At 36.4% G+C, this 72,089-nt stretch overlaps 3 protein-coding genes across 3 annotated transcripts; 2 read left to right on the top strand and 1 right to left on the bottom strand.

The window, feature by feature from the left end:
- The first annotated feature begins 9,770 nt into the window (after positions 1-9,770).
- LOC131033899 (uncharacterized) lies at positions 9,771-26,800 on the top strand. The gene is made up of 2 exons (XM_059217718.1): positions 9,771-10,022; positions 26,387-26,800. Exons 1-2 carry the CDS (start codon positions 9,771-9,773, stop codon positions 26,798-26,800), a joined length of 666 nt encoding a protein of 221 aa, XP_059073701.1.
- Positions 26,801-32,510: 5,710 nt separating this feature from the next.
- LOC131033898 (cell wall protein IFF6-like) lies at positions 32,511-33,023 on the top strand. Its single transcript, XM_057965205.2, has one exon. The coding sequence runs from the start codon at positions 32,511-32,513 to the stop codon at positions 33,021-33,023; it is 513 nt and encodes a 170-aa protein (XP_057821188.2).
- An 11,379-nt stretch (positions 33,024-44,402) lies between these two features.
- Positions 44,403-45,458, bottom strand: LOC131033902 (glycine-rich cell wall structural protein 1). Its single transcript, XM_057965209.2, has one exon. It carries the CDS (start codon positions 45,456-45,458, stop codon positions 44,403-44,405), a length of 1,056 nt encoding a protein of 351 aa, XP_057821192.2.
- Positions 45,459-72,089: the final 26,631 nt, after the last annotated feature.

Genomic DNA, 72,089 nt, shown 5'->3' on the forward strand with positions numbered 1-72,089 from the left:
CCTTTTGCACCTCACGACTCGTCGATACCCCTCACGAACTCTGAGATATCACCCTCCAAAAATCGTTGCCTGATTTGGCCTAGTGCACCTTAGGAACACTTCGGTTCGGCGTGCTCTAGAATGTTTGAGATAATCTGTGGGTGAAATGAGGTCATCACTAGCGTTTACCCAGCCAACTGAAGCTAATGCAGCTGATGGTTTGGTGCCACGATGAATGGTTTGAAAGATGCATGATTATGCAACTTTCAACTGAGCAACAATGCAACTTTTGGCATCAACCAAGATCGGGTAGCCAAATGAAAACCAAGTGGAATCTCCCAAAAATGAGATACATTGTTTTAGGCCTTGGTAAGATGGTCCTTTTGCACCTCATGGATCGCTGATACCCCTCACAAGCTCTGAGATATCACCCTCCAAAAATTGCTTCCCAATATGGCTTAGTGCACCTTAGGAACACTTCGGTCCAATGTGCTCTGGAAAGTTTGAGATACTCCATGGGTGAAATGAGGTTGTTAATAGTGTTTACCTGGCCAACGAAAGCTAATGGAGCAGATGGTTTGGTGCCATGATGAATGGTTTGAAAGATGCACAATTATGCAACTTTCAACTTAGCAACAATGCAACTTTTGGCATCAACCAAGATCGGGTTGCCAAATGAAAACCAAGTGGAATCTCCCAAAAATGAGATACTTTATTGTAGGCCTTGGTAAGATGGTCCTTTTTCACCTCACGACTTGTCAATACCCCTCATGAGCTTTGAGATATCACCCTCCAAAAATCGCTACCCAATTTGGCTTAATGCACCTTAGTAACACTTCGGTCTGACATGCTTTGAAACATTTGAGATACTTCGTGGGTGAAACGAGGTCGTCACTAGCGTTTACCTGACCAACCGGAGATAATGGTGTAGATGGTTTGGTGCCACGATGAATGGTTTGAAAGATGCACAATTATGCAACTTTTGGCATCAATCAAGATCAGGTCGCCAAATGAAAACCAAGTGGAATCTCCCAAAACCGAGATACATTGCTGCAGGCCTTGGTAAGACGGTCCTTTTTCACATCATGGATCGTTGATACCCTTCATGATCTCTGCGATATCGCCCTCCAAAAATTGCTTCTTGATTTGGCTTAGTGCACCTTAGGAACACTTCGGTCCGGTGTGCTCCAGAATGTTCGAGATACTCTATGGGCAAAATGAGGTCATCACTAGTATTTAAATGGCCAAACAGAGCTAATGGTGCAGATGGTTTGGTGCCATGATGAATGGTTTGAAAGATGCGTGATTATGTAACTTTCAACTGAGCAACAATGCAACTTTTGGCATCAACTAATCTCTATTCGTTCTTTGCAGGCACGAACCACCACCACCAACATGTCCAGTTGGGTGGCTATACCCAAGGAATGGTCCATGGCCTTAGTAGGGCCTTATTACATTGATTATGAATATTTATCCCTTGTAGGCCTCTTGGGACTACAAACGAGGGCTTTCTCAAACACACCCCTCCAAGAACTTTACAACTCCAACAATGGATCAAACTCCTTTCATATGATCTGCACAAACTCCAGCAACCATAAAAAACACCCTCTCATTCAGATATTTCACCCAAACCAACATATGGCACCTTGTATGCACTATGCCAAATTTTAGGACAGTCAATATAAAATGCACAAAACAAATTAAAGGAACCTCAAACTAGTGCCAAATTAAAGTTAAAACATTGATCTCAAATGGTACATGAGTATTTAAACTTGTCTAATTGCAGAAAAAATAATGTATTTATAATCAAATGGTACAAATTTGGGCTCTCAAAATTTGCAAATCAGCCCCATGGGCACTTTTATATATAAAATTTGGCATCTAATATGAATGATCAAGCTCATTACTATTTATATATACAAAATTTTGCATCTAAATATGCACATTACAACTCATTGTTATTTTTATAAACAAAATTTAGCATCTAAATATGCACATTACAACTCATTGATGTTTTTATATACAAAATTTGGCATCTACATATGCACATTACAGCTCATATGCACATAGGGCACCTCCAAAAAAATGAAGTTACAACGTTTCACAAAAGATATATAGAAAATTGTCAAAATTATTCTACCATATTGTAGAATTATTCTTCTAGATGGCCCAAAATCAATCAAGTGAACCTTCTAGGTCAGCTCTAACCCTTAGTGTCTCAAGTATTGCCTCGTGGTCAGATTCACTATCTTTCCACAAATTATTGTTAAGAGGTCTACCACGATATTTAATCAATTGAATATTTGTTGCAACAAGAAGGTTTGAGTAATGAAGAATATGTCTATGTGTCTCAAAGTCCTCAAACAACCAGGCATTAGAATTTTTGATAGGGTACCTGGATTTTATAGAAGGATAATTTAATGCCAAAATCAATACAATGACTGATAAATAAATGAGTTTAAGAGGTCTCAATATAGCTCAACACAACAACAGTACCTTCTAAGCCATGTCTCTGTCACAACAATGGATCCTATTGGGTACTCAATACCCCCTCCATCAATGATTGTAGAAGTCAAGTTCTTTTTGGCCTCAATACAATAACACAAAAAGTAATTTGTTCCTTCTTCGTTGTTCTCATCTGTAATAACTACATATACATGACCTGCATTTAATAGGAACATATAAGTTAATACCAAAATCAGCATAAATAACTAATAAATTGAGCTTGAAATTGATTTTACCCAAGTAACAAATTGCAACCCTTTACCTGGTTCAACTACGTCTGATACATGGTCAAAATCCATTGATTCTTCAATCTGGTTCATTTGTAGTACTCTAGGATGTTGATATGTATCTATGGTTTGCAAAGGTCTACAAGACCATTGGTCAACCCACTCTTTTGATTCACAGTCATCCCACACAAAATGCATACATGAAGAGAAAAAGAATGCAATCTGTCTAGTATAAATAACTAGTGATGTTGCATTTCAACTTCTAAATGAATGCATGTCACTTGATCTTGCAAGTGTACAACAATCTAGATAGTTTTCAAAGTTAGATTCATGTATTAACCAAAAATATCTAGAAACCATAGACTTACCTGCATTACCTAGTCCCATCGTAGAATTACACCATTGCACAATTGTTTCTGCATCTATTAACACTACACCACCTTCATACTTCAGTTCCTCTCTGGTAAGAGCTCTTTTCACACATGCTCCCACACCATCATGCTCTCCCTTTCCATGCCTTTCCTTAGTGAAATTCCAAAATTGTTGCACACCACTTGTCACATGCATCCTAAGCAACCAATAGAACATCCTTGCATTCTTGAATTGTGCGGTGCAATTATCAGACCATATTAAGTGTTAGTTGTATCTTATATCTCTTTCCCTTAAAATATCATAGAAGACTATAAAGCATCCTTGCACAAACTCTGAGGAATGAGTACGATCATCACTGATATAGAAATGATATTCTCTTATAACCTTTTTGTCCTCCTCGGTGCTATGATGTGCATGCATGAATGTTATGTGTACAAAAATTATAACTTGTGTAGAGTGGTAATACAAAGGTTGTACTTCATTTTGTAGCTTTAGTGTATAATTCTCAGAAAAATCAATGATAGGGATAATAGTGCCGAGGGGGAAAGTGTCCTTACACAACTTGAATTGCTCATCTAACCACCTAGCTCTATGTGTGTGACCTATGTACTCATACACTAGTTTCTCTTGAAACATCTTCATAAAATCAGCTACGCATATATCCCTTTTCACTAACTCACACCTCTTTAATTATTTTCCATCTTTAACACCATATGTAACTGACTTGTATTTTCCAATAGAAACTAGTTCCTTACCAATTTATTGTGTGGTATCCAGATGTAGGCATCTATGCAACTGTTGCAAACCACCACATGTAGGAAAAAAACCTCTCAAACACATCATCTTATAGTAAATGCACCTGTCATCTCACCTACATAGTATACTTGAAATAAATTATCTCAGTGAATTAGGAGGTGCTTGTAGACCACATTCCTGCAAAACATCGTTAGTGTGCAAAGTAAAACATATATAGAGATAAATATCATAATGCATGGAAAATTCAACATGGACCCTACAACAACATGTAGTACGTGCATGATTAATCTTAACATAAAATGGTTTTGTCATCTCAAAAATTCTTTAACTAATTTTAATCTGAGGAAAGATTTGAAGATGTAGGATTTTGCCAAGATCAAGGGCACAATGAAAAGCATAAAAGAGAGACAATAGAATGACAAGAACAAACTGTATTCTCATCAATATGCAAATGATCAACTGGATTAACCAATACAATGAATATAGGCCTGCTTATATAGGCAAGGCCATATGGATGTAGGAGCACACAAATATGACATGTGGCTCAATGAGAAACAAGGGTAGGTAAGAAATACTAGGGGTAGCTAGGAGAAATAATATAATATTCCACAAGAGGTGGATGACCCACTAAATGTGGAGTGTAACAGCAAAATAAGACCACAAAAGGTGGAATTTCTCCTACAAGCTCTATCCCTATGTGCACACTTCCCTAAGTGTCTCAAATCCAAACTACGAAGAGATGCATTATCCTAAGTTAACTTAATTAAAGTGTAATAATATCCAAAATGAATATTTATTTACACCAACACCCCCCCTTAAGTGCAACTTAGGGGAATGAAGACTCAAGTCAACAATGCAAGATGGGTCCTAGCTACTAGGCCATGATAGGTACCCATGTACAAGATGCAAATGCAAGCAAAACAATGCAATGCAATCTCTCACAAATGGAGAAAGGGAGAAAACCCAGTGGGAAAAAACTACCCCCCAAAAGAGAGATGAATGTACAAAAGACTCTCAAAGAAGAAGGACAAAACCTCAAAGAGGAAAACGTCCCCCCCATAAGAGAGGAAGGAGAAGTCAACTGACCTCCCCTAATGACACATCCCGCACCCCCAAGAGAGCTCGCAACTGCTGGAACTTACTCTCGGTGAAAGGTTTGGTGAATATGTCAGCAACCTGCTCTGCTGTAGGACAATACTACAAATCAATGACCTGCTCCTGGATGAGCTCTCGGATATAGTGCATATGAATCTCGATGTGTTTGGTCTGCTGGTGCTGGACCGAGTTCTTCGAGATTTCAATAGCACTCTGATTGTCACAATGTAGAACTGTCAGCCGTGGAGTGGTGAAACCAAACTCTGTGAGGATCTGTTGGAGCCAAATGGTCTCAGTCGCTACGTTAACAGCGCCTCGATACTCAGCCTCAGTCGAAGAGAGAGAAATAGCATGTTGCTTCTTGCTCTGCCAACAAATGGGGCCCGAACCAAGGTGAAAACTGTAACTAGAAGTAGACTTACGATCATCAAGATCGCCAGCCCAATCGAAGTCTGTGTAATTAACCAAGCGAAGTCCTATGCCTGCTGCATAGTGAATCCCATAGTGATGTGTACCCTGGATGTAATGAAGGATACGTTTGGCAGCTTTCCAATGAAGCTCATGTGGTTCCTGCATGAAGTGGGAAACCATGCCAACTCCAAATGAAATATCAGGGTGAGTATGAGTCAAGTAGATGAGACTACCCACAAGCTGACGATACAAAGTGGCATCAACTGGTGGAGAAGAACACTGAGCCTCAAGCTTGACTCCTGAAAGAAAGGGAGTCGGGGCAGGCTTACAATCATCCATATGAAAGCGTGCAAGTAGATCAAGAGCATACTTGAGCTGCGATAGTGTAATCTCGGAAGGTGACTGTGTAATCTCTATCCTGAGAAAGTAGTGCAAAAGACCCAAGTCAGTCATAGCAAATCTGTCATGCAAAGCAGATTTGACCCTGCTAATGATGGATGAAGTACTCCCTATAATGAACAAGTCATCAACATAGAGCACAAGTATCAAGTGAGAGTCATCCTATCGCAAAATGTAGACATTCGGATCAGAATGACACCTAGTGAAACCTGTAGAGAGAAGAAAGGAATCCATCTTGGCGTACCAAGCCCTGGGGGCCTGCTTAAGGCCATAGAGAGATTTCCTTAGTTTGCAAACCAAGGAAGTATCCTGGATGAAACCCTGTGGCTGCTCCATATAAATCTCCTCATCAAGATCACCATGAAGAAAAGCACTCTTCACATCCATCTGATGTACAGCCCAACCATGAGCTGCATCAATAGCAAGTGTCAAATGAATGGAGTTCATCTTGGCTACGGGTGCAAAGGTCTCAGTATAGTCAACACCTGCAACCTGAGAGAAACCTTTTGCAACAAGCCAAGCCTTATACTTATCCACACTACCATCTACTGCAAACTTGGTCCGATAGATCCACGTACATCAAACCATCTTTCTCCCCTTAGGGAGATGGACTAAATCCCATGTGTTGTTCCTCATCATGGAACTATACTCTTCCTCCATAGCTTGGTCCCACTCAGGAACCCCTGATGCTTCCCTAAATGTCTGTGGATCGGAAGTGGTAGCAATGAATGCATGTGGTAGATCCTGATGTTGTGATCGAGTTCTTCGTGTATCTGAAGGATCCCCAACAAGAGAACCCGCAGACTCAAGTGTCTGTCGAGCCCAACAAGGTCTAGGTGGAGGTGGAGAATGAGGCAATTCAACTGCAAGTGGACCCTGCGGAGGTGTAACCCTACGAGTCGGAGTTGAAGGAGTCTCATCATCTGAATCACTAACATCACTATCCACAATGGAGGAGGTAGAGAGGCTAAGCTAGGAGAGCTTTCTTCAAAGTGAACACTCCTCTCAATGAACACCTCATGTGTCTCTGGATCCATCAATTTGTATGCCTTAACACCCTCAAGATATCCAACAAATATGCAAGGTTGACTCTGTGGTTCCAATGCCTTGCGTTTCTATGGAGGTATGCGAGCCCATGCTAGACACCCAAAGACTCTGAAATGTCTCACAACCAGTTTCCTACCAGCCCAAGCTTCAAAAGGAGTAATATCTTGCAAAGCTTTGTGAGGAACCCGATTCTGGATGTGTGTGGCACAACTGATAGCCTCTACCCAAAAGGCGGGATCAAGAGAACGTGCATGTATCATACAGCTAGCCATTTATTTGAGAGTTCTATTCTTGCGTTCTGCAACCCCGTTCTGCTGTGGAGTGTATGCAACAGAATGTTGAAGATCAATCCCCTCAAATGTACAAAAATCCTCAAGTCTTTTGTTCACATATTCCCTTCCATTATCTGTGCAAAGAATCTTGACCACTTTCCCTGATTGCTTCTCCACACGAGTCTTGAAGTCCTGAAATCTGTCAAATACTTCACTCTTATGAATAAGAAAGTAGACCCAAGTGAAGCGGGAGTAGTCATCAATGAAGGTGAGGACATAGCGGGCCTTACTAAATGAAGGTGCTGGAAATGGACCTGCTACATCGCTATGAACAAGTTGAAGAACTTCCAAAACTCTCCAAGCTTTCCCCTTATCAAACTTCTCTTCGGGATGCTTTCCCATGGAACAACCTGAATATACACCCTCTGAAAAACTGATTCGAGGTAGACCTATGACCATGTCTTTAGTGCTTAGCTGCTGAAGATAGCGGTAGTTGAGGTGACCAAACTCGGTAGTTGAGGTGACCAAACCGCTCATGCCATAGCTTACTTTCTGAATTTGAATGAGTAAGCAAGGCCCTAGAAGGTGAACTTGGCACAAAGTGAGAGAAAGAATAAAGCCTTGAGTTGTCATTGACTTGTCCCACTGCTACCAAGGCATCATCATTAAGTTCCTTTACCATAACTGAATCTGGTGTAAACTCAACCTTTTTCCCATTCCCATAGTGAGTGATTTGGTAGATGGAGAGAAGGTTGGTAGACAAGTTAGGAACATAGAGAACATTCTCAAATGTTCCATCATCCATGTCAACTGAACCTTTCCCTTCAACCTCTACTTGTGTATCATCACCTATGTAAATATGAGGTACCTTAGATGGCTCCAATGAAGAAAACTGCTCCTTTGTAGAACCCATGTGATATGAGGCACCCAAGTCAAGTATCCATTACTGTGAAGAACCTGTTGTAGCCACAAATGCTTGCCCTTTTCCCTTAGACTGTGAGGAAGAGGAAGGAGATGATTCCTTCTTTGTGTAGGCAGATGGCAAGTTGACGTTGTTTTTCTTAAGAAGATTCGTTAACTCATCAACTTGCTTTGCGTGGCATCGATGCTCATCATGACCATACTTCTTGCAATATGCACAAGTTGGTTTATCCTTCTTAGGTGGTGTCCCCTTCTTGGAAGAGGATGTAAAATCGCCTTGTGATGGAGAGGATGAGTGTCCTTTTTCCTAGTGTGGCTTAGACTTAGAGTGCTTCTTCTTCTTGTTGGAATCTTTGCCTTGACGTCCTTGATTCCCTTGATTTGCCACCAAAGCCTTGGACTTTGAAGACTTGAGAAGCCCCATGTTCAACAACTTAGATTGTTCCAATATCAACATTTCTGTGAAAGCATCAAATGAAGGCATAACATAGGAACTCCCTACTGTCAAATGATGAGTTTGGAAGCTAGACACAAATGCTACATATTCTGGTGCAAGCTTGTCCAACAAGTTGAATATCAACTGAGCATCCTTTTTTTCAATTCCACAATCCTTAAGCTTTGCTCTTAGCTCATTTGCTTTGGTGGCATAATCTTGGATTGTATCAAAACTCTTGGGATCCAAGTTGGTGAGCTCAGTATCAATCTGATAGCCTCTGATTTCATCAACTTGACCATACAATTTCTGAAACATATCCCAAGCCTCTTTGATTGTTTTACACTTCTCAATGTGAAAAATGAGGTCATCTGATACATACTTGCGCAAAGTTCCAAGAGCCATGCAATTCTTTGTGAGCCATTCTAATTGAGCATTTGGATCAGCCTTAGGATCAGGTGGTGCTGTTATTGTTCCATCTATGTAATGTGTGAGACCCTTTTCCATTAATTTACTCCATACTTTAATTTTCCATGATGCATAATTATGTGGAGTTAAAGGTGGAAATTTATGAGGACTCATTGCAACAAAGATGAAAGAGCACAAAGAGAGGCACAATCACACAAGACACCCCCCCAAAAGTGATGATTCGACACTTTATAATTAGTGCGTATACAATGGGCCACTTGCAAAAAATGGCAAAGTGGGCTTCTGATTACAATTTTACAACTACCCCAATAAGGCCAAAAGAGACTCAAACTGATAATGCAAGAGATCTAACTAAGATCCAAGCAATTTACAAGTACTTAATAGGCCAAATAAGACCAATATCTGAAAGTACAATTTCCACTCTAAATCTCTGAAATCTGATCATAGATTATGAAATTAGACAAAAAAAAATGCACTTTAAAAAAAAACGGCACCTGAAAAGGAGGTTGTATGAGCTCAAACGAGGCCTTTGAAGTTGCAGAATTGAGGATTGGACAGGTACAGCTGAGAGAATTTGAAAATTTCGAAAAACCTATGCACCAAAATCAGAAAATAACCACACCACTGTGAATATCATGAAATTTTAGCCCATTTCAAAAAAAATTGCACCAAAAAAGGAGCAAAAATGAGCAAGATATGGCCTTTCAAAGTTGGACTGCAAAACTGAAAAGCTCAATGGAGAGGGGGTCAAAAAATTTCAAAAAGTTGCTGATGTGGTGTTGACACCAGCAATTCACGAGCTTAAACTTGACAGTCGTATGACCATCACGAAAACTTCACCTCCCTGCTGACTAGGCGTCCGTACGGTACAGACTACTGACTGGGCACGGTGACTGTGTAGCTGACTGTGCGTATGGATTGCTGATGTGGCATTGTGACAGGGTGTATGATAGTCGACTGCGGGGCAGTGGCCGCCTGCCACATGGTGAGCGTGGGTCCGCCGATTTAGCCGCTAACGGGAGAGAGACGTCGCCGGCAGGTGGAGATACCGGAGGGCCGGGAGTCGAGGTGGGGGCCAGCGGCGAGGTTTGGGCGGCTGGCGGCGGCGGGCAGCTCCAGCAGCGGTGGCGGCGGGTGGTACTTGGCTGCTGTACTGTCTGTAGCACCTGCTGTGCGGTACGGCGGTGATGTCAACCTGCAACAATGCAGGTACAAAGGGCATGGGGGGGTCTACGGACCCCCCAAAAATATATATATATATATATATATTTTTTTTTTTTAAATTTCAAAAATTTTGATTGCCCCTTTTTTAAATTTTTCGAAAAATAATAAATTTTTTTTGAAATCCGTACGATAATAGCCAAATTGGGGAAAAAAAATTTCTCACCAAAATAGGTCGACTTTATAGTCGAAATTTATGGAAACGGCCTCCCGAATTCAACGGTGATGTCCAAATCGCTGTATGACGCCCCCAAAAAATGAAGATCCCCAAATCCGAAAATAGAAGCCTTCCACGATGTCTCCAAAAACCAATCAAAGAAGCCCTAATGGCTCTGATACCATGTAGGATTTTGCCAAGATCAAGGGCACAATGAAAAGCATAAAAGAGAGACAATAGAATGACAAGAACAAACTGTATTCTCATCAATATGCAAATGATCAACTAGATTAACCAATACAATGAATATAGGCCTGCTTATATAGGCAAGGCCATATGGATGTATGAGCACACAAATATGACATGTGGCTCAATGAGAAACAAGGGTAGGTAAGAAATACTAGGGGTAGGTAGGAGAAATAATATAATATTCCACAAGAGGTGGATGACCCACCGAATGTGGAGTGTAATAGCAAAATAAGACCACAAAATGTGGAATTTCTCCTACAAGCTCTATCCCTATGTGCACACTTCCCTAAGTGTCTCAAATCCAAACTACGAAGAGATGCATTATCCTAAGTTAACTTAAGTAAAGTGTAATAATATCCAAAATGAATATTTATTTACACCAACAGAAGAAACCTTTCATAAAATTGTGTTTGAGTCATCTAAATAGTGTTTTGGATGTGGCTCACGATTTCTAATTCCAATTCGCCTTCTAACAACATCTCTTTGGTTTGGTGAAACCCATGTGTTGTCATGCCAATATTTCTCAATTAACGTTCTTAGTACATCAACAACAACCTTGTCCTTGCATGGGAGTCTACTCGAGAATGCCCAAAGATAATTATTGTTAGGATCCTCAATTTTCTCTCGCCTATCTAAGGCATGGTGTAATGTGGTTCTACTTATCCTTAATGACTTGCTTGTTTTTTTTATTAAATGAGATTTTTTCATTTCCTTTCCCATTATGGTTGGTGTTAGGACACGACGAGTAACATTAGCATCTTTAGTGCATAATTTTGAACCAATGGCTTGGTATGAATCAAAAATATTTCTCACAATGGTTCTTTCACTATTATTTTCGGATGTTCTTAACCCCAAATTTTTCATTGTCTCTCTAAATTTCATTTTTTAATCATTTCAACAACTAATTGGCATCTTCCACTTTGATTTAAGTTTTCAAAATAGTTATTCCAAATTCTTCTACAAGTTCTTTCGGAAATTGTATCATGCATTGGCTTCATAATATTTTCATCAATGTCTATTAGGAACTTTGGTTTTTCTACGAATTATTCTAAGAGGTATTAAGATTGGTGCATGCTCTTCATTTTCATTAGGTGCATTATGTGCATTGATCACATCAAATTCAAATGGTATATATTCTTCAATTTCATTAACATGTGCATTCATCACATCATTTTCAAATGGTGTATTTTCATTGCATTCATTAGGTGCATTCATCATATGCATTTGAATTGGTGTATGTTGATCAATTTGATTTGGGAAATTCATCATATCAATTTCAATTGTTGAATGTTCATCACTTTCATTAGGTATATTAGATGATGTACCTTCATGTAATCTCCTCATATGCTCCCTTTGTCTTTCATTTTCTGCCTCTCTTAGTTCATTTGTTCCTCTCTTGTTCTTTCCCATTGTTGATATTGATTGTCCTACACATAACATCATGATGACAATCCACAATCAAATAGAAAAAAACCAACAAATGATCATCATTTTGTTATAATCTAAAGTAACAATGATAAAATAACTTCAAAAACAATCCAAAATACAAGACAAATCAATCATTTCAAAGCAAAATTGACAAAAAAATATACAAAAACCTGACTGTTACTATCCCAAAAAATCATGTGCAACAACAGTGTGGCCTTCAAACAACTTGCAATGTTGGTTTTTAGGCCGTTGGGACTAAAATATGAAGATTTTCCCATAACCCGTATTGGTTATGCAAATTTAATGGGAACGTTCACAATTTCTCATAACTCATACGAGTTATGCAAAACTAGAAGTTTTGGCCTTAGTTTTGCATAACCCGTACGGGTTATGTAGAAATAGGAACCAAAGAGGAAGTGGAGAGAGAGAGAGAGAGAGAGAGAGAGAGAGAGAGAGAGAGATGTTGGAATTTGCATGAAGATTGCATTAATGAAATGTTATGTTGTCATTGATGTCAATTAACCAATAATAATGTTGTTATAATGTTGCTTTCTAACCGGTAGGAAGAGCTAGTGAAGGGAACTGCAACTGGTAGGTGAATTTGTGGAGGAAACTGATATTGCTATGAAATTGAGAGATGAACCGGTAAACCCTACATGTTGATATGCTAAACCCTAACCGGTGAAGTTTGGTGAATCGATTGTATTGGTTTATGATCAAATGATGAGTGGTAATGATTATGACACGTATGCATGGTGTATGAGAAGAGTTTCAAATGGTTTTTGGTGCGTAGAGATAACAATTTTTGTCTTGGGAATGAGCAAGTTCATTGCATGTAATGGAAACTGCATGATGAGTTACAAAGTTCGATGAAGCGGTGATCAAGGAGAGGTCAAGGATATCTTGAATGATGTGTAGTGATTTTTATGTAATCCAACGGTCATACTTGAACCGATTTGTTTGTAATCTCTACGAGAATTAGGTTTTTGATGTGTTACTGACCTATTGATTTGTTTATAAGGTCGATGAGTTGTTTTGTTGAAGTGTTGGCAATTTGTAGTTGAGAGTAAGAGAGTGTGGTTGCCGAACCAGATGATGTATATGCAGTTTGTGTAAAGGAAGATAGGAGCATGAAAAGGATCTGAACAAGAAAGTGTAGTGCTATTCAAACACATCAACAAACCCCTGTTGTTTTCTAACAATTACAACAGTCAAATCCCTTAACCGGGTAAGCTCTAACAAGCTTAGTGTTATTCAAATCCTCTAACCAAGTGATCCATTAGCTTGGATTTCAAATCCTCTACTGAGGTTACTCCTAACAAGGTATTGCTTCTAATAGGGCATTATAGTCAATCCCTTAACCAGGTGGTCCCTAACAGGATTTGTTCTTAACAAGACTTATTGTAAAGCTTTAATAGGCTTGGCTCCTAACAGGGTGAACTTCAGAAGAGTTCAGAATACTTGTGGGTATTCATCCCCACCGTGGTTTTTCCCATTTGGGTTTCCATGTGAAAAATATTGTGTCAAGTGGTGAATTTTTTCGTGGTTATGTTTATTATAGTTGAATTGCTTAACTGCTAAATCCACTTTGATATGTTATGTTAACCGACAACAATCTGAAATATGTTTTAACTACTGTCAGTAAAGTATTTGAATGATTCAGTTAAAAGGTTTTGAGAGTTTCAAAGATGTTTTACAATTAGTCTGTTATAATAGTCAACTGGTTTAACTTGTCAATATTATTGCATTTGAAGCTCAGTGTTTAAACTAGTCAATTTAGAGTTTTCTTTGAGAGGTTGATTTTTCAGATTGATGAAAGTCTATACAATTTTCTATATATTGATTCACCCCCCCTCTCAGTAGTTGATCGGATTCTTATTCTTTCATCATACCATCAAGAGAGAGAATAGGGTCAAGAGAGGGGGAAGGGGAGGGAGAGAACATGATAAGATAACGAGAGGGGGAGGGAGAGGGGGGAGAGGGAGAGGGAGGGGGAGAGAAAGATAGAGAAGGGGGAGAGGGTGAGAATAGGATAGGATAATGAGAATGAGAGAGAGAGAGAGAGAGAGAGAGAGAGAGAGAGAGAGAGAGAGAGAGAGAGAGAGAGAATAGGGTGAGAGACTCAACAGAGAGAGAAGTGTGAGGGGGAGAGAGATTAGATAGAACTCAAGGAGGATAATTAGGGCTCATAATAGATAGATACAATGATGGGGGAAGGAAGACGAGAGAGAGAGAGGAAAAGAAGAGAGACATCCATGTATACAAACATATATACATATATCTATATAAATATATGTATATATAACTATAGATATGCATATATACATACATAAACATATATTATATATGTATGTCTATAGTAAATGCTAAGTTTACAAGCATACATTTTGATGTCCTCATAACCCGTATGAGTTTTGTGAAACTCAAAATGATGGTTTCAGTTCTACATAACCCGTACGGGTTATGTAGGACCATGAATGGTACTTTTTGTTTTTCAAAACCCAAGCAGGTTATCTTGCACATCATAACCCATGCGGGTTTTGGCTTGGTAAGAGGGTTGGAAAATGATCCTAAGGCTTGCAAGCCCATTTTCCCTCCATTTTTGTCCCTTTACACGTTTTTTCATCTTCCAATATGATTTCTTGAATTTGTCATCATCAGGTTTACAAATGATCAAGTGGTTATCTCTAAATTTACCACCATAATCTCACACGTCTTCTCAGCTTTCTAACCATATAAAGTTTTCTATTTTTGGACAACATTAGCATAGTAAACTTTAATTTTCTTTACCAATGCCTTGACAATCCTCACAGACATATGTCTACCATTTTTTAAATAACATTTGATATACTTAACGAAATTCAAAATAAATTACATATTATTTTTCTACACTAGATTCTATAGACTTTTAAAAAAAGAAGTTTTCATTTTTGATTATTTTGATGCAAGTTATGCCCAACACATGAATAGGTACCAAATTTTCAGGATGCGGTCACTTAAAAAAAATCATAAAAAAAAAATACTCAACGGAAAATTACAAAAAAATACACAGCTTCTAGATCTCATTCTTACCTATCATCCTACTGAAGGGTTTTGCAAAATACTAAATCTAACTATATATTTTGTGCAGCGCACGAAAACAACTATGTTATCTTTTTCTGAAAAAATCAGGAACAATTTTTTGTGCGCGAGAGGTTTGACCCTCTTAATATTATCCAATTTTAAAATTTTTTAGTAGTTTAGAAACTAGATTCATAGTACTACAATTCTTATTGTTTTCTCAACTCCTAGTTTTGAGTGCATGACCTTCAAATATCTCTTTGAAGTTCGGGTTTACCTATTTTTCAGAAAACAAAAGTGGCCACTTATAGCCCCCTTTTTGTTCACCATCTTGGTGCACTTACCCCAAAACAAGATACATATACAACATACATACATCATGATAAACAAACAAGTGATAGAGAGTCGGAATGCCATATCATGCTTGCTATGAGTGATAAGACATCGTCTCTACTCACGAAGACAATCACGCAAGACAACACCAAAGTATAGCATGAAACCATAATCATGAAATAGGGTTAGGGTCATCTCAACATCATAAATCATATAATCACATAGGAATATCAAGTAGATATAATCCATCCAATTTAAATCAATACGTCAAGTGATCCAAAATCTATCATCAGTCACATAAATCATCAAATAGCATGTCCATATAAAATATCTAACATCATCAGTATAATAGAAATAGAGTCATAAGGAAACATCATACATTACAATCTTGGAATAGGGTTAGTACATAGAATGATACAATTAAATCATCATAAAGTAGATCCTTTTTAATCCTTTGGCATTCAAAAGACAAGGTGAATCAGGGAGGGACACTACATCAATGATGACAATGCCATATGCAACATTACATAAACTCCCCCTTGATCAACAGAAACTCTTATCTTTAGTTGGTTTCTCTCCCCCTTTGACATAAAAGACAAAGGGAACACAGATACACTTCATTATCATTCTAGTGCGAGCAATAGATAAGTTTCCCCTTAACTAATATCTTTCTCCCTTTAATTATGTATCCAAATCATTCTACCTCTACAACAACAAAAAACCAACCACTTGCTCCCCCTAAGAGAAACACTCAACATTAATCTAAGAATAAGGTTGTATCTTGAAATTATCCTCCTGGATAGATGCACCATTATATGCATCTTAGTTGGAAGGAGGGGTAATAAAACCTATCTTTTGTTGGAGATACTCAAAGGTATCCTTTGGGAGTGCCTTAGTGAATATGTCTGAAATCTTATCCTTTGTGAGCACATACTCTAATCTAGCTTCCTTCTCTACAACCCTCTCCCTTAGGAAATGATGCTAGATAGAAATATGCGTGGTTCTTAAATGAAACACAAGATTTTTTGAAATATTTATGACACTAAGTATTGTCACACATAATAGGAATGGGCTAATCACAAATCACCTTGATATCTTTCAAATTTTGCTTCATCCACAACACCTAAGTGCAACAAGATGCTGCAACAATATATTTTTCTATTGTAGTGGATAGGGAAACTAAATCTTACTTCTTGTTGAACCAAGAGACCATTCTGACTCCTAAAAAATCCACTACCATTGGTACTCCTATTATCAATACAGTCAACTCAAACATCATATGTGTAAGCCATGAGAGAGAAATCACTGTCCTTTTTGTACCACGGGCCATAATCTAGAGTCCCTTCCAAATACTTGAATATCCTTTTGATCACCACATCATGAGATTTCTTACGATTTTATTGATATCTAGCAACCATACATACTACATGCATAATATCAAGTCTAGAAGCAATCAAGTATACTAAACCACCCATCATAAATCTATACTAAGTCTAGTCAACCTCCAAAGATCCATCATCCTTACTCAAATGAGAGTTAGTCACCATGGGGGTACTCGTTGGTTTAGCATTATCAATTCCAAGATTCTTAACATACTTTTCTTGATAAATTTAGATTCCATTATCTAACTATGCAACTTGAAGGCCAAGAAAGAAGGATAACTCACCAATCATTGACATCTCAAATTCCTTCTGCAAATCTTTTACATGCCTTATCTTTTCCTCTAAAGATGATATCATAACATATACAACTACTATCAACAAAATATCATCCTGAATTGTGAAGTAAATATTTTTATTGATTGTACCTTTCTTGAAACCTTGTTGTAGTAGATACTTGTCCAACCTATCATACCAAGCCCTAGGGGCTTACTTGAGACCATATAGTGTCTTTTTCAATCTGCATACCATGTCCGAATCTTTTTCCAAATGGAATCCATCAAGTTATTCTATGTAGACTTCTTCTAGTTCTCCATTTAGAAAAGCTTGGCATCCATCTAATATACCTTGAAGTTTTTGTGAGTAAAAAAAGATAAGAACATTCTAATTGCCTCCGTTCTAGCAATTGGAGAGAAATTCTCCTCGAAAAAATCATTGCCTTCAACTTGAGAATATCTCTTACACACCAATTTGGCCTTGTTCCTTGTCACTTTCCCTTCTTCATTCAATTGGTTTTTGAACACCCACTTGGTTCCAATGACATTCTTATTAGCAGTTTTGGGAATAAGTTCCCATGTCTCATTCTTCTCAATCTGATCAAGTTCTTCTTCCACATGTTTCATCCATCCTTTCTCCTTGCATGCATTAGAAAAAAATAAAGGCTCAACTTTTGATAGAAGGTGAATACTTACCTATTCACTTGTCTTGGCAAGTCTCCTCTGGGTCTACACACTTGAACATTCTTGTTGCCAATGATCTAATCTCTAGAGTGATTCTTTTGGACATATCTTGCCAAAAATTTGGGGCTCTTTTATTATTCCTTTCCCTCTATTTGTTTTTATTCTCCATGTTCAGTGCAGGGAACAACATCAAGTCCTCAATCCTCAAGTATAGGTATAATCTAATCTTTATATTCATCTACTCTAACATTTTCACTTTCAACTATCTTCTAGAGTCTTTTCTTGAAACATCTATAGGCCTTTCTTCTTGTTGAGTAACTAAGAAAAATTCCTTCATCATCTCTTGAATCAAACTTTCCAAGATTATCTTCATTTCTTTTGATATAAGACACTTCCAAAGATTTTGAAGTACATTCAACTACAAGTCTTTTATGCTAAATCTCATAAGGGATCTTTGAGTGATTAACTCTTGTCTTCACTCTATTAAGAATATATACTGCAGTATGCACAACTTCCTTCCAATAAACATTCAAATGGTAGATTAGCATATTTCAACATTGTTCTAGCCATCTCTTGAACAATCCTATTTTTTCTTTTAGCAGTCTCATTCTGATGCACGGTGTGTCTCCTAATACCATGCTCTTTACAAAATCTTTCAAACTCATTTGATGTAAATTCACCTTTTATCATACCTTGATCATTTGATCATAGCATCTATTTCATTCTCAACCATAGATTTGAGAAACTTAAATCTATTTAGAGCTTCTAATTTTTCTTATTAAAAAGTAACCCATGTCATTCTAGAATAACCATCAATAACTATCATAAAGTACCTTTCACCATGTAGTGCCCTTGTCCTATTAGGTCTGTGTAGATCAATATGTATTAGCTCCAAAGGTTTTGAAGAACAAAACTCCTTTCTCTCGAATCGTGTCTTTGTCTCTTTTCCTATCTGACATTCCTTGCATACAATGTTTGCAGGTTCGATAATCTTTGAAAAGTCTCTAACAGCATGTGTGGAACTAATCTTCACCAAGTTATCCAAATTTATGTGTCACGTTCTCTTGTACCAAATCCAACACTCACTACTCTAAGAAATTTAATAGTTCCCATCTATAGATTCCTTCAAGTAGTACATATTTCCATCAATTATTGTTCCTTTTGCAATTAGTCTTCTAGAGTCACCTTTACTAATCTCACAACCCTTATCATTAAATGTAAGCTTATATCCTTTACTACACATTTTAATAACACTAAGAAGATTGTAAAACCTTAACATATAGAACATTCTTTGTCTTGATCTTCTTATCAATGCATATTGTCCCTTTGCCACAAACCTGAGTAGATTCTACACCACCAAAATTAACTAATCCATCATTTGTCTTCTCAAACCTGATAATTTTTCTTCTATCACTTGTCATGTGGTTTGAAAAACCACTGTCGATTCCCCATGCATAAGGCTCCTCTTTTGCATGAAAGAAAGACCACACGATTAATGATCTTTCATTGTTCTCATCAAATTGTTGGAAACTAGTTTCCTCGTCATCACCAACTGTCACAATCATTGTTGAGTTCCTATATTAATTTATAATTGTTTCCCATTCATTTCATTTTCTTTGAACTAATCTATGAACTTACAACAATCTTTCTTGAATATAGGATACATTTAATCTTGGCAACCCAAGGTCATTCAATTTGAAATGAGCTACCATGGTATATGCATCATAACATTACTCGAACTGCTATATGACTACTTAAAAATGAAGTCGTACTAAAACAACTATTTAAACAATGCTATTATAAATATATCATAAGCATCTATGACTATAACAAAGTCTTAATTAATTCTTACTCCAATGTACACATAAGTATGACTAAGAATGGGAATTGTAAATTTACTGAAAATGAACTATCTTCCTAATATATCAATCTATTGATACTATTCAATGCGTACATAATTATTATGTAGCTCAAATATTATTCATTCTTGATAGATTACAACAATAGTTATAACTAAGCTAGCTATTCTATTTAATAACAATGTAAATACTAAGGAAACGTACCTCAAGTGAGCCCCCTTGAGTACTCTACTCAGTATAACCATGGACAAATTCTTGACAAAAAACAAAGAGATATAGAATTGACTATAGTAATGATACATTTCCAGAAAAAATAGTATCCATTACAAGTATGCAAAGCCTCAATATATATAGAGCTTGAAAATTTTGAAATATTCAACTATATTGAATGCACAACCCATGCATCTAGGAAAATATTTAAAGACAATAAAGACAACATCTCTTATGAAGAACAATCCTAATGAAATTGTCTATATTTTAATCAGTTGAAACATAACTATAGACTCAACACACCATCAAAAGATAATAATTAAACATCAACTAAAACAAGAATAAGTCTTCGTCATCTTCTTCATTTGACAGATTAGCAAAATCATCAATGCCCACAAGACTAGTTCAACTCTTCTCTACCTGTGGCTGCAAGATATTTAACAGTTAGCGGGTGCAGGAACTGCATCAATTGATCACTTCAAAGTGTTGTGAAAACTAGATAATAGAAATATAATCATATGCATAGCATCCAACCATATCATCATTGCATCTATTCTCACATTTGGCCATATAATCATATTTTTAGATTAAACTGTATATATAAGTATGATATTGCGGCATGTCTTCAAAACACATAAGAAGATAAGGTCTATAGCATCAAGAACATGACTTAACAACTGAAAAAGAGTCTAAGATAGAGTCATATAACCATATAAAAATAGCTATTAATCTACCCATCCATCATGAACAGGGTTTCATCATTAGAATCATTACAGTCCTCATCTTCAGATGAATGGCTACTCTCTTTGGAGTAAAAAATTATCTTAGGCTTATCTCCATTGTCTCTGTCATCTATCCTCTCATTTATATCATCTCTCCTTCTATTGTTTTCTTCTCTATAAGGACATCTAGCAACAAAATTACCAATCCTACCATAATGAAAATATTTTAGAGGTAACTTACCTTTGTATTTACTTGTGCCCTTCGAAAGTTTTCTCACAAAGTTAGCTTTTGCATCATCTAGATCAACATCATCTTCATCCTTCTTACTTGCTTCAAATGTAGTTTCCTTCTTTGGTTTATTCGGTTCAAACTCTCTCATCTCAAATGCAGTAAGCCATCCATAGAGTTGATCCATATCATGTTCCCAAATCTCTACTTTCTTCAATGGCAAACACCTTAGAAACAAAAAACTTAGGAAGAGTCCTAAGTACCTTCCTCACATTTTAATATTCTTTCATTTCTCCACCAACACCTCTAATTCCACAAACTACTTTGGTGACTTGGTGCACATAGCTATCAATACTTTCATCTTCTAACATTCTTAAGATTTCAAATCTGCTTTTGAGATTCTCCAACTTGAATTGCTTTATCTTCTTGTCTCCTTCATAAATACTTGCTAAGTTTCTCCCAAACTTCGTTGGCAGATTTGTTGTCTATTATCTTCAAAAGTTCATTATTAGATTATTCATTTATAATTGCATTCCTTTTTTTTCCATCGTTCACATGTGCCTTGATCTCATATGGAGTAGTAAGTGGAGAAGAGGGAGGAGTATAACCTTCTAAAATAGAGTTCCAAATCCTAAAATCCATAGAGTTCATATTTGATTTCATCCTCATCTTCGAAAAAGAGTAGCTTGAGCCATCAAACTTGGAAATCTTGTAAGATCCATGTTGTGCCATCTTGGATCTACCTCAAGTGGTTAAGCTTCTCCTAGAGGAACACAACTCTGATACTAATTGTTAGACACACCTTAGGACTGTGGGGGGGTGAATGAGTCTAGACCTTAAAATATTTAACCTTAAACCTTTTTTTTTTTTCTAAAACACAATCAACTTATCTTTTAGTTTTTCACCATTAATGAAGAATAGAGCAAAGAAACAAAATGCACAAGAGAACACCATATTTATGTGAAAAACCCAAACAAGGAAAAACCATAATGAGAGTCCTCTCACAATATATGAAATGGTTACAAATATGTTTTAGGCTCACTACTAAGGAAGCTCACTACCACCTAAAAGACTTGTAGGCTAAGATGCACTATCCTAGGGAAAGATACACAAGGACTTGTAGGCAGAATCTCCCTACTCGAGGGCAAGATGAAAAAGGACTTGTAGGTTGAAGCTCACTACTCCAAGGCAAGATACAAGAGAACTTGTAGGCTGAAGCTCACTATTCCAGGGTATGATATAAAAGGACTTGCAAGTTGAAGATCACTTCTCTAGGGAAAGATACAATATCGCAAAATCTAAATTAGTATGATAAAGTATTCTCTAAAATGAAGATGTACTTGAACTACTATCACAAGTAGCTAGCTCCAAAAACAATCACCACCACACTATCACTATCTTCACATCACACAACTCTACAAGTGATATGATCATGAAAGCACATTCAGACATATTATGATTTACTCGATCACATCACACTAACTACACTTGATAGCTCCAAATTTACCTTCCATGAATAGAATATTACTCATTGCATACATCAATTAGATCAGCTAAAACAAAGGATAAGCATAGGTCCTATTAAGTCAGCCACCAAACATAATTATGATGAATGTGGTCCAATATAGGAGATAGATGAGACCTAAAATATCATATTACACTTCTCTGTGTAGCTCCAAATAATATATGTGTTTGCGGACATCATTCATGGATGGCAACTAGGTAACTTGTAGATAAACAATATAGTACATAAAACATAGCATCCAAATGAATAGAATCAATGCAGATCCCCACACATGAAAGGTAGGACCCAAACACAACTTAAAAAAATCTCCAAAGCAACAAATATCATATAGATCATAGCACGAGCTTGAAAAACAACTGTTGGTCGAGCCATAGTAATTATCTAGAAGACAATATTAGACACAATGTAGCACCAACCAAAATATTCAACACCATGTCGAGCACATAGGGATATTCCCAGAACATGAAATATCATTTCCAAATACTTATTCCGTATCGTTATATCTATACATTCTATGTCATTAATTCTAATATACTGTGTCATAATCCAATAATCAAGAGATAATTAAATAATAATATATTCCAATTTATTATATTATTAAAGCATGTAAAATATGGGATGTGACAATTCACCACCATTATCTATCCTCAAGCACTTGATCATTTTTTCAATCATCGACTCAACTATTTCTTTTTTATTTAAAATTATTGAAAGCATTAAGTTTACTCTTTAGAAAATAGACCCATGTCCTCCTACTAAAATCATCAATAAAAGAAGTATAATAAAATAATTTACCAATAGAAGGAATATGAACTAGACCATATACTCAATATATTAGGCCCAAAATATTTACATGGACTTACAAGAACTTGACTAAAATTGAACATGATTTGGCTTACCATGAATGCAATTATCACAAAATTCACATTCAAGATTGTGGGCATCAAACCCATTAACAAGGTTTTTATTTTTAAGGTTTGTAGACCATTCTTTCTTTTTGTGGCCTAATCTATGATGCTATAACATGGTCTTATATATAGGTAACTTTGATTTGGTAAATAGAGTGTCATTGGGTACCCAAAAGCCATGACCATCTATAGAAGAGAAAAATATGTTTTCTTGTAACTTAATCTTACCAAAATTACTATTTCTCTCAAGTGTGCATGCATCAAACTATTATAATGTAGCTAACTACCTCCTCTTGATATCACCATAGCACTTCTAAGCATTTTCACACTTGCTAAATAGAAAATTGTACATACACATCTTCATTGATTAGCTTGTTGAAAAGTAATGCATTTCTTACTATTCTTGAGATAGGAAAGACACCATTGAATCATCTAACTCTACCATCAAGAAATTTCACAAAAATGCTTCCACATCCAACAATGTAAAGGAAATAATTATCACCCAAAAACATCTTACTACCATTAAATTTTCAAACTTTCTAATATAGTTTATATTTGGAAGGATGCACCTAAGTTAATTAACCATGCAACACCACCCATATGAGTGGCCAGGGCTATAATAAAAGCATCTACAACTTCTTTCCCATCCTCAAAATGAGAATCTTGCTTCTTCTTCTCTTTCCGTTCTTATTTATATTCCTTTTGAAAGTGTACATATTTATCACAGTCCCAACATACTTCCTTGGACTTGAACCAAGGGACTTTCATCTCCCTTTGTAGTTGGGCTTAGAATGGCCATGTTGCTTTGCATTCTTACTATATCCTTTTAGTCTTCCTTGAACACCCGGAGATTATTTGGTATTCAAATAGATCTCCCTTATCATTTCATTAAATATTAGAGAACCAACAACATACTCCATCTTCAAGGTGATTGAAGTTCTCCCAATGTCCATGACTAAGCTATCCCCTGAGTCTGGCAATGAACATTGTAAACTTTGGCACCTTTTTTCCTCATCCCTTTTCACCCTAACTGAGGTCATGTCTGAGTCACCAACATATTGAAAGTTTTTAAATGATTAAAAAAAATTCCACCTTCTTCCATTCTCAAGGAATACATCTTCCTCATGAAAACATTATTTACTAGAGGTTTTGCTTAATATATCTCACCCAGATTCCTCCATAACTTCTTCAAAGTAGGTTCTTCATAGAAATTTATTAGAATTAAGTTTTCAAGTTACAATCTTACAATACATTTATCTTTCTATCCATTAGATCATATTTTGGATCCAAATTTGGATATGTAGGTCTTTGCACATTATCATTCATCACATCCCATGGATCCTGATCCATCAATAGATTTTCTATCTTCAACTTTCACATTTCAAAATTTGTTCCAAAAAACTTCTTCACCTCAATTCTCCAAATTTTTCTAACCATGTTTATTAGCTTGCAATAAAAAACATGAAATACTTCGCACAAAATCCTACTCAAACCTTGATTTTCTCAAAAAATATTGCACCCAATAAATATAACCAAAACTAACCATGCCTCGATACCACTTGTGAAGAAGAAAAGTTGTGCAGAAGCACTTCCTACACTAATCTTGATAAGAATGATATACAAACTTTAATTCAACTATAATAAAGTTTTGAAGAAACGCATATGAAAAATAAGAAAATATAACACCATGATTTATATTGGGAAAACCATTTAGAGAGAAAAACCCCATTCCAAAGCCTACACAATGTGATATCAAATACTGAAATGGATTACAGTTCTTGCATAAATCTTCACTTCAAATAAATCCTTGAGACACATAGACATGTGTGTGTGTGTATACATATCTACCTGTACATATACATATATATACGTATACATATGTGTATGTGTATGTATTTGTATATATACAAATACCTATATACTATGTATGTATATGTGGAAGTATATTAAAGTTGTGTTGTAATTTCATATAACTATAAGATATTTTATGATTATCTACATTACGTATAATTAAATAAAGGTGTTTCACTCAAACCCAACCCCTATTGTGCAAAAATACTTGATCGATACATGATATGTTTTTGACAACAAAGGTTTTATATGAACAATCAAAGTTTGTCTTACATTAATACATAATTTAAACACAAATATATCCTACTTAACTTTTTATTGATAAATAGAAATTCACAAAACAAAAAAAAACAAAAAACAAAAAAAAGACACATTAGAATCTTAATATAAAAATCTAATTTTGAAAAAATATAAACAAAAACACAAGCTCAACCCAAAACAAAGACTAAACAGTTAAAACGACTCCTGCTGAGAAGAATCATTATCATCCAACTTTCCCCAAACATCATCAAAAGTGGAGTCATCAATGAAGCTCCTAACCAGTAAGTATTGTCTTCAGCATTCTCCTCTATGGACGGTTGAGTGTGGATCGGTAGATGACAAGTGACTCGTGAAGAAATTTGTTGATGTCTAATAAACCAATGCCTCAAGGAGAAGGTGGACGTGAAGGCTGAGACAATCTTTCACAAAGAGTAGTCCTTGAAATTCTGAAATACTGAACCACGAGAGCGAGACCCGTGGTCACCATAATCGTAGTATCCTAATTGGGGCTCATGTTTAACTGGACTATAAGATAATGTTTTGCTTGTCCTATTTAAAACCAAATTGTATATTAGTAGCCCAACATGATAGCATACAAATCATGTTAAAACAATATGAAAGCTGTAATAAATCATAAGGTCAAATACATCACATAGCTTTGGAGATACAGGTGATCAGGGATTTGTATCTTGTAAATTCGGCAAACTAATACGAGAAGCTGGAACATATTGTAACGTAACAGCCAAACTTTAATCTGAAAACTCGCGCAATAATTACTCTTTCTTCATTCTTCACAAGAAATCTCGTATAATAATTACTCTTTCTCCACTCTTCACAACAATTAACATGCATGGCACCTACAATAGTAATCAAGAGCTTTACAAGAAGCCGCAGGGATTCAAGGACGCGTCCTCAGACGTGCAGAAAAAGCGTCCATCTGCGTGCTGATGATGCACCAAAACAAGACAAAAACCAGAGCTGAAACATCACTATATATTCTTTCTCCACCCTTCTGAAATTCACTCACATTCTTGCTATCCATATCATAAGAATTCCGTTTGAAGTGTTTCTAAATAATCTCATAACTTCTTACTCACTAAAACGAACTCTGGAAATGGCCCATCATAGGAGATTTGTATTGCCTGTATTAATGTGCGCTTTTGTTCTATTCGCTGTATTGACTGAACAGGCTTTGGAGGTGGAAGCCCGGAGCACCCCTGCCCCTGCCCGTTCTCCTGGAGAGAGCAGCAAAGGAGGCGACAAAGCTTCAACACGACGCGCTCCTTCAACCCCGGCGGCTGGAGGCGGATCCGGGTCCGCATCTGGGTCTGGGTCTGGGAGAGGGACGGGCAGCGCTACTGCTACAGGGTCGGGGTGTAATTCCTCTGGAAGCGGTTCTGGTTCTGGTTCTGGTACTGCCTCCAGCGGGGCAGGTGGTAGCTCCAGAGGATCAGGCAGCGGAAGTGGGTCCGGTTCAGGCAGCTGCGGAGGTGGTCGGTCCTCTGCTATGGGATCCGGTTCTGGTTCTGGTTCCGGGTCTGCTTCAGTATCGGGATCTGCCTCTCCTACTGGCCCTGCTTCTGCTCCTTCTCCTGTTTATTAGAGGATATCCTGTGAACAGCCCAGCCTCTGTGTTAGATTTAACATACTGGTTGCTTTGACTGTTCGTTCTTATAAGGATTTTAATAAATGTATGCGTGAAAAAGGATTGCTAGTTATCGTCAATAAGACTGAGCAACTTAGGGTTGCTGGTTTTTGGGTCTTAGAAAGCTTGATTTTAGAACGATTCATCTAATGATAACTCAATGAATATATTGAAGAATTCATAAATGAGTTATCAAAGCTATACTACTTCTACATTGTTGTTCCTAATCTACTTAGATTTGAAATAAAAATCAAATAAAGGAAATACTTTTGGAGAAATGATGACCTTAGTTATTTGTAGTTACAAAGTCTTTATTTTTCCATAATTAGATTCATCAATGGACATAATATATCCGAATTAAAAGTCACATTATAAAGAGTAGTGCTTCAAAGTTAATGAAAATCTAATATCTACCTATCAAGGAAAATATTAGATCCCACCAAGTGTATGAATCAAATCTTTCATTAAAAACATTTTAGGGAATGATACTAAATTCACACTCAAATTTAATTATAGTTCATAAACATGGTTACATTTAGTTTGGAAATTAGAATAAAATTAAATTCTAAGTCTCAATTTTATCTAGTACTCACTATAAACTATTGTACGATCTATTTGACAATTCTAGAAGCTCCAACCATTACATATGACAATGAATCAAGTATGAATATGTCTCATTTACTTATGAATAAAGAAAATTCTCTTGTCTAATTATGCTTATAATGGTTGGTGAATACAATTAATGTCTTGAGGCATCTTAGGTGCCAAAACATTTGAAGAAAAATCAAATCTTTCAAGAAATTTGATCAATTATTTCACTATTAGTATGGTAACATTCAATTCTATAAAATTAGTTCCTTGAGGATTTACCCTCCAATTTGTTGTAAAACAACCTCCTTCAAAAATATTTTATTCTCAACTCACACATAACACCCCCCTCTATTTTTGTGAGTTTCTTGAATTAGGGAAGATTTAATCCACATATGAAATCATAGACTTAATTGCCACAAGATTAGTACAAATTGTAGGAAATTAGGGAACCCCTACTACAATTATCCATCATTGCTTTAGTATTCGTAGCCAAGAAGGCTTCAATAATCTTCATTAAATTCTTTAATTCTTGCAATAAATTACTAATCTCCATGTTAAATTCACAATAAAGTTATCAATATGTGTTTATAAATGGTAGCTAGAAAACCTCTTCACCCATTAGACATAAATGATCCATTTGATCCATGGTAGATTTGACTTTTGATGAAATCCCTACACACTTAAAAAGGCATTGTATTTAATAAATAATAGGAAAATATTGAATTTTTGGCTTCCTTGCGACAAAACATATGTTTAATGATGTTCAATTAGAAGAAAGAAAAAGATAAGTTGGGTGTAACAAGAGAAATATAATGTTACTTTTTCATTTGGTTTGAAATATCAAAATTTTATTTTTACAATAATTTCCTCTTCTTTGTGGCTCTTATTGATGTCTTTTATAACTTTATACATTAATATGATCATGTCCAAATAGGTCCAATTTAATGCTTCAGTGCTTTAAGATTCATGGTAAGACTTTAAAAGTCAAATGTAGAATAAGATGTTCATTATAGTCCCATCAAAGGATATATATGGCCATAGAGAAAACTCGGGATTAGGGATAAACAATAAAATTTTAGTCAAGTCCCCATGTCAAATGTGTTAGTGCTTCGATTAGATAAGCATGGGAAGGGACCAGACCCATTACAAAAAAACCATCAAGGAAAAAGGAACGAATCTCAAGAGAGGTGATATTGAGAAAAAGAAGAAGGAGAGAGAGGAAGCTTTTGACTAGAATTGGGAATTGACAAGAGACAAGGGTCTTGAACCTATACAATATAATTCTCTTTCACCACCCTCGAAAGAGTAAGGTAAAATAAGGAGAAAGACCTTTTCTCCTTCTACAAACTACAATCCAAGAAACACTATCATATGTATCACCCCAATACTAGTGGAAACAAGAGGTGATCCCACAACTAGATAATCAACAACTGAAGGAGGGAAACAATATTACGAGTTATTTTAACAATCACTAGAGAAGACAGTGGTAGGGGGGGAGTAGCCTACATGACTAGAGATAGGCTTGGACCAAAAAGAGTCACAAAAGGAACATCAAGGCACAAAGGGGTCACACCCACATCACATTGCTCAAAAGAATCCTAGTCAGTATCTGACTCAAAGGGAACCTCAATAGTTCAGTGATATTTTATACAATCCTTCCATCATATAGCATTACCATTTCAATGTGACAGAGAGAAATTCAAAGCTAGGTCACCAATAATGAAGCAACAACAACAACAAAAGGGGAGACCCTCATAATCCAATATGAGCATCCAAGGTTTGTCCCTAACCATCAAAACAACATCCCCGAGAAGAGGTTTAGAAATGTCAATATCAACAAGAATGCAAGCAAAGGTGGAATGACCCAAGTGAGAAGTGGAATCATCAACCTTCAAAAACAACCAACAGAATTGTTGATAGCCAACTGTGTTAAATATGTTAGTGTTGAAAGCAAACATTGTAGCTAGAAATAGGTAAGGTTGATACCTAATTATCACATGTACTAGGAGTTTTAAGAATTTCCTAATTGAATTGTGATGAATAATACTCAAAATTTCTAAAGTTGTTAGTGCTTTGAATTTTCTCTAAGTTCTATGAATCACAAAATTTAAAGGGAGATCGATGAATCTCAAAAACATCAAGAAATGATAATGGTGCTCTCAAAGAAATCCTTGAGATTCATTAGCTTAAAAATAATAAGTAATGACCATTTGATATTTATTTGTTTGTGTCCATTAAAAATTATTAATAGTAAGTTCTCATTGGTTGAAGAGCTATGAGGTGGGTTCTAACTAATGTGGTGACAAAATTGAGACATGTGGCTAAATTTGATTGGAATCTTATGACATGATGCTAAATGAGCTCACGTATGTATAGTCTCAACAAATGAATAATTATTATTTGATTAAATGAATATATACATGAAATAATGATCATGGATCTTTAAATATACTAAGGTGTCAAGAAACTGGCAGCCTATATATTATGTAAGAAATCTCACTTGGAAGTGGTGGAGGTTAAGGAATTGTTATATAAGAATTAATTTGATTGCAGTTGTAGACTCGAAAGATATGAATATAGTTCTCAACATATTGTAGGTTTCACGAATCATTGGATAATATTTGACATTAATAATTATTCAATATTATGAGTGATAATTAGTATTATGTAGATAGATTTATGATTAGCTAGTTTATGGATTAGTTAGGATGTGGTGGCCCACTAGATTGTCTATGGATGCATAAAATAAATTAATCAATGTTTGAATGACATGTATGATTGATTGTTCTTTGAATCCTATATATCTTCACAAGCTATCAAGAAAACATTCCAAGGGCTATTTAACATGATTTGATCTAATAACCCCTAGAAGCATGAGTTTTTAAAATATAATCACTAGTTAAGGTTTATGAGATTCATTAAAACAAAATTTAAAGCACACTCATGATCAATGTGTCTAGAAATTAAAAGGAAGAATAATGAATGGGTAAAGTGATAAGATAAAATTACACTGGTGATTGTTAGTTAAATTCATACATGGTAGAGGAGCTACTTAAGTGAAGAATAACTCTTAGGAGTAGTCAACAATTCAATAGAAATTAAGTTGTGTAGGGTGAGGATAAGCTAAGACCTTAGATGCAACATAAGGATCAAACATAAAATAAAATTTTACATGAATTAAACATTAAAGAAGGATTTTATGGGATTTTAAAAATTAAGGCTAGATTTAAATGTGCATAGAACAAGAGGGGATCCATTAGTGTTCATAAGTTGCACTGTGAGATCTTAGATCGAATATCAATTGGGTCATGAGAAATTTTTAATCATGCATAAAGGAGAACTTAGTGGACCAAAGTGAATCATGTACAAAAATGAGTGGAGTATTCATAAGTCACATTCCAAATCGTCTATAAAAACACTTTTTACAAGTCGATTAGAGGAAATAACATTCACTATGTTTGTCTTGCCAAGGTCACCAAATTATCTTTTTTTCTAACCCATGGTCTTATTTTATGTCAAAGATTTAAAGTACCAACTCAAATGTAGTTAATAAAGAAAATAATGGTTCAAACTAATTTCATGCATGTTTAGTAAAATCCTATCAATATTTTCTAAAACTAGTTATTAGACACCTTTTGATAATTTCATGACCTTACCCAAAAGAATCACTAAGTATCTCTAAAACCCTACCTTTATAATTTATATTAATATATATTATAATTGAGATATATACTATTATGGGATTCAAAGTCACAATTGATATGGTAATGTTTTGAGGATTGAGATGCATAAGTGTTTTCTAAATTAAAGATTTCTAGAAAATGATAGATTTTCCATAAATTGTCTAGGTTTTCTATGTCAAGACTTTAATGGGATGAAAATTGGAATTACTTTTGAGTTAGATTTATGTGTGGGAAGTTCTCTTGATTTACAAGGTAAAAATAATAAGGGGATATAAAAAAAAAATAGGTTCATTGGATACTTACTAAAAAATAGGGAGGTATTTTAGTTATAATAGTATATGTAAAGCGGGTAACAAGAAAATAAGTTTAAGGGATAGAAATGAAATTAGAGGCATTTATTAGTACTCTATTATTGCAAATGCTATACCATTCATTTTTTAAGTCAATCCCTTAGTGTGTTTTATTGTAACCTCTAATTCAATTTCACTATAGGTCAAACACATCGTCAAATTTTATTTTTCTATAATAGTGATTAAATCCATAATTGCAATGATAATTTTTTAAGCATAGATTCAATCAAAGATTACAAATAGCTTTATAAGTCATAAAACACCATCACCTTGATCTAATATTTAAAGATACGTTTTGTAATTTCATGTAGCAATCATTTGTCATAGTCAAATCCATGTCATCTTATACATTTATAGAATTTCAATTTTATTCACACTCCATGTCATCTTATACATTTATAGAATTTCAATTTTATTCACACTCCAAAATATTATAGAATTTCAATTTTATTCACACACTCCAAAATATTTTGCCTTTTGTAACTTACACATTTAACACGATAATTCACATCCCAATTAAAAAACTTGATATTATTCAAGGCGTAATCAGGTTTATGATTACTCTTATTCAGTCATTGCACAAGTATGATTGTAGTACCTTAGCTGGCGCTCATAATGCATTACATAGCTTTGAAGTTACAGGAGTTCAGGGATTTGTATCTTGTAAATTCGGCAAACTAATACGAGAAGCTGGAACGTTTAGTAACGCAACAACCAAACTTTAATCTGAAAACTCGGGTAACAAATACTCTTTCTTCATTCTTCACAAGAAACAACACGCACAGCAGCTACAATAGAATGAAGAGCTTTACAAGAAGCCGCAAGGATTCAAGGACGCGTCTTCAGACGCGCTGAAAAAGCATCCGCCTGCGTGCTGACGATGCACCAAAACAAGACAAAAACCAGAGCTGAAACATCACTATATATTCCTTCTCCACCCTTGTCAACATCACCCACATTCTAGCTATTCATATCATAAGAATCCCATTCGCAAGTCTTTCTAAATAATCGCTTAACTTCTTACTCACTACAATAACTCTGGAAATGGCCCATCAAAGGATTCTTGTATTGCCTGTATTAATGTGCTCTTTTGTGCTATTCGCTGTATTGACTGAACAGGCCTTGGAGGTGAAAGCCCGGGACGTCCCTGCCCCTGCCCCTTCTCCTCGAGAGAGCAGCAAAGGAGGCGACGAAGCTTCAACACGACGCGTTCATCGACACGCTCCTTCAACCCCGGCGGCCGGAGGCGGATCCGGGTCAGCGTCTGCGTCTGGGTCTGGGAGAGGGACGGGTAGCGCTTCTGCTACAGGGTCAGGGTGTAATTCGTCTGGAAGCGGTTCTGGTTCTGGTTCTGGTTCTGCCTCAGGTGGTAGCAGCTCGAGAGGATCAGGCAGCGGAAGTGGGTCCGGTTCAGGCAGCTGCGGAGGTGGTCGGTCCTCTGCTATGGGAGCCGGTTCTGGTTCTGGTTCTGGTTCTAGTTCTGGATCTGGTTCTGGTTCAGTACCCGGAACTGCTGCCCCTTCTGGCCCTGCTTATGCTCCTTCTCCTGCTCCTTAGAGCATCTCCTGTAAGCAGCCAAACCGTGTGTTAGATTTAACATACTGGGTGTTAATAAAAGTATGCGTGGAAAGGGATTGGTAGTTATTGTTGGGTAAGTGTGAACAAGTTAGGATTGCTGGTTATTGTCAATAAGACTGAACAACTTCAGTGTTATGTTGTCATGATTTGCAGGGTGGTCCTCAATGAAGGGCCATCTTTGCGCATGTTATTATTGTTCGCAGGGTCGGATCTTGTGGACCTGCTTGTGTGTTATTTTAATGTAAGCTATAGGATTACATTAGAAGGGACCTGTGTTGGGCTTTCTTGGATGTACTCCATTAAATAAATAAATATCTTTATTTTGAACAGAGGTGGAGCAAATCTTCATTTATTTTGAGTTGAAGTACTATTTTGTTTTAAGAGTGTTTTTGGTGATTTGTGATGACTGTTATTTTCTATCTCAGTCCACAGCTGTTTTGTGGTCTTATTGTTATCATGTTGATGATTGGTTTTCACTGTTATATTCTTTTACCAGTATTGGTGATGTGGATCATGAGCTGCTAACATGAGCTCTGAACGCCTTTGTAACAGCTGTTCTCCTTCGTCATTCCTCTTCAATGAGCTCAATGTTGAAGAGCATTAAGAATCAAATGTTATGCATATCAAGCCTTAGCATAATGAAATCGCCTTGTTAGCTGGGATGGTTAAAAACCCTTATATAATGCCACAATTCAACATGATTCTTTATCAATCCCTCAAGGAGGAGATATATTATCTCAAAATTATTGCCAATACTAAAGGAGATTTGGATATTTGACTGAAGTGTACTTATGAGATTAGACGACAATTTAAGATCATGTAGAAATTTTAATGTGGTAAGGCGAGGGATTAAACAAAACTTCACAACAAACAATTATGATAATTATATTGATGCAGTCTATATGCATAAATGACTTTTTTTTTCTTCATGTTTTATATTTATTTTGGTTTTTTTATAAATAAACTTTCTTGATGTTCAATTCAATTTAGTTTATATATAAATGGAAATCATTTAAAAAAATAATTTTCTATCAATTTATCTTAATTTTCAATGGTCTAAATTAGTTTTTATTATATTTACTATTTTATTTTTAACATAATTATATAAATCAATTTATCTTTTGTATAGACCCACACCAATAGTTATGTCCTCCCAATTTTAATCTCTTCTTATATTTTCAAGCTAGTCCTTTTATAAACTCCAAACCTACATTGTGTGTTTAAAGATAACAATTTAGACACTAGATAGTTAGATTACATCAACTAATTCTTCTAGAGCATATCTAAAAGTAATACCTACATTTCTACGACAATACCACACTAGGAATCCTACATTCTTTACCTTTTGACATGTCCAAACTTTTAACATGTGAACATAGACAAAACTTTTTAACGTGTGAATATAGGACTAAGATCCTTGAAATGTTATATTATTGTTGATTACCTATAGGAAAAGATGATACTCATGTAGTTAACTTTGATTATAATTATGAGCGACTACATTATATGAGATTTGCATGCCATTCACTAGTTAAAAGTTATGTTAACACATAATAAAATGTTTCTAAATTTGAAGTTACATATAAATTATTAAAATGTATGTCTTAAAGAAAACTAGTTACATGAGAAAAAATTGATGAAGTTGAAATATATGATATTAAACATATAGAATAGCATTAATTTATTCAATTCTAAATTTGTGATATATATATTTCATAAGAAATATGTGTATATATAGTTATTGTCATGATTTTTATTAGAAAAGTGATTCTCTTGAAATTACTTGTTAATTTAAAATAAAAATAAAAAGGAGAGATCTATAAACTAAAGGAAAACAAGTGTAGATGAAGTAAAAAAGATAAAAACATGATGAAGAATAAATATATTTTTTTGTATTAGAAATAAGGAGATCAAATATACAAACAGACCGCAGAGTATCAGAGTTTAGAGGCCATGCCTCACACCATCAAAAATGACATATACATATACATTGCCATATACATAGCTACTATAGAATGTCACATGAACCATCCACCCAGGCAATCCAGCCAAGGGGGCCTTCCATCCAAACTAAGTTCTGATGCGCTTGCACTTGAGCGAGCAAGGAGAGCTCATCCATCCTGGGATTCGCATTCTTCCTGATATCTTTCTTAAGCTTCTCACAGGCAGCATCAAAAGCATGAAGATCATCCAGCGTTCTCCGCCAAAGGTAGCCATTTTTCAGCTCATGGAAGTAGAAAGACGCATGACCGCATTGGAGGAATCTTTTTAGCTTCTTATTCTCAACCATCATGGTGACATGGACCTGCAAAAAGATTTTGAAATGTGTGAGTTTTCTGAAAAACTCAGTAAGAGCCCTTGGCTTACCTTGGTACTTCTCTTCGTTCCTGCATTTCCAAATCTGCCAAAGAATGTTAGAGGACAGCATATTCCAAAATAAATTCGAATCCTTGGGAAGACCAGGGATATAACCAGTAATTATGTCAAGAATGCTCACATTAATAGGATAGATAATACCAAACATGCTCCATATTTCTTTAGCAAGAAGACAATCAAAAAGAATATGTCTCCCAGTTTCCGGGAGTCTACAAAGATTACAAAGATCATTACAGGAATCAGAATCAGAATTGAACCTTTTGAGAGGAAGCTTATCAAGTAAAACAAGCCACTTAAAGCAATTGATTTTTGGCTCAACAGGACTTCTCCATAAGCATTGAAACAATTTATTCCAAATCTTAATATCAAATGAGGAATGCCAAACAGAGTTCACATGATTAATAATGTCATTATTCTGGTTAATAACAGAGTGAATATTTTTGGCTTTAAGGCTAGCCAAAGCAACACCCCCCGACCACTTGCAATTAAGGTGTCTAAGAGAATCCACATTGCAAGCAGACCGGATATTTCTGGAGGCTTGAAGAACCATATTATAAGTTTTTTTCTGCGAATCAGGAATATCATACTTGGACTTAATAGCATCCCAAGACGGGAGGCAATCAGTTTCAAACAGATCCACAAATTGGTTTATACCTTTTTTAGCCCAGGATCTGGCAGAGCATCCTTGGGATAAGGCAAGAGGCTTCCCGCTGATGGCAAGATTCCACCAAATAGATCTTTCTCTGTGGAGTTGATCATGGTGGTACCAGTCCTTGTTGGTAATGTGCTCCCTGACCTGTTCCCAGGCCTTCCATATTGACTTGAACACCAAAGAACCTTGAACAGAGACAGGGAAGTTACCCAGGAGGAGATCACCGAAGGGGAGGTTTTTCCAAGACTTAGCTTTCTTGGGAAAACCTCTCTCAATGTTATGCCTGACAAGCACTTTCCAAGGGCTGTTTCCCTCCAAGGAATGAAAGATCCATTTGGCGAAAAGGGCAATACCCTGGAATTTCAGATCTTTAAGCCCAAGCCCCCCAAGGATCTTGTCAGCATGGCACCAGGCCCATTTAACAGCATGATGTTTCTTGTTTCCTTTTCCATCCGACTAGAGGAAGGATCTGATGGCACTTTGAATCTCTTGGATTTGATAGTTACTAAACAACCAAGCCGAGGAATTGTAGATACTGTAAGAAGACAGGATTTTCTGACAAACTTGAATTCTGCTAGCTAAAGACAAGGTTCTATTGTGCCATTTGTTAAGTTTATTAAGGATTTTTTCTTTAATCCAAAGCCACATATTCTTAAGAACAGGATCCACAGAGAAGGGGATACCGAGGTACTTAACGGTTTTGTTGGGGCCTCCCCACGGAAAACCTGAATTGGAAAACCACTCAGGGGGGTGTTCGTCCCATCCAAGACAAATTGACTTAGTATGGGAAATGCGAGCACCAGAGGCAGAACAGAATAGGTCAAGCTTCCCTTGAAGGACTCTAAAGTTAACTTTAGAAAGTTCAAAAAACAGAGCAGTGTCATCAGCAAACTGACAGTTAATAAGCTCATCATTATTAGGGAGATATAGACCTCTGACCTCAGGAGACAAGGAAGAATCTCTGAGAATATAAAACAGGGCTTCAGAGGCGATGACAAAAAGGGCAGGGGCAAGGGGGCAACCCTGCCTGATAGATCTACTAAGCGGAAAAGAAGGGGAAAGAACTCCATTAATTTCAATCTGAGCCGAGGCGTCCTTAAGAAGAGTTTGCATGGCAAGACAAAAATAGGGAGGAAAGCCAAAGGCTTCCAACATCATCAAGATAAATTTCCATTCGACTCTGTCATAGGCCTTCTCGAAGTCAAGAAGCAACATGGCAGTATTCTGGTGAGAACTTTTTGCCCAGTCCATAGCTTCCCAGCTGGTGATCATATTTTCCAGAATATACCTTCCCTTAATAAAGCCAGTTTGGGAGGGATAAATAAATTTAGGGAGGATATCGACGAGCCTAAGAGCCAAAATCTTCGCCAGGACTTTATAGGAAACATTCAGCAGGGTTATAGGTCTCCAGTTCCTGATAAGAGCCTTATTCCCTTCCTTAGGAAGTAATTTAATAATACCTTTGTTTATCTCCGGGCCTAAAGAGCCATTAGCAATGGCTTCGTTATAAAGATCAAAAAGGTCTTTACAGATCCAATTTGAATTAGCTTTATAAAACTCAATCGGAAAACCATCCGGGCCCAGGGCCTTATCATTGCAAAGGGTTTTAACAGCAGTCTCAATCTCTTCAATGGAAATAGACTTAGATAGCCTGTGGATATCACTGGAGTCAAGCTTGCTAGGAATAAGTGATTTACATTTATTTCTAGTAGCTTCAGCTATCAAAGAGTCTTCGGAAGAGAACAAGGCTCTGTAAAAATCCGCAAAGGCATTGGCGATAGCAACAGGATCAGAGATGTCTTGATTGTCAATCGACAGCTTATCAACAGACTCTTTACAATGTTTATTTTTAAGAAGATTAAAGAAAAACTTAGTCCCTCTGTCTCCGACTTGGAGCCAATGGGCCCTAGACCGAATTCGCGCACCCTTAACCTTAACCTGCTGGTGACTTCTAAGGGCATCTTTAGCAGCCATAACTTGTGACAACCGATCGAGATCGGCAGAGTTATTTTGAATGTTACTCTCGGCAACTTGCAAATTAGCACATAACTGTTTTTCAATATATCTGTAATCCTTGGCCTTCTTTTGACCAATCGTTTGAAGGAAATTCTTCCAGGTTGACGTGTTACACAGCCATCTTTCCAAATGAGAACAATGTTGCAGACTATATTTATTAATGCCTCTAATGATCTAGATAGCAGCAAGGACATCATCGTCCAAAAGAAGACTAGAGTTAAGAATGAATTTGTGATTCCTAACTCTAGAAGCAATAGGAATAGTGATAAAATTAACACAGGCAAAGATAGGATGATGATCAGAGAGAGGGGTAGCGATGGTCTTAATAATGTTATCCGCATCATAGGGAAGGAAGAAGAAGGAATGCTTGTTAGCATAGAAGCGGTCGAGCCTAGAGTATATTCTGAATTGGCCCTGTTGAAAATTACACCAAGTGTGCCAGAGGCCGCGGTGGATAGATCTATTCCCAGCAAGAGGGTCAAACAGGTTTTTATTATAAACAAATCTATTCCAATGAAACCCTTCATTATCATTCCAATGGAACGGGATACCTCCAATTTTATCATCCTGTGACTCAATCATATTAAAATCCCCCCCGAAAAGCCAAGGGATATCAGGGAGAGTATTCAGCCAAACCCATAGGTTACTTCTTTCACGGGAGTCATTAGGGGCATAAATAGAACAAATGCCAAAAGTATGATTGTCATGCTCAATAATACACCACACAGCTCTCTGACACGGGGAGCAACCATGACGAGCAATATAGTTTCTCCATTTAGGGTCGATTAGAAGGGCAATTCCCCCTCTACCTCTTTCATGATTAGTAAAAATTTTAACAGCATCTTTCCAAATAAAATTAAGATTAGTCTCTAATATAAAACCAGTAGCTTTTATTTCTTGCATCATCAGGAAATCAATGGAATGCAAAGAAGACAACAAACGTTTAATAACAAATTTTCTGTCGGGAGATTCAAGCCCCCTAACATTCCAGGACAAGCAATTCATAGGGAAACCTTGTTAGAGTTAGAGTACGCATCAACATCCTTGTTAATAACTTGTGCGTCAACCTCCATGGAAGGTAAGACAGTGGACCCATCTAAAGAGGCACCTGCAGGTATAATCTCAAGAACATATTCATCTTCTATTTCTTTGAAGACTTTCTGTGGGAGTTTCTTACCCACGTTATTGGGAGGGGAGCGCATGCAGGCCACCCCACTTTGTGAGATTGAGTTCAAATCAAAGTCACCAGGTAATTTATCCTGGCGACCTATGGTAGGGCTGACCACTTGATGCGAATTGGGGGCAAACCTTTTAACAGAGCCAGAGGCCACTTTCTCTTGCCGCGAGATGTGAAGACCTTTTCGTTTTTTCTTTTCTTGCACAACGATAAAACCGTCATCGGAATTGAGGTCGATGCCGGAGTTCTCAACGGGAGACAAATGAGAGCCGAGAGGGGGGGGAACTACTCTAAGATTCTGGATAAGGGCATCCTTGGGATGCGCAACACCATTAGCAAGGGGGACAGAAAGAACAATGGGATCAAGGTTCTTAGAAACGAAAGTAGGGTTGGACGACCTATTGGCCTTAGTAGAACAATCATCTTTATAGGGAGGAGAGATCTTAGCACCAGCAGAATCCTTATTATTTTTTTCAGGCGGATTAACATTAGCAACATTATGGCTATTCACCAAATTTTTCTTAATGATAGGGCAATCCTTTCTGCGGTGCCCCTCCTTGCGACAGAGGAAGCACGCATTGAGCCCCCCCAAAACTTCCAGCAGGCAAATGAAAGATTCATTTAAGATATTCACAGAAATGTTTTCCAGAACCTCAATACCCGGCAGGAGCGAAATCAACATCCGAGCATCCATGTGCGGGACCAACCTCACAGAGTCATCCATTCGGATGGTCCTGCCAAGGGGTTCCATCAATTGGGGTAAAAATTTCCACAAAAAAGGAGGAACATTCTTAACAAGAATCCACCTGGGTGCCGCCAAAGCAAGCACCTCTTCGTGAGCCACCTCTGGAGACCAGGCTAAAGCCCTAAAAGAGGTAGAACCCACAACCCAATATTGCCTCTTTAAGACCTCTTTTTGAGCATCAGAATTGGCAAAGAAGATGACATATAATCCTTTCTGTAACTGCCTACAAAATGAAATATGAAACCCTAGCTTGTTATTCCAAAAATTATGAAACCAGTCGTCCATGAATTTCCTCGGCGGACATTTATCCAACTCAGTAACCGAAAAGAAAATAGCAGTGTTACTCAACCTAGATTTTTCCTTTGAAATCTCATTAAGCATTTCCAAATTAGGAACAACAGAGAAGGATGCGAGGGAAGCCGAAGGGCTCTTACCGTGTTCTGCACTTTTTTCATTCGAGCTAGGGCAAACCTGATCAAACCTAGCTTTGGGGTTAAGATCCGCAGTGCGAGACACTGCTTCAGAAAAAGATTTCGGGCGATTGCTGTTGGGAGGAGCATTAATAACTTTGTCATAGCTGCTCTGCGGGCTACCACGAACAAACTGCGCGCCGGTGACATTAAATTCCTCCATCACTTCGTCGCAAATCGGGGCACTCGAGGCATTGCAAGTAGGAATGTCAGGTACGTTGCTGAGGATCGAGGAGTCCAGCTGGCGTCCGCCACCCGGATCTTCCGATGAGGGAGCCACCATGTTGGCGGCGGAAGCAGGGGTAACCACTCGCTAACCACAGCTTATGCGAAAAAACGCAGAGCTCTCCAATCCAGAATAAATATATTCAATGTTAGTTTCTTCAATAATTAATTATACATTTTTTGAGTTGTGATGTAGATGCATATGTTGCTATTGAGGAGAGAAACTAAATTATAGGGGGAGAAATGTTATTTTTCCCAAAAGAAGATAAAGTTATGAAATAACCCTTTAGAGTTAAAGGGAGATAAAAGTAAAGGATATTATGATCCTTTGGTTAAAAGAGAGATTAATAATGAATAATATTAGATGTGTGATTTATATTAAATAGATGCTTTGATATAGGTATTTCTCAACATATTTTAAGTAAATATATTTAAAATATATATACTAGCTTATTTATTTTTAGAAAATTTATAAATACAATTAGATAATGAAATTTAACATATAAATAACTATTAAACTTATGTTAATAATATATAGCACATTACGTTTATTAATATTTAAATGACGGGAAAAATGATGGTCACTAGCCTAAATATGGAAACTAGGAATCATTTTCAATCCATGCATGTTCATTGGAGAACAACCAATTAGGCCCAACTTCCATTCCTTAAGAGAGTTGGATACTATGGATTGATTGTTCTCTTTGTGATTAATAATGATTACATATGAAATGATGCAAGAACTAGGAAAAATGATAGGCGATTAATAATATTCAACATAAAAAAAATATATAGAACTAAAATTCAATACAAAACATAATATCTAGAAATAAGATGTAGAAAGGAACTTGCCACAAAAATCTAGGCTTGAAAGTGGTCGACCAATGTAATAGGGACCAAGTAGTCTTGATAGGTATCCTACTATATGAGATTTCATATCTCAAATCAAAATGCTCTTTGGATCACACTCTCAAAAATTTAGTCAAAAAGTGTCAAAAAGGCGAGTGAATTGACATAGTATGGAGGTTTATGCCTAGATTTGTAGGTCTTACTCTGCACTCTACAACTTTTAGCACTTAGATCTGTACATAGAAAAGAGGGGAATATCATTGGGTTATAGAGGAGCTTGCCTAATTCAAAACTCCAAGTAGGAATTAACCTCCACTATGGTAATGATGATTAGAAAAGAGAGCTTACTCCTAGTAGGGGAGAGGCTAAAAACCTTAAGGAAATGCAAAATTGACAAATGGTACCTTTTCTATGAATCTTCTTGCCTTCAAGGCTCATAAAAGGTTGATGTTGTTTTATAGGAGTTAATGCATTCCTTCATTTATGGTTGCCACCTTTAATGCTTGACTTCAAATATTTCATTCACTACCTTAAAGATGTTTCATTGAAAGTGCTCAATCTGAGTGTGAATTGGAATTGAATGTTTGTAGAGATATGTTCAAATGAGTGGGTGGAAGTTGTGTTTATAGACAAATTCACACATTTCAATGTTGAAATTTTGAAAAAGACCAACATTAGGGACCACTTTCATGCTTAACATTTTCCTAACCATTGGAGGTTCAAGTTTGTGCCTATTTTGACTAGATCATGGTGGTAGGTGCTATAGTCCTAGAATTCTAAATCAAAATTGAGGTCAGCGAGCATGAAATTGAGTTGAGCTTCCGAATTTTAGCTTGAGTACAATTGTTCAGAAAATCAGGACCAAGATGAGAAAACCACCGAAATAATTCCCAAATAAATATGAATTGTGTGAAAATACAATTTACGATACTACAAATATAATTATACTTATCAACATAAATTTAATTAAATAAACATTTTTAATCACCACTTAATAAATAAACCCTTAAATTCTAAAATATATCAACATAAATATATTTTTTTAAAACTATTAAGACATTTTAATTGATCATACAAACTCTTCCAACATAACACTAGGTAAAGTATATCTTGACTTTAAAGTACTTCACTTTTATAGATATTGATACTCTTTTGACTTTAATGCCTTTTCGATTCATTTTTCTTAAATTTTTTTTTTTTGGAGAAATTAATTTCAATTCAAATTAGTGCATTTAAGAATTTTTTATGATGTTATTGGTGTCACAATGTTTTTTTTTCATTCCATTTGATCATTTGAATATTTTTACATATTTATTCTTTAAATTTGATTATATTTTATGTTTTTCTGGTAAGTGTTAAATTCATTTATATTTGATAATTTATTTTTAATTAAAAAATAAATTATCTTGAATTAAAAAGATTAATTCTTTAAACTAGGCATATATTTATATTACATTGATGATATATAAAAAACTTGAACCAAATTTTTTCTATTTTATTAAAGACTAATTTTTTTTACACATTCTTCTCCTTATATATATATATAGATATTGAATTGAGAAAATTAAGAAATTCAAAATTTAATTTCCATACAAACAAATAATTAAATATTATCTTCACATATATATATTTTACAATGTAAAAAAAATTAGTTTTGCTTTCTTTAGTGTTGTCAATATAAAAAGGTTCTAATTCAATACATCAATTTTACATATAATAATTAGTACAGTAATTTATATTCAATTTTAAAATTGGTTGTACAATTGGTTGATTGCAGTTGTATTCCAATATGATTTGTTATTTTCAAGGCATTTTTATTTGGAAGTGCCTCTTCCAGATTCTCCTATGCTCTTGTATATTTTTTTTTATTAATATATACATTTCAGAAAAAATATATATATATATAATTAAAAATAAAATCACTGTTAATGATTGGTATAATTGTTTGATTTGAATAATAAAATTATTTTTGCTGTGTAATGGCTTGAAAGGGACTTTGGATTCTTGTATCGATAACCAATGAGATGAACTGTTCATATTAATTATTGTTTCTTAAATCGGCAAACCATCGTATCACTCATAGAACAGAAGTGAATGGCTAATATACGTTAAAAGAATTTAATCGCAATAGCTTTTGTTTGGTAGGAGCAGAAGGTAGTCTAAGGTTTTTAATTCAAAAACAGGTAGAATGTTTGGTCGATATAGATGATCATATTATGGCCTGCAGAATCAGCTTTTGTTTCAGGATTCGCACGCGAGGATCAGTGGCTTTTTTTGGTTTTTTTTAATGATTTGGTATATTCTCTTTTTGAGGATTGCCTGCCTTACTTGAACGTCGTTTTTAGCATGCATAAACAGTCGAGGGAGCTCTCTCTAGTTGCTTTGGAAACAACCTGAACGTGATATAAAAGGAAGCAAAATTTCAGCTGACTGATTGACATGACCCCCGGAGACAATATAAAGATTAAATCAACACGGAATTCAGATATCGGGAAGGCTCCAATTTAGTCAATATTAATCATAAGTTTTATTCCCATCTAATTAACTGACCTCCAAAATACAATTTATTAAATTGCATGGGTGAGAACCATGTAAGCATCTATTTTCCTGCCACATTATTTACCACTAATCATAACATTTATTCAAATATAACTGATCTCCGAAGTACACTATATTGCATGGACGAGAACTACGTAGTCATCTAAATTCCTAATAGAAATTATTCTCTAAAAGAAGTTACTGATATGTTTTCAGAACTATCGTAATCTTGTTCATCCCTTTTGAAACAAGACCTGAGAATTTACCACAGAAGAGAAAATATGACAAACAATGGAAAATTGCTTCCTGTCTAATACCCTTTGCCAGGTATATATCTAGAACCACCTCCATTGCCAGAGCCAGCTCCTGAGCCTGCGCCATAGCCTGAACCAGAGCCAGCACCATAACCAGATCCTGAACCGGAGCCAGCACCATAGCCAGACCCTGAACCGGAGCCGGCGCCATAGCCTGAGCCACTGCCAGAACCAGCACCATAGCCAGACCCTGAACCTGAGCCAGCACCATAACCAGACCCCGAACCAGAGCCAGCGCCATATCCTGAGCCGCTGCCAGAACCAGTACCATAGCCAGAACCACTGCCAGAACCAGCACCGTAACCCGACCCAGAGCCCGAACCAGCCCCATAACCTGATCCACTGCCGGATCCAGCACCATAACCGCTGCCGGATCCAGAACCATAGCCACTGCCAGACCCTGACCCATAACCAGACCCACTGCCCGAACCAGCTCCATAACCACTGCCGGAACCAGAGCCAGCTCCATGACCAGAACCACTACCTTCTCCATACCTACTTCCAGAACCTTGTCCCGCACCATAACCATTACCCAAACCAGACCCAGCACCATAGCCTGAACCAGAACCTGACCCAGCTCCATAACCAGACCCAGGCCCAACACCACTGCCAGCACCATAGCCAGAACCAGAACCTGACCCAGCTCCATAACCAGACCCAGGCCCAACACCACTGCCAGCACCATAGCCAGAACCAGAACCTGACCCAGCTCCATAACCAGACCCAGGCCCAACACCACTACCAACACCATACCCAGAACCACTACCTGACCCAGCTCCATATCCAGACCCAGGCCCAACCCCACTGCCTGCACCATAGCCTGACCCCGACCCAGACCCGGAACCAGCGCCATAGCTACCGTGCATTTGACCCTTCTGAGAGCCATATCCAGACACCACACCGGCCGCCATTCTTCCACGTGTTACATCATCTCCCGTCACTTTACTCACAAACTTGCTTGCCCTACCTTCCACTCCATTGAGATTACTAAGGCTCAATGCAAACACAATTGCAAGCAAAAGCGAGGTCATTACAAAAGCTCTGGTCGCCATCTCTTACAGAAAATTTCTATCCACGATGATTTGCTTTCAATACAAGAGCCAAATATTTGAACTTGTCATGCAGAATGAGAGGAGGAGGCAAGTATTTATACACATTCCCATGGCACCCATCTCAATCTGTCCCGCCTGGTTTCCAATAAGAAGCTCTAGGGTGACGCACTGTCCCCACAAAAAGAAACATTCCACGCATTTCATTCAAGTCACAATCTTCTCCAGGACATTCTTGTCTTATATTCAATGAGTTTTAGAACACTCAGTAAGTACGTTGGGTACTAAATTTGGCTAGACAATATGGCTGCATCTTCTCACAATGATGAGAGAACTTTTTTAGTGCGTTGTGCCAGCTTGAAAAATGCTGAGTGAGGTCAGTGAGGATTTTAACCACAGACAATGGGTTGTGGTGCGGAGGTGCCATGTGTACTTCTATGGACCTCAAATCAGACAAAGCCTTCATAATTAGAAACAACTTCACAAGTTACTTGCCTTACAAGAAGGGGCTCTGCAAATCACCCAGATAAAAATCAACACTGAGTGCGCATTGCAGGCCGTGGGATTCGAGCCAGGTCGTGAGGTTACCTACTCCAATCTGGCCATGCATTACTTGCGTTTGTCATAATATATTCCTAGTGCGCTCTGCACATTCTGCACTATCGTTTGTAAAGTCAAAAGATGGAGATAAACATATTCACATTTCTTCGTCCTGTACACTTGGCGAGAATCTCATTCCTGGCTTGTATGTTATCTTCAATTTGGCTTCTTCTAAATGAACAAAAGAATGCCATCGTTTCTCAATTCAAATCATAACGCAAATATTGCGTCTTAATGGAAAGAGCTATCCAAAATTTTCATAATTCAGAGGGTTTTTTTCAAGTGAAAAAGAAATCCATTCAATATTAATCCATATTAAATGGAAGCTTGGTTCTCTCTCTTCTTCAATAATGATTGCACTCAATTTTCATACTGCAAGGATTTGTTCTCATGTCTATTTATGTTATGTCTCCTCCTGTCATATGTTTAAAACAAATTGCATTAAACCAATTGGGCATTTCCCTGGCGGGTAATCCAATTGGATATTGCAAGGTCGAGCCAGAATTCTACTTTTACTGGAGTGACAGGACAAGGGGCAGTCTGATAACCTCCATAGAACACTGACACGTCGAGAAGGCGGTGAGGATGAATGGCTAAAATAATTGATCTACCAAGCGAAAGTTTGGAAGTATTCGATTTGTATTAGGGTGTAATAAAAATTATTAATCTATTCCACAAACATTTATTATCGAAATGTATATTGCATTTTATTCACTTAATATTTTCCCTATGCTATAGGGCACTTTATTAGTTCCTGCCTACTGGAACTATAGCAAAGGCAGTAAGACTAAACGGTGATTAATCTATGTTTATGCAGCCAATCAAATTGTTAGGATTTCTTACATATATTTATTTTCCTCGGTGTTATGAACAAGTTGCTCTTTTTTTAATGAAATTTTAATGCAAAATATTTTGGTCGCCTCTTGTTGGCGTTGTAGTTGGTTGTCAGATGCATTCCCACATATCAACACAAGAGAACACACTATTACCAAAGTGCATGGTAGATTGTCTGGAAGATGCACAATCACATGTTGAACAAGGTTGAAGGTATTCAACGGTATCTCTATGACCTTTTCATATGACAAATGTCCATTGCACTCTGCACAAAAAGCACATAAGTTTGTTCAATAAATGCACAAAAAAAAATTTCACTTTGTTGTGCCATGGGGTTTTGATGAAAGCGGTCTTGCATGTAAGTGCAATGTGGCCCCCAAAAATATGGACGTGGTTTCTTATTCATAAAGTAATAGTTGATATTTGTGTTGCTACTCTACCTATTGATAGGCCTTTCAATCATTAGAAGACTTGGTCATGGACACATCAACAAACTCAGCCAAAGCTAATTGCAAGCTAAAGAAAACCATGGGGCTAATGGACTCCAGAGTAGGAAGTGCAACATCTATAAGTTGCAAACGAAAGAGGACAATTGATGCACATTTACAAGAAATAAGGAAAGTTGGAAGAACAGTCCTTCTAATTCTTCTGCCCCTTCTTCAAGCAACAATGCAGTCTGCAAAATTGTGGTAAGCTTGTGAAATTATTTCCTTTCTTTTCTTGAATTCCTTAGGGTTTTGGCATTTCTTTCATCACAATTATTGCAATTTGTAACATATTGTGTAGCTTAACTTTTTTCTTTGCACATAAATAAGCTACAAAAATATACAATAGTAGCTAAAATTTTGAAGGGTTTTTAGGTAACGTGTATCTCTTTCATCAATTCGCCCATGGATTTTGTAGGTTACTCTATTTAGGTTCTCAGACATATGTACTTATTAGCATGTAGCATCTCTCTTAAGAATTTAACACTGAGTATCCACCATGAAAGAAAGTCTAAGGATCCCCAGGTAGTACTATAAAACATAAGTTGATGGGAAGTAGCATTGATGTTAAGCTCGAGAATAATGGGCATGGAGGTCGCATTTCCTAGTATAGGAACAAAAAAGAAAAGGCATTTTGCAAGGTGCACAAACAATTATCATTTCAACACAGGGCTTCATGGATTGTGGTATTTGACTAGGTAACCAAATCACCAAAAAGAAGTCGTTCCTTAGGTTGATCCATCCAAAAATCAAATTTCCTAATGAGCTACAATTTGGAATCTGCAAGGAACAAATTTGGGCAATTCCAGGTCAAACAAGGCAATTGAAAGGCGTTTACATCTCAATTCCAACAACAGGCAAAGAGTTGGATAAGTTTTCTTGAGTTGTTGACCACTAGAAAACCCTAAATGATATGATTCCACTCATTTCATGAGTTCAACAAGTCATGAAAACAAGAAAAGAGCCATGAATGCTAGAGGAATAGCAACGAAGAGAAAACAAACACCACCCCTCAGCTAAACCAACACTACCAAACAAAACCCACCCTCTGTTCTTCAGTCGACTAGAAATAAATTTCCACACTCTATCTACTCTCACTAGCCCCAACAAGAAGTCACAAATTATATTTATCATTTTATATTGTTCAATTTGACTTTACTCAACCAAAGGTCCACGACCCAAACAAAAAAGCCAAATTATTCTCCATTGTTAAATTGTTGAAAATTTCCTATGAATTCAATTAAATGTATGATATTTATTCAATAGCACTCAAGAATAGTATTAAAAACCTAGAAAATTGCCTATTCTGCCAAATCAGTAACCTAAAACTGTAAATCATGTATTTCATCAAAATTAAAAATATGACTCTAAAGTATTCCACTAATATATTAAAATATTTTGTTTGGATATAAACAAATAATTGTATTATTTTACTATTAAACAATGAGTATCTATCATGACATTCATGTTTGACTAATTGATAATAGATGTGGAATTAATGTATTGTATTTCAAATTTGTAAATTTATGGTAGATTTATTTAGCATGTGTATGTTTTTTAGTACTCTAAACTTAAATCTTGCTTTGGATTGCAAATATGTGTATATTTATCATTTTTAATATTTATGTGTCATGTATAAGAGTTCCTAGAACATGCACAGCCCCCCAATAAATCAACCATGCTAGCATATTGTACCCACGTATGGTCCAACCCATGACCCATTCCATTTACACAACTTGAGCATGTGATCTCTAATTATGTGAATTTGGTCTCATTGTGGTCTTGTTTCATTCAAGTCTTGGGATGTCATTAGTATAACCTATAAAGTTCTCACACACCTTGAACTATAAATATGGAATTATTGTTAACATTATTTAATAATAATTATAAATATAAATTAGATTTTACAAATTGGTCAATGTTAGCACTTTTATGTTTTACATGTTAAAACTTGTTATGCATTATTAGATCCTTGCTTTATTATCTAGGTGGAAATTCTCTTGAATGGATTAATGTGATGATCTTGGATATTGATGTAATGAGTCTAGCTTTTTACTAAATAAAATTCTTTTAGGCTTCAGAAGTCTTGTAGGTTTTGACATTTTTAGAAGATCAGGAGCCTCATGTTTGCATAAGTATCCATGACATTATTAGGTCAAATTTGACACATTCTCATATTTTTTTTTCTTTGATTATTTTGTCAAACTACAAATTTTATCACCTTCTACTTGGAGCTAGGCTTCACTATATAACCACTTTCCATATTTAAATGCACTTGCAACTTTAATTGATTTTATGTCTTTTTAGGGTGAAGATTTGAAGAAATAGATTGGGACTAATGATTATATTGAATGCAACTCCAAAACATAGCAAGTATATTTATAGAAAGAAATTTTATAGGTGTTTCAATTTTGAGAAACAATTTAGAGTATGAGAATTAATTATTGCATAGAAACTTAATCTCATAGGAGTTTTGACATATAGACATGGGCTTGTAAATTTTTCATTTTTTCTCTTCTATAGAATTCTTTACATGTATGTAAAGATGAACTTCCCATTTGGTTAATTGGGGAATGATGGGGTTTACCTAGCCCGCTTGACACTCCACCTAGTTGATGTTGCTCAATTCCACCAACTCACCAGGCCTAGTTCCACTCTAGACCTCCAAGTCCTTCTCAATCTCTTCTAGGGGCTTGATTCTTGACATTTTTTAAGGTGTTCATGTCAGGTGTTTTGGTTAGGAACTCTACCAATTCACTGTGCTTCTCAGGTGCTCAATTTTGGCCTCTTGGCCTCAACTTGTCAAAATGACCTCCAACTATTGTGAGATGATGAAAAGGTGTAGAGAGGTCTTCTAACATGTTTTTAGTGCATTTGGAGTCCATTATTGGTTTTCTACCTTGAGGTTTCTTACCGATTTCAAAATCTTGCCTAGAAAAGGGCTACAAGGAATGAGCCTCAATTAGGCCTCCAAAACTGGTTTTCTAGAGCTTGAGGGAAAATGATTCAAAAGACCCCCAGAAAAGTTTGGTTTTTCTTCAATAATTCACCCATCCCTAAAGTATTTTTGTGATTTTAGGCCCTGGTTTGACCGTACAATGTGTGAACCCCAAAAATGAGGGTTTGAAGGGTTTATAAGGCCCTTAGCCGACAGTGAATGAATAAATTGGGGTTTTGCTACTAAATGAATTAGTAAAAACTCCTCCCTACATAGAAAATTCTTCCCCAACCCCATGGACCCCTCCAAAATTTGAAATAGTGATATTGCACTCACCCCTGCACTTTACACCACTTTTTCACCTTATTTTCTCTAGTCGGGTTGCTCCTGGACTCACCTAGAATAAGGGGGAAGTCAAGTTTAAACACTTCTCCAGCACTTGAACCTACATATGTACAATTTACAATAGGTTTCCAACCATTTCCCAACTATCCGTGATGGCAGCACGTGTGGGACTCATGGGGCAACCATATTTACAAGAAAATTGCTATTTACAAGCCAAAACTGGTTGTTTACAAACTTGAGCAAGAAAACACCTATGTATAGTATTTACAAAGCTCTAAAATGAACCAATAGTATAAGAACACACAAGATTAACTCAATCCATTTCTGTATCAATGGATTCAATGCATATTCTATTGCAAAATTGAGTAAAACAAGCCAAAATGTTGCCAACAAGACTGAAAATGAGTAGTTTCAGTTGTTGAACTTACAAAACAAACTTCACCAACCTTGGTAAATGTGAAAGAGAGGGTTTATATATCTTTCCCACATCTGGATTCCTCACATAGCGTTGGAAAATCCCTAACTCCACCGCTAACCGATTTCGGGACAAAAGTTGTCATGACAACTTTTTGCAACTTTGTGATTTTTGTACTTTTGGTCTCTCCAACATATGAGACCTATTTCAAGTCATCACACATGACATTTAAAACATTCCTAAGACATATTTAACCCTCTCAAATGATTTTACCAACTTTTGACACTTTTGACCAACAAAAAGGCCAAATACCTACTCAAACTCACTATTTACACAAAAATGCAAACCTAACTAAAATGAACTTAACCTAGGCCTAAATTGACACAAAATACTCACTCTTGGACCCTCCTGGAGTCCTTATTCACCACTGAATTGGCTAGGGTCAGTACAAGCCAAAATTGTGAAAGTTAAATTGCTTAAGTCCTAGGTGCTCTTGTACCATTCTCCCAAACAAAAGAAGTTCATGTCACCTCTTTGGGAATCAAATTATGATCAATCCCATTTTTTTTAAACTTTGACTCAAGTATCCATGTAGCTTTATCATCATCCATACCCTACCATTTGATGAGGTCCTCCCAATAGGCTTGATGCCTTGTCTTCTTGGCGATCCTTGAACTCAATACCTTCTTGGCCTTTGGATTTGGTTTGGCTGGTAACTAAAGGTTGTTCACATCATTGGAAACCTCTGAGTGACTGCAATATAAACCTTGAGTTGGTCCCTTGTAGGCAATCAAGTCTTCTATGTTAAAAATTGGTGACAATCCTATGTCACTAGGTAGATCCACCTTCTATGCATTTTCTCTATACTTGGCTAGAATGGCACATGGACCTATCCTTCTCATTTTTAAATTGCTTGGCACTCCTTTTTGTAGCCTTTCTTTGTTGAGGTGCACCATGACAAGATATCCCACTTGAAATTGTAGATTATTCCTCTTTTCATCCACTTTTTGCTTGAGTTTGCTTGTGTTTTGCATCAATGCTTGCTTGACTGATTCATGGACCTCCTTCATTGATTGAGCAAAGTCCTCTGCATATCTACTTCTTGTTTGTTGCACTACTTAAGTCTCTCAACTCCAAAATGCCTCTTGGGTGCACTCCATAGATCACTTCAAAAGGGCTCTTTCCAATAGTCCTATTTATGGTATCATTGTATGCATATTTAGCTTGTGAGAGTACTTGATCCCATGTCTGACCATATTCCTTAGAAAGGCACCTTAATAATTTTCCCAAGCTCCTATTCAACACTTTGGTTTACCCATCTATTTGAGGATGATAGGCTGATCCAAAAGAGAGGTTGGTTCCAAGCTTTTGCCAAAGTGTCTTCCAAAAATGACTCATGAACTTTGAGTCTCTATCTGAAACAATGCTCATGTGTAAACCATGTATCCTTACTACCTCTTTGAAGAACAATTGAGCTATTTGCCATGCATCATGAGTAGTCTTGCAAGGCACAAAGTGAGCCATTTTGCTAAATCTGTCCACAATCACATAAATGTTGTCATATCCCTATTTTGTCCTTGGTAAACCTACTACAAATTCCATTCTAATGCATTCCCAAGGTCTATTTGGTATGGGAAGAGGTTGGTATAAACCGGCATTTGTTGAAGTACCTTTGGCCTTTTGGAAAACTCTACAAGTCTCCACATACTTCTTCACATCTTGATTCATTCTTGGCCAATAGTATTACCTCTAAACCAACTCTTGAGTTTTATTGACTCCAAAAATTTCCACTAAGGCTTCCATTATGCTTCTCTTGTATGAGATTTTCTCTCATTGAGCCTTTAGGCACACAAAGCTGCCCACCTCTAAACAAGAGTCTGTTTTGCAAAGTAAAATCAGAATACTTACTATGAAAGTGATTTTGATACTCCTTACACACCTTGTAGGCATTTGAGAAGTCTTCATCCTTTGGATATAAGCCTCTAAAACTGTCAACACCTATGCTTCTCAATTGGATCTCTTGGACTATCAAAAGCCTCCTACTCAATGCATCAGCTACCCGGTTTAGCTGCCCTTTCTTGTGCTTGATGGTGAATGTGTAGGCCTGCATATACTCCACCTATTTCATGTGTTTGTGACTGAGTTTATCTTGTGAATTCAGAAAACTCAATTCTTGGTTGTCAGTATAGATTACAAATTCTTTAGGGAGAAGGTAGTGTCTCCATTTCCTCAAAGCCTGCACTAAAGCATACAACTCAAGATCATAAGAAGAGTGTTTCTTTTTGGCACCACTTAGATTCTCACTATGGAAAGCTACTAGTCTTTCTTCTTGGCTTAGGACAACACCTACTGCAACATTTCTTGCATCACATTCCACAATGAAAAGTTTCTCAAAACTAGGCAACACTAGCACCGGTTGAGTAGCTATCTTCTCCTTCAAGGTTTCAAAACCTTTGTTTGCTGCCTCATTCCATTGAAAATTTTATTTTATTCCACCTCTAATGGTGTCTAACATTGATGCACATATAGCACTAAACTGCCTTATGAACTTCCTATAGTATTGAGCTAGCCCATGGAAGCTTCTCACATTTGTTGTTGACTTAGGAGTAGGCCAATTTACTATGGCTTCAACCTTGCTGGGATCCATCTTGAGGTTTCCTTGAGACAACACAAACCCAAGGTAAACCAACTCTTGCTTGACAAACTCACACTTATCAAAGTTCATGGTTAGCTTTTCATCATATAATCTTTGTAATACATCTTGCAAATGAGAAATATGATCTGCCCTATCCTTACTGAAAATGAGAATGTCATCAAGATATATACGACCACAAATTTACCTATGAAGTCCTTCATCGCCTCATTCATGAGCCTCATGAAGGTTCTTGGAGCACTAGATAAGCCAAATGGCATTACAAGCCACTCATACAGTCCCTCTGTTGTCTTGAATGTTGTTTTCCATTCATCACCCTCCTTAATCCTAATTTGGTGATATCCACTCTTAAGATCAATCTTGGTAAAGTACTTGGCTTCCCCTAAATAATCCATGAGGTCTTCTATTCTAAGAATAGGGAACCTATATATCTGATGGTGATCCTTTTTATGGCTCTAGAATCAGTACACAACCTCCAAGTACCACCTTTCTTTGGGGCTAACATGGTTAGGACAACACAAGGACTAATGCTTTTCCTAATCAAGCCTTGATCTAAGAGCTCTTGGATTTGTTTTGCAATCTCAATGTTTTGTTGGGGAGTCATCTTGTAGGTTGCCTTGTTAGGTAAGGATGCTCTGCAAATGAAGTCTATTTGATGCCTTATGGCTCTTTTAGGAGGTAATGTATGGCTGGTTGTCCATCACTTACTATGCCTTTGAATTTCTTCAACAAATCTTGCACCTCTTTTGGAAAATATTGCTGCTCTTTCTTGTCTTCCTCTTTAGGCTTCATTACTAGTGCAAACCCTACACCTTCACCTTCTTCAAGTGTCTTCAAGAACTATTTTTCACTTACCAAAAGAACATTAGGACCTGCTGCCCTTTTCTCACCTTCCTCAAGGATAGACTGAATCTTGAATGTGACTCCATCTTTCTTGAATGAGTATGCATTATTGGATCCATCATGGATAGCTTGTCTATCAAACTGCCATGGTCTTCCTAATAGGAGATGGCATGCATCCATGGGTAGGACATCACATAACACCTTGTCCTTATACCTCCTAATGGTAAAATCCACCCATGCTTGCTCATTGACTAGTACATGTTGGCCTTTGTTCAACCAAGTGACTCTATAGGGATTTTTGTGAGGTATCCTTTACAATTTGAGCTTATTCATTGCCTCCTCTAATACAATATTGTCTGTAGACCCTGAATCTATGATCACTTTGCACATGCTGTCCATAATCTTGCATTTGATTCTAAACAAGGACCTTCTTTGGCTAGGCTCTTCTCTAACCGGTTCTTTGATCAAAGTTCTCCTTATCATCAAGTTGTCACCCACTTCTGACACTAAGGCAGCCTCTAAGGTTTTGCTTCTTGAAGTCTCTTCTTGCAGATAGTTCACTTTTCTTTCACTACCTTGTGATGATGATCCCTTCTCTAGACATCTATATGCTCGATGGCCAAGTTGATTGCAATGGTAACACTTCATTGTTGCAAAATATAAGGAACCTCTACCTTGTCCACTAGATCTTCCTTTGGAACTACTATTTTATCCCCTTCCTCTATTGAATCCTCCTCTACTAGTGCCACTCTCTTGCCGCTCTGTGAGTTTGGACTCACCTTGTGTTCTTTGCTCACTACTTCTTCCTCCAAAGCCTCCCCTATGGCCTCTATTGTCTTTTCCTCTATCCCTGCCCCTATTGTTGCTTGTGTCATGTTTTCTTTTCAGTTTTTCTTCAACCTTAAGGGCAAGTTGGAAGGTTTGATGGACTATTTTTGAGCTCATTAAATTGATTTCTTCTTGGATATTCTACCATAAGCCATTTAGGTACCTAGCAACCTTGAGACTCTCTTCTTCAACCATATGAGATCTAAGGCTAAGTTTGTGAAACTCCTCCATGTAGCTACTGACATCAAGGTCTTTTTGTCTTAGGTTTTGTCTCTTCCTATGAATTTGCACTTCATATTCATCGGGGAGGTAGACTTCTTTGATTTTGATTAACATCCCTTGCCAAGAAGAAATGGGTGCTTTGCCCATTTTCTTCCTCTCATCTTGTACCAATTGCCACCATGTGAGAGAAGCTCCTCTCATCCTGGACTTGGCTACTCTAACTCTTTGAGCTTCAGTTATACCTTCACATTCAAAGTGGTTCTGTATACCTTCTATCCATTCTAAGACCACTTCTGCTTCCATCTTACCAGTGAACAATGGCAATCCTTCTAGTGATTTACCACTCAAGGCTTTCAACACCTTCAGGAAAGGTTCTTGCTCTAGGACAGGATCTGGTTTGAGCACCTTGTCTATCTCTAACACTTCTTTATCCTTCCCTTCTACTCCTTCAACCTTTACTAGCACTTCATTAGCCTCGGTTTCAATTGCACCAAGCTTACTCTCCAATTCAGTCAACTTCTCTTTCAGGAGTCTATTCTCCTCCTCCTAGTCATCCACTTTCCTTGCCAACTCTTCATTGGTCACCATTTTTTTGTCTCCTACTGATTCCACTGAGGACATCAACTCTCTTAGCCCAAATCTTATAGGCTCTGATACCAATTTGATGGGGTTTACCTAGCCTGCTCAACACTCCACCTAGCTGATGTTGCCCAATTCTACCAACTCACCAAGCCTAGTTACACTGTAGACCTCCAAGTCCTTCTCAATCTCTTCTAGTTATTGATTCTTGACATTTTTTAAGATGTTCACTTCAGGTGTTTTGGTTAGGAACCCTACCAATTCACTATGTTTCTCAGATGCTCAATTCTGGCCTCTTGGTATCAAAATGACCTCCAATTGTTGTGAGATGATGCAGAGGTGTAGAGAGGTAATATAACATTTTTTTAGTGCATTTGGAGTCCATTAGTGTTTTTCTACCTTGAGGTTTCTTACCGATTTCAAAATCTTGCCTAGAAAAGGGCTACAAGGAATGAGCCTCAATTAGGCCTCCAAAACTGGTTTTCTAGGGCTTGAGGGAAAACGATTAAAAATACCCCGAAAAAAGTTTGGTTTTTCTTCAATAATTCACCTATACCTAAAGGATTTTTGTGGTTTTAGGCCCTGGTATGACCGTACAATGTGTGAACGCCCAAAATGAGGGTTTGAAGGGTTTATAAGGACCTTAACCGACAATGAATGAATAAATTGGGGTTTTGCTACTAAATGGATTAGTCAAAGATCCTCCCTGAATAGAAAAGTCTTCCCCAACCCCATGGACCCCTCCAAACTTTGAAATAGTGATCTTGAACTCACCCCTGCACTTTACTCCACTTTTTCACCTTATTTTCTCTAGTCGAGTTGCTCCTAGACTCACCTAGAATACGGGGGAAGTCATGTTTAAACACTTCTCTAGGACTTTAACCTACATATGTACAATGTACAAGAGGTTTCCAACCATTTCCCAACTAGCCGTTATGGCAGCTCGTGTGGGACTCATGGGGCAACCATATTTACAAGAAAATTGCTATTTACAAGCCAAAACTAGTTGTTTACAAACTTGAGCAAGAAAACACCTATGTACAGTATTTACAAAGCTCTAAAATGAACCAGCAGTACAAGAAAACACAAGAGTATCTCAATCCATTTCTATATAAATGGATTCAATCCATATTCTATTGTAAAATTGAGTAAAACAAGCCAAAATGTTGCCAACAAGATTGAAAATGAGTAGTTTTAGTTGTTGAACTTACAAAACAAACTTCACCAACCTTGGTAAATGTGAAAGAGAGGGTTTATATATCTTTCCCACATGTGGAGTCCTCCCATGGCATTGGAAAAACCCTAACTCCATCGCTAACCAATTTCAGGACAAAAGTTGTCATGACAACATTCAAAAGTTGTCATGACAACTTTTTGCAACTTCATGATTTTTGCACTTTTGGTCTCTCCAACCTATGAGACCTATTTCAAGTCATCACACATGAAATTTCAAACATTCCTAAGACCTATTTAATCCTCTCAAATTCTCTTACCAACTTTTGACACTTTTTGACCAACAAAAAGGCCAAATACCTACTCAAACTCACTATTTACACAAAAATGCAAATCTAAGTAAAATGAACTCAACCTAGGCCTACATTGACACAAAATAATAACTCTTGGACCCTCCTAGAGTCCTTATTCACCACTGACTTGGCTAGGGTCAATACAAGCCAAAATTGTGAAATTTAAATTGCCTAAGTCCTAGGTGCTCCTGCACTAGGGAAGGTCCACAAATTCTTCTTTATAGAAAAGTCAACTATCAGGCAAGGTTCTCTTTCAACATTGGGAAGGGCCAACTTACTATTACATAGTTTTGATCCTCTAACGTGATGTAATATTTCTATCTTAAGCTTCATGTAGATGAACATTATTGACATGAGTTGTTAGTAGATGTTTTAAATTTACAAACTTCTAAGTAATTGCCAATAAGTATCAAAGGATGACCCTCCATGTGATGATTCAACAAATCTTGGTGTTCTCATCCAGTGCAGCAATGTACATAGAGCCATTGATAGTACATATATTGAAATTTGTTTTCTATCAATATTTATCTTGCATTCTTAAATCTTGGTATCTTTGGCTAATTGCCAGTGTGCTCTAGTCTCAAATCATCTTTTTCCTCGCATAATCAAACATGTGTCTTTTCTTTTTACCATCTAGTCTCTTAAAGACTTAATGTCTTGGGATTCTTAATTCACTATGACTATACACTTCCCATATTTTGACTCTATGTAAGAATATAGATCAAGAGAACTTGGCATCCTCTAAGTTCTTCAAAAATTTCTAGAAATAATTTGATATGCTCCCTTTTGTTTTCGGAATGTGTAGGTTGTTTTTGGTGCTGCAATCAAAGTGGTTCTTCGAACACCCAAATGGAAGCAGTATAGAAAGAAACAAATGACATGTTTTATTCCATACATTATTGATATTGTGGGTATCAAGAGACTTTTTAGAGATGTGTAATACCAATTTGTAATTTAATCAAAGGCCATCATAAGATTTCTTATATATTATGTTTTATTACTCTATTATAATAGGATTAGCATTGTATAGGAAGAGTACACCATGTTTGAGTTTCTTTTCATGAAGCTAGATACTTGAGTGAAGGGATTTGGTTTATAATGTTCATATCTCTAACTAGTGCAATCAGAGATGACTATTTTAAAAGGTAAAGTTGGTTCTTATAACTGCTTATGGTATGTAATGGTAAGAATGGTCAAATTTTTTTTACAATGGGGAGTGGTCGATGGCAGATGAATTCTTGATGCTAGTAGCATTGAAATGTTTTGCACTTTTCCTTATAAAAAAGTCAATGTATTTTTTTCTACTAAACTTGGTGTTGCATTATTTCAATATGCAAATTTTTCTATTATGCAGACAAAAAAATTAAAATACATCTCATTTTCTTTATTGGAATTTTTGTGTTGTGTTGTTTCAATATGCAAGGTATTTTTTGTTGAATATACTAGCGCACAAGACAATTGAGAGCAGGGGGGGTGTGGGGGTGAATCAGTTGTATAAAACCTTTAAATCAATTTACCAGATCAAATATGCAACTGTAGACGTATAAAAATGACCATATTCCTAAATGAATATTTTATGTTCATTTCTCTATTTAATTAAATTACCTGCATTCCTCTATTTAATTAAGTAAATTATTCAATTTATTTAAATTAAATTCACTATACCCATTCAATGAATAAATCATTTTATTCAATTAAATTCCCCCTATCCACTTTTAATTAAATTCAAATTTAATTAAATAGTTATCCTAAATTGAATAAATCTAATTTATTCAATTTCCCCAAATTGCAACCAAATTGAATTAAATTAACTTTATTTCAAATTAAATCCTATTATCCCTCCATCCACTTGCAAAATCCTACATCTCCCACTTGCATTCTATAACCTATTTCTAATCCCTTCTAGACTCTTCTAATCGCTCCTAATTAGCCTAACCCATCTTCTAAACTTTGTCACATCCCTAAGCAAGGGGAGGTCACTTCTCAAATCCTCAAAGTCTTTGATAACCATTAAAGGCTTCAAGCCTTCAACCACTTAATTCCTCAAAGTCTTTGATAACCATTAAAGGCTTCAAGCCTTCAACCACTTAAATCCCCAAAGTCTTCATAACCATTAATGGTTAACTCAAACCCTCTTACATGGTTAAAGAATTAATTTTAACTCAACCTTTATCCAACCCAAGGGTCTCATCAGGCCTTTAATGCTTTGACCATGATTATCTCTTAATCATTTGCACAAGGGTTTATCCTTGGATTAACTCTTAATCCAATGGGTAAGCCTAACTTAAGCTTAACCCTTATCTCTAGATAACCATAAGGTCTTCTCAGGCGTTTAATGCCTCCAACCCCTTCTCTCAACCCAACCCTATGTTGACACTTGTCACCATTTCATTGGTACAAATTGCAAACATGGATCCCCAACTTTCAAACTCAACCCTTGATCAACTCTTTCAATCCTGACCATCCATTGCCCTGTTTTTGCTATAAATAGAGCTCTCATTCCTCCATTCAGAAGAATGAGATGAATCCAAGTTTGTAGTATCACACTTATGCTCAAATACATTCAAGCTTTCATACCATTTTATGCTCATCATTTTAGCCTCTCTTTTAAATAGAAATTAATCTAAATATGCATGTTTAGAGTACTTTCTTTATCATTAGCTTAAATCATTAACTAATATAGTATGTTAGGATAGTATTTATACTAATCTTGTCATCTTATAATTAGTTTATTGCATTTCTAAGATCATGCATAGCTTGGGATGCATTTCATTCTAAAATCTATCAAAGCATCCCTCGTTCTTGCATTTGCCATCCCTAAACCATTTTGCTTAGTGATCTGAGAGCAAAAATATTGGTTTGAGGGACATTGTAAGATAGAGAACCATGGGACCCACCTTGGGAAGCTGAGTTATACTTTATGACTCCATAGCTTGCACCAAGAAGTCCTGTGTGTGTGTGTGGACAAGTCTTTTAGAATATTTTCACATATTGAGTTCTATCGACCCGCTTTTCCCGCATACAACAACTATTTAACTTTAACACATAATCCACATAAAGATATAAACATCAAACATCAAACACACCATGCACAAGTAGACACCAAATTTTACGTGGAAAACTTCGTTAGGGGGAAAACCATAGAGAACCTATTCTCAATATATAAACGCATGTTAGGGTAACATCGGTTAAGGTTATTTTTACAAAGAAAGGCTCACTTTCAGAGGCCCATTTCCAAAGGAATCACTCCCTGAGAGAAAGAAAGAATAGGCTCACTATTGGAGGGTTGACTGCTAGAATGAAGAAGAATAAAAGAGAAAGAGTCCAACACAAATGTACTTCTACAACCATAAAATCTATAGATACCTTTAACTCACTAGTTTTGATAGCTAACATATGAAATCTCACACAACTCAACACTTTTGACAACTCAATGCCAACTGTCAAACTGTTAGGAAGATAGATCCTCTTGCATTCACCTTCATCATATTTCACTTTCTTTCACTCAAACACACACAAGCACACCATTTACAATATCCAAGAATAACTATATATATCATCCTCTCATATGCAAAATCTCTTAAGGCCATCTAAGAAGCTTAACCGAATACAATTCAAATTAGGTCAGCACTAAACATTCCCATAACGGGGAAGAATTTAAATTAGACCACAACACATCTTAATTAGGACCAAAATAATTATAAAACATGTTATACAATGATCCATAATCATCGAAGCAACAAAGTAAAGTATAAACACTCGAGGTTGGTCAAACCTAGAGTAAACACTATCAATCTCGAAAATCATGCTTCTAATGCCCAATAACATGTGCCAAGTGAATATAATGAAGCTAAGAATATTATCATCCTAACTCCAAAACCGCAATGCCATAAACCATAACATAGAGAAATGTGGAGCATGCATTTCACACAGAAACACTATCAAACACTATCGAATATATTGGTACAAACATAACTTCCTCAACATAGCAATCTGGAGCACCAAATCTTGAATGCAACTGTTGAACATTGTTGTTGCTAGGATATGTTGTTGTCATCGATATCAACATATTCCTACTTTGGTGATTGCAGATTGGTTCATTAGGATTATGGTTTGGTGTATGGAGTATTTACAATATTATTATATTCTTTTTTATTGGTTTTGGTGATCCGGGAAGATTGATTGATCATATCGTATGATCCAGTTTTGCAGTTTGTTTTTCTGATTAGTGCTTTGTAGAGTTCAATATTTCATCTAGTACATTCCAGTGTGATCAGATCTTTAGTTGATTTTTTGGGAGATTGTTTGGGATGGTCTTGTGTATCTTCATATCAGATGGTTCATGATTTGGTACTTTGTAGGTTATCTTTATTTGTGATAATTGTTATTGTTTGAGTGTTTTTGAGATTCAAATGTTGATCGAGGGAGATTTGGTAAGTGGTGTTTGTGTAGCTGTTACTGAAAGATTCTAACATATTTGTTGGTTTTTATTAAGTATGTCCTATTTGTTTTGATGATCTGCATTGATTGTTGTGGAAGTTTTTGGTGATTTTGTTGATCCAGTAATGCTCTTCATGTTATGTGATATTTCTGGTGGTGTAGCATGGTGCGGTTGATCTTAGCGTGGTTTACGGTGGTGATGAGCATTTGGGAATTTGTATTAGGTCCATTTTATGTCATGTATATCATTATATTGGTCCAATGGTCGATTTTTGTATTGTTTGATGTAATTTTATAATTGTGAGTTGTGGGTTTAGCCGACCTTGTTATCAAGGTTAATGAATTGTATATATAGGTGATGTTGTTATGTAATTTAGGCATTGAGGTTGTGTCTACATTATCAAAGAGTGGTGTAAGTATGAAAAAGGTTTCATCTTTCAGTGTTGTGATTGAGAAGAGATTGGTGTTGCAGAGAAGACAATTGTGCTTAACCGAAATTGTAATCAAGCATTTGGAGATGCTATTCTTTCAGTTCATTCATTCTAGATTGTAGTCTGAATCTTGTTGTAATTTAGTAAGACTTCCCTTAGGGTTGTAGCCTTCTAGGTCATTATCTTTTGAGCAGTGAGAGCTAGGAAGTGTGCCTGAATACATGTGCATTCCACATTGTAATATTTTCACATACTACTGCAGAGTATCATCTTATTGTGGGTAGGTTCCCACTATGGTTTTTCTCTTAGCCAAGTTTTCCACATCAAAATCTTGGTTTTGTTTGTGGTGCTATAAATTTTCTTATCTTTGTTGTTGTTGCAGTCTATTAGATATGTTTTTGTGATTAAGTTTGTAGATCCGTTGAAAATTGATTCACCCCCCCCCCTCTCAGTTTTCCTCCATTATTGTTTCTAACAATTTGTATCAAAGCTAGATCTTCAGAAGAATCTTAATCACTTGAGGAGATCCGAGATGGCAATTGGAACTAGAGATGTTTGCTTTAAGAAGGAGAGTTTGAGATTTGTTGGAAGCAACTATTCTATTTGGAAGAACCAGATGGAAGTGCACTTGACATATCTTGGAGAAGATTACTTGAAGATCACAAAGAATGCCTATTATGCTCATCTGAATGGACCGGTTACTGTTGATGAGATTAAGGAAGTTGAACATAACATTAGAGAAAAGGAAGCATTATTGAGTGCCTTGACTGATTCAGAGATGACAAATGTAATGGGACTTCAGACTGCACATGAGATCTGGGAGAAGCTTGAGACCTTGTATGAAGGAGATAATGTTGGCAAATACACAGTCCAATGATAAATTGTAGGTGATTGAAGGTATTATCATTGATGGCAACCTTGCAATCCTATGGCACCGGCAGGCACCGACACCAACAGATAGTTTATCGGCAGCGGCAAAGATGATTACCGACACCCCAGCCAACAGTATTTTATTTATTACATTTTATATTTAATTGTAATATCTTTTTGTAAGCTGACAAGGCAAATTGTAATAGGACTCATATATAAGTATGAGATCTTGTAGATCATTTAGGATATGTGGACATGGCCAGATTATTTGCAGAAGTATTATGCAAATATTAAGGCAGATTTTGGAGTAAGGTTTATGGTTATTTTGTGAGATTAAACCGGTACTGAACTTGGCATAGCAGATGCTGAACCGAAGCAGTACATGATGTTGGATTTGCATAATCCATTTTTGTAAGTCAGTGAGACTTCCCTTTTGTAATTAAGCAGTGAGCTTTAGGCAGTTGGCCTCCCTGCATGTGCAGGCCCCTATTGTAAGTAATATTCATTTATTGGCCAGTGAGTGAATATTGTGGGTCACAAATCCCACCGAGGTTTTTCCACACCAGGTTTCCTCGTTAAAAATATTGTGTTATGGTGTGCATTCTATGTTGTGGTTATTGTTCTTATTTATTGCATTAATTCTTGTTTATCAGTACACTGTTTTGGAATGCAATTTGTTTAATAAGATTAGAAAATCTATAAACCGGTAAGATACTGATTCATCCCCCCCCCCCCCTCACAGTATCTTTGGGAATCCTAACAATTGGTATTCAGAGCCTGGTCCTCTTTATTCAAAAGCCTAACAGCTTGCGGAAGATTCTGAAACCGGTACAGATGGAAAACATGAGAAAGCAATTGGAAACAGCTCTTTCAGATTATGATGCAAAAAAGTTGAAAAATATCAAACTTGAAGATGATCTAAAGAATGCACAGGAAATCATTCAAGAACTTCAAGAAAGTCTCCCTATTTCTAGGAACAAAAGAAGAGACCTTCATGAGAAGATACAAAGTGATGATGATGAAAATGAAACTCTCAATGATCTTGTAAGAAAGATGAAGCAATAAAACATGACCTTGAGGAATGAGATGCAAGATATGACTATGAAATTTTGTAAAGACATTGAAGACAAAAAGAAGAATGAAGATGACCTGACTAGGAGAATCAATGATGCTGGAAATGAAAAATCTAAGACTTAGTCATAAAAATGATATGTTGAAGACAGATATGATTCACTTGGAACATGATAAAATGGAACTCATGAGACAGAAAGATTTCTTGGAAAATGAGTTGGTTACTACAAATCAACATAAGGAGAAATTCAAGAAAAGTTCAGAAGAACTTGATGACATGCTCAAAATACTAATGGTCTTGGCTTTGAAGTTGGTGAAAGCTTTGGTACTGCAAACAATCATGATCATAGTAAACCGATAAGACAACCTAATGCCTACAAATTTAATGGGAAATGCTTTAACTGTAACAAGTATGGTCATAGAGCAAATCAGTGTAGATCTAGAAACTATCATAACACTAATGCACCCACCGGTCAATATTCTAAATGCAACAAAATTAGTCACAATTCAAAAAATTATAGAATGAATGTAAGATGCTATGTTTGTGGAAGATTTGGACACTTATCTAATCAATGAAGAACACAAACTAGCATAGGATATGGAAAAACTATTCAGAAAAATAATGTCTTGTTATGCTTGTAACAAGATTGGACATATTGCAAAATTTTGTAGAAGTAAGGCATCATCGGCAAATAACAAAGGACCCAGTTTGAAAGGTAAAGAGAAGGTTGATGAGGTAAAGAAAGAATTTTCAAAACAATGGATTAGAAAGTCAGATCAGAATGTTAATGAAGTTATTCCTTCACCGGTAGAACAAAGTATCACTCCACCAGCAGGAGATTCTTCATCTAACTGAAAAGAAATCCCTTGGGGGTATGGCAACAAATTGAAAACATGCTAGTTTACTCTCGGTTGATGGTAAGAAGATGAAATACTTCTTTACCGATAGTTGAGTTAAGTTTTCACTTAACTGGCAGGCATTTATTGTGGTAGTTGAAGGAAATGACATTATAAAGCAAGTGTTTTTCACTCTTTCTCACTCACTAAGCATTCAAATTTCCTTAGAGCATGAAAAACCCGAGTGAAGGCATCCATAGCGAAGTGAAGCAAATCATTCAAGCATTCAAACCTAAAGGCAAATTAAGGTATTTATACAATGGCTTCCTCCTTTGCACCTGAATTCATTGCAAACCCTACTGTAATTGAAGTGGTTAAACGCCCTAGGCCTGTATTTAAAATCATTCCCAAAGTAGCAAAGAAGGATGATACCCTAGGAGCATTTTCTAAAATACACAAAGGAGTTGCTTATGTTGAAGACACTAGGATTTACATACATTGTCATATTAAGGAACTTGGTGCTAATGAGATTATGAACATGTATAGGACTATAATCTGTGATGAGAATGGTAATGTGAAACTGGAACACAAGATAATTGAAACCCTAGGTTTTGTGGAGGTACTTAGCATTCCTAATTTTCCCAAGGAAGTTATAAGGATTGTACTTAGCAAAGTTCATGGGGAGTTCTTTTGGCTAGATTCCATCCATAAGATTACAAAAGAAGCAGTTAGGGTTGTGATTGGCTTACCTTCAAGCAGTAGCAGACCAAAAAATGGAAAGAAGGTCTCTGACGACACTGTGATGACCCTAACCGGCACAACATATGACAATAGATCCTTGAGAGTCAATGATGTGAAGGATATTAATGTAAGATTCATTAGCATGATTTTAGGATACAAGACTACACATGCCAACAGACTAAACTTTATTTCTAGTTTATGTATCAAAAGTGCTTATAACATGGTAAATAGTAATGCAAAAATTGACATATGTGAATGGCTAAAGGATGAACTAATTGACAATGTGAAGAAAATTAAGGGTGATAAGAAAGACACATTCAAATTTGGTAACTTACTTGTATGTCTATTGCTATACATCACTAAGGAAGTACCCGGTATAGGTAGAAAAGAATTTGGTTTTGACATACCGTTAGGAAAACAACTTTTGGATATCTTTAACAACATGGGAGATAACAGGGAGAAGAACATAATTAAACACTTTTAGCCACTACAGGCTAGAATGAAGATTAGGGAAAGACTATCTCAATCCATAGTTGACAAATACCAAAAGGAAATATGCTTTGTTATAAAGAAGGATGAAATCTGGATGGAGGTAGTGGTTCCAAGAACAATTTGGGTAACTGAAATGGGTTATGAGGCAGATGAAAACATAATAGAAACATATGCTAAAGCCCTCCTTGAAGCCCCTAGAGAACTAGCAGAAGAAGTATTTGGAAATGCAGAAACTATTGAAAGCAAAGTTCAACCATAGAAATGAATAAAGAAAACAAAACAAACAATTAGAAAAGCAACAAGATAGGCAAAAGTAATCAAGGAAGATCCGTTGAATATGACTGGTATCAAGGAGAGTGACTTGGAAGGGTTACAACCAGAAACACATCTTTCATCGATTGGTACCTCCTCTGATAGTGAAATACCGGCATAGTTTCAGAGAGTAGAAAGAAAAAGGAAACCTTCACCGGTACCCACTCCTACACTCAAGAGAACAAGACGGAAACAACAGGCAGTAAGGCCTCCGACAAAGAAAATGACACCCAGGAAGAAGAAGGAAAAACAAGTTATCCCTCCACTTGACAATCTTCTAAATGAAATTACTGAAGATGGAAAGTTGTCAAATGTTAGTAAGTTGTATAACACTTTCACTAATGAGGAAAAGGAAAGTATAGAAAACAGAGTTATTTTACACCTAGACATTTACAAGAAATTTTTGATAGAAGTTGTAGATGATCTACCAAGTGACTTGTATAGAAGATTAGATGCAAAAAGGTTAGCAATTATGGAACTGGATAAGAAGATTAAGGTAGAAAAACTACTTGCAGTTCACCCAGTAAAATCAAAAGAAGAAATTGATGAACTAATAAGTGAGGCAAACAAGACTGTATTTTCCAATGGTCACCGACATGTAGCTTTAATGGCTAGTAGAGTGAATGAGATCACTGAAGAAATAGTAGACAAAGGGGATATTTTCTTTGTGGAAAAGGAAAAGCAAGAAGAGATTAAAAGACCAAAGACTTTTAGAGTTTATCAAAAGGAAAAGGATAAAGGTAAAGGCAAGGTAGTTGGTCCTCCAAGCATAAAAGTAATAAATAACTTGCCCCCACCTCCTTCTGATACTCCACCGGTTGAGTATGTTGATACACCACTGGTAATAGATAATGTTGAGAGTATGGAGACAATGCATGAAGACACCAATCTTGACTCAAAGGTGTTATATACTATGAACATTGATACATAAGAAGTAAACATTGTGGTTGATAAGGAAACCATTGAGAAGAAAGATGTGGCAATTGAGCCACCGATAGAGAACATTGTTGTAGAGACACATGTTGTGGATACAGTTGGAAATGTTGAGATTGGGATTGAAAAACATATTGAACAATCCACTGATCCCCTGGATACTGGAAAGACAGATACCACTGATGTACACACTGAAAAACCTACTGAGTTAGAGAAACCGGCTACTGATAATACAATAAAATCTATTGAGATACTGGCAGTAGACAGTTCAGAGATACATACAGAGAAACTAGTAGATAATACTAAGAGACAATCAGAGAAACTGACAATAGAAAGCATAGAGAAATCGACTGAGGTATATTCTAAGAAACATGAAGAGAAAAAGGTTCAAACAGAGACAGTGCCATCGGCAACAGCTGAGAAACCCAAACCTTTGCTAGTTGAGATGCAGACTCAAACTGACCGGCCTGAGGTCAACATAAGCAAAGAGGTTACTCACACCGGCGGATTCCAGATTATTAAGGCAGTTGGACAGTCATCTGGTTCCTCCTTAATAGAATTCAGACCGACAAATGTAACAAATGTATTATTGGATTCCACCAAGAAAATCACAGAGTGTAATGCACAGGCATATAAGGCAATTGATGACACCATCCCAATTTTGAAATTGATTGCACCCAAGTGCAATGTGGAAAATAAAGATTCTTTGAGCCAATAGACACATTGTCTAAATACATAACCGACAATCTTCTAACAATTGATCAAATTAATGAGGAGACTTTCAGTGGGAAAATGAATAAAGAGAAAGAAAAAATCTTTGAAGAGTCAATAAAGAGATGCAAGGAACACATTGATACATTATTACCAGCACTAGGAAAAACAATAATGGACTTCAAGAAGTTGTATAGGGATTCATGCAAGACAAACATTTTAACAGAGGACATAGATAAAGAGATCTACATAGCACAAAAGGAAATAAATGATATTGCTAATGATATCATAGGTTCATCAGAACCCATATTGGTAATAGAGTAGGAAATTGTAGGCTTTGAAGAGAAAATTGAAAATTTTGAAAAAGAGGAGAGATTAAAATTTAAGGCTAAGGAACTCAAATGTAGATTAGGTCCAAAACTAGACATCCTCATCTCTTTGAGAAAAGAGATTTATGAGGCACTTGTTCTAGGACTTAAGACACTGGAAGAGCAAATGTACATACTCATTGGTACCATCCAAAGGATAGATGCAGCATTTAAGGATAGTGAAAGGTTCACTAACAGCTTAAATTTTGCACTAGCAGATCTATATCAGATTGTAACCCACCAGTTACAAGGATCCAGCTGAGAACTACACTCAGTTGAAATTTTTGACAACCTTTGTCATCTGCTCAAGGGGAGCACACCGTTTTGGTAAGATTTTTGGGCAACACATTTTGGATACAATTTTGACTTTTTCTCATGAGTGTTGCCATCAATGCCAAAGGGGGAGATTGTTGGAAAATACACACTCCAATGAGAAATTGTAGGTGATTGAAGGTATTGCCATTGATGGCAACCTTGCAATCCTATGACACTAGTAGGCATTGGCATCGACAGATAGTTTACCGGGAGCAGCAAAGATGATTACCGGCACCCCAACCGACAGGATTTTATTTATTACATTTTGTATTTAATTGTAATATCTTTTTGTAAGCCGACAAGGCAAATTTTAATAGGACTCATATATAAGTATGAGATCTTGTAGATCATTTACGATATGTAGACATGGTCAGATTATTTGCAGAAGTATTATGCAAATATTAAGGCAAATTTTGGAGTAAGGTTTATGGTTATTTTGTGAGATTAAATCAGTACTGAACCTGGCATAGCAGATGCTGAACTGAAGTAGTACATGATATTGGATTTGCATAATCCATTTTTGTAAGTCAGTGAGACTTCCCTTGTGTAATTAAGTAGTGAGCTTTAGGCAGTTGGCCTTCCTGCATGTGCAGGCTCCTATTGTAAGTAATATTCATTTATTGGCCAGTGAGTGAATATTGTGGGTCACAAATCCCACCGAGGTTTTTCCCACACCGGGTTTCCTCATTAAAAATATTGTGTTATGGTGTGCATTCTATATTGTGGTTATTGTTCTTATTTACTGCATTAATTCTTGTTTATCAGTACACTATTTTGGAATGCAATTTATTTAATAAGATTACAAAATCTGTAAACCGGTAAGATACTGATTCACCCCCCCTCTTAGTATCTTTGGGAATCCTAACAGATAAACAAGTTAAAGTTGCTAAGTTGCAAATTTTGAAAGGGAAATATGAGATGTTGAAGATGAGAGAAGATGGGAATATAAATACCTTTATGGCTAAGGTGAATGTCCTTGTCCTAGGTATCAAATGTAATGGTCAAACCCTTGAGGAAGATGAAATTGTTGCTAAGGTGTTGATATCTTTGCCTCCTAATTATAAACACAAGATAGATTCTATTGATGAGATCTGAAGTGTGACTACAGTAATAAGAGATATGTTGGTTAGAAAGATTATTTCTTTTGAGCTGAGTGAATTTGGTGAATCACATGGAAAGTTTGAGACAACATTTAGAGCATCTAAAACTAGAAAGTAGAAGTATGAACCTAAAGAATGTAGAATATCTAAATATGAAAGAGAAAGGAGAGAAATGGAAGAGCAAGAAAGAGAAATAGATGAGCTTGAAGCATTAATTGTGCGGAGATTTCCTAAAGGAGATAGTAAGTATGATGGAAAATTGCCTTTGAAATGTTTCTCTTGTAATAAGATAGGACATTTTTCTTCTACATGCCCGAAGAGATTGACTAAAGGTAATATTTTTCATTTCAATGCTGGTGAGAAAAGCTATTTGATTGCTCATATTGATGAAAGTTGGTTGTGGCATAGGAGAATGTATCATGTTAACTTTGATTCAATTATTAAGATCAGTTCTATTCAAGTTGTTAGAGATCTGCCTAAGATTGTTAATCCTTCTAATTCAATATGTAAGGAATATCAATCGGGAAACAAAACAAGAATTTCTTTCAAAAGAAAACAGTATACATCTGATGGATTGATAGATCTTGTGCATATTGACCTATGTGGACATACAAATATTAGAAGGGTGTAGGGAGATAGATATTTTATGTTTCTAATTGATGATTATTCCAGGATGATATGGGTTGTCTTTTTGAAGGAAAAATTTGAAGCATTAGACAAGTTCAAGATATTCGAAGCAAAGGTTGAGACTGAGTCAGCATTGAAGGTGAAATGTCTGAGATCTGACAGAGGTGGTAAATTTTGTTCTAGGGATTTTAATTCATTCTATGAGAAGCATGAGATTAGAAGACAATTGTCTTCTCCTAGAACCCCTGAGAAAAATCGAGTTGTTGAAAGGAAGAACATGATTGTTTTAGATGTTGCAAGGACTATGCTGATTGAAGGGAATTTTTTGAAGATCTGTTGGAGAGAAGATATTATCATGATTGTTTACACATTAAATCAAGTTCATATTAAAGGTGATACTGGTAAGACTCCTTATGAGCTATGGTTTGGTCATGTTCCTACTATGAGATATTTCAGAATATTAGGTAGCAAATGTTATATCAAGAGAGATGACGACATAGGGAAGTTTGATGCAAGAAGCGATGAAGGAATTTTCTTGGGATATTAAACAAAGAGAAAAGCCTACCGGTGCTACAATAAGAGATTGAGAAATATAGTGGAAAGTGAAAATGTGAAGGTTGATGAGGATTATAGAAAAGAGATAAGAGCTTGCGGATATGATGATGGTCAACATGTTGTTCTAAATCCTATTCAGACTGAAGAACTGAAGCAAACAGATCCGGTAGAGACTGTTAATCTGGATGTTGTTGCTGCCAATGGAGAGGTGCAAGAACCTGAGAATCGGAACAATTAGAAAACTCTCAGGTATGTAAGATTAAATCATTCAAAAAATCAAATTATTGGTGATAAAAATAAAGGTGTGATGACTAGAAGAAGGCTATCTACTGAAGAGGTATGTTTGATTTCTAAAGTTGAACCTAAATATGTTATTGAGGCTTGCAAAGATTAAAATTGGATGAAAGCTATGGAAGAATAATTAGATCGGATTGAAAATAATAACACATGGGAGCTTGTGCCTAGACCTATAGATAAGAATGTTATTGGTACTAAATGGGTATTCAAGAACAAATTGAATGAAGTTGGTGAAGTTGTCAGAAGCAAGATTTGTATGCAAAGGA

This window comes from Cryptomeria japonica, chromosome 3, assembly GCF_030272615.1.
Source record: "Cryptomeria japonica chromosome 3, Sugi_1.0, whole genome shotgun sequence".
NCBI lineage: Eukaryota > Viridiplantae > Streptophyta > Pinopsida > Cupressales > Cupressaceae > Cryptomeria > Cryptomeria japonica.

Bases quoted from the DNA above. Each gene is read 5' to 3' on its own strand.
- LOC131033898 (XM_057965205.2), top strand. From the start codon at position 32,511: ATGGCCCATCAAAGGATTCTTGTATTGCCTGTATTAATGTGCTCTTTT.
- LOC131033899 (XM_059217718.1), top strand. From the start codon at position 9,771: ATGTGGCATTGTGACAGGGTGTATGATAGTCGACTGCGGGGCAGTGGC. The intron at 10,023-26,386 runs GTACGGCGGTGA...TTGACTGAACAG, and splicing joins TCTGTAGCACCTGCTGTGCG to GCTTTGGAGGTGGAAGCCCG.
- LOC131033902 (XM_057965209.2), bottom strand. From the start codon at position 45,458: ATGGCGACCAGAGCTTTTGTAATGACCTCGCTTTTGCTTGCAATTGTG.